The 62,710-nt window shown below is 35.5% G+C and overlaps 1 pseudogene; it reads left to right on the plus strand.

Annotated features, from left to right (window-relative positions):
- Nucleotides 1-30,915: 30,915 nt before the first annotated feature.
- LOC146720912 (uncharacterized) lies at nucleotides 30,916-32,931 on the plus strand (annotated as a pseudogene).
- Nucleotides 32,932-62,710: the final 29,779 nt, after the last annotated feature.

The following is a 62,710-nucleotide window of genomic DNA, read 5'->3' on the forward strand; positions in this document are numbered from 1 at the left end:
TATTGTGTTGCCACATAATAAAATTTTGATAAATTAAAATTATGTCGATACATAATAAGAATAGAGAATTACTTTTATACCCAAACATAATTTTAGTTTATCGAACTTTTATTATGTTTCGATGTAATTTTATTTTACCGAAATATCTTTATGTCGCGATATAACTTTAATTCATCGAATTATTATTATGTCACCGCATAATGAAAATTCTTTAAGTTAGAATTATATCGCCACATAATAATAATCCAAAATTTTTATTATGTTTCGAAATAATTTTAATTCATCGAATTATTTTTATGTCTCGACATAATTTTAATTCACCGAAATATCTGTATATCGCGATATAATTTTAATTCATCGAATTATTATTATATCGCCACATAATAAAAATTCGATAAGTTGAAATTATATTGCCACATAATAATAATTTCGAATTTTTATTTTGTCTCGACATAATTTTAATTCACCGAATTATTTTTATGTATTAACATAAATTTATTTCATTTATATTTTATAAGACAATTAATCATTTAATCTTTTTATATTAAATGGAATATTGTTTATGCTATGAAAAAGTAAAACTGCGTACCATACGTGAGCGCGGTTGCCGCCGCGCCGCAGCTAACTTCGCGCGCCCGCCCCTGACTTACTCTTGTAACTCCGCGCTGATTGACTAATTACAATAATTAATTGCGGTGAAATTATTCATCAGATCGAAAAATAGTATTAGACATTTTCTCTTAGATTTTCATTCTCTATCGAATGGTGCTGAGCAAATGCGACACTTTTTTAACACCCTGTATATGATAAATTTTGTCAAATATATTAAATGCGTATGTATATTAGATGTACAATAGATATTCAATATTCGTATATCCGTTTTTGTATATCCTATGTATAAACGTTTTTGGAGTTCCTAAGAATATCCATTGCGTATGTATATTAGATGTACAATAGATATTCAATATTTGTATATCCGTTTTTGTATATCCTATGTATAAACGTTTTTGGAGTTCCTAAGAATATCCATTGTGTATGTACATAAGATGTACTATAAATATTTAATATTTGTATATCCGTTTTTGTATATCTTATATGTACATGTTTTTGGAGTTCCTAAAAATATCCATTACGTATGTACATAAGATGTGCTATAGATATTCAATATTCGTATAAACGTTTTTATATATCTTATGTGTACACGTTTTTAGAGTTTCTAAGAATATCCATTGCGTATGTATATAAGATGTACTATAGATATTCAATATTCGTATATCCGTTTTTGTATATCTTATGTGTACACGTTTTTGGAGTTTCTAAGAATATCCATTTCGTATGTATATAAGATGTACTATAGATATTCAATATTCGTATATCCGTTTTTGTATATCTTATGTGTAAATGTTTTTGGAGTGCCTAAGAACATCCATTGCGTATATACATAAGATGTACTTTAGATATTTAATATTCGTATATCCATTTTCGTATATCCTATGTATATGCGTTTTTGGATCTTCTACGTATATCCATATGTATGAACATAAGATATATTACGAATGTTCACTATTTGTATATCCGATTTCATATATTCTATGTATATACGTTTCTGGAAGTTTTGCACCTGTAAAATGCGTATGTATATTGCATGTATTATGGATATCCAATATGGGTATATCCTTTTTTTGTACATTCTACATATATAAGTTTTTGAAGCTTCTACGTATATCCATATTTGTATGTACATAAGATGTGCTACAGACATCTCATTCACGAATATACACTTTTGGATATCCTATGTATATATACGAGATTCGAAAGATGTACTTTGAATCCTTACGGATGTCCTATGTACATTCACGGCGACTTATGTGCTGACTGGGATGATGCTTTTATTTAAAAAAAAATTATGACATTCATTTTTTCATGAAAACATTTTTTTACAAATTTTTCTGTTACGTAATAGCCTTGAAACAAATTAATTTGTACAATATAAATTTTTTAATTATCAGAAACGTCTCAAATATCATGCGCACTATTATAATATATATATATATATATATATATATATTACTATTATAATATATATATATATATATATATATATATATATATATATTATAATAGTGCGCATGATATTTGAGACGTTTCTGATAATTAAAAAATTTATATTGTACAAATTAATTTGTTTCAAGGCTATTACGTAACAGAAAAATTTGTAAAAAAATGTTTTCATAAAAAAATGAATGTCATAATTTTTTTTTAAATAAAAGCATCATCCCAGTCAGCACATAAGTCGCCTTGAATGTACATAGGACATCCGTAAGATTCAAAGTACATCTTTCGAATCTCGTATATATACAGCATACATAATACTGTTACATACAGCACAAATACACAAAATATTACATACCTATTTATTATGCACATAAATGTATATAACGATTAGATAGACAAAAAAAAAGAAATAGAAGAAAAAAGAAATAAATAGAAAGAGAGCGAACGAGTGAGCCTTTTTATAAACGTCGACAAGCAATATATTATTATGTATGTATACATGTATGTGTGTATGTATATATACATATATATATTGCTTTATGATATATATTTATAATGTAAAGAGGCTAGAGAACTCATACTCACTATCTTTCTCTTTTTTTTTTCTTCAGCTTTCTGTATCTGTTAATTTATTCATTATATCCATGTATGTGTATAACAAATAGATGTATATAATTAATGTTTATTTGTACTGTTTATAATGTTATATATATATATATATATATATATATTTCTCTTTCTTTTTGTCTATCTAATCGTTATATACATTTATGTGCATAATAAATAGGTATGTAATATTTTGTGTATTTGTGCTGTATGTAACAGCCCAGATAGCACGAATGTCAGAAAGACCTCAATTAGAAATCTTATCAAAGATTGCTTTCCGAGCTCTCAATATGATTTCTAATAGATTTAAATTTGTAGAAGTCTATTATAAGATTTCTTTAAGATATTTTGTTTGAGAAATTAATTTTACGAGATCAGTAAGAAATCTTTTTCCAGCTAATTTTATGGATTTCTTATTGAAGACAACAGAACGTTATCTTGTATATGATGTATTTTAGATTTGTTCGCGCGCTTGCGCATTATATTAATATGTATAGTGTGTTCCAGTGTATAGTGTATACTCAGTGCTTTCACGTGTTCTTTACATGCAGCTACAATTAACGTATCGTTGTCGTGTTGTCGATTGATTTATGATTCAGGTAAGTTTATGATGTAAATATTAATTAAACTATAAATGCTACAAAAAATACAAGATGTAAAATATTAAAGTAATGAATATAAAACCAATTTTTTGATAATATAACCGATTCCAAAATTAACATAACCAAAAATGTTTAACATATGATCAAATTGCATTTATTATAAATTAATTTTATAATATCAACAAAGAATATGAGATACAAAATATTCATAATAATATATATAATGTATTTATACACATATAAATTATAGGACTGGATATTTTATCAAGAAGAAAAGAGACTAGTCCATAAACTGTCTCAATAAAACTGATTCATTACTGTACGTGGAAACAGAAACTTTTATTGAAAAGATAAAACTTATCGAGACGTTATCGTGTCTGCAGATAAACATATATACATATACAGGTGAGAATAATTTAATAATTATATTTATTTATTTTTTATAGATTTATATGAATTTTTCTGTAGTAAATTTTTAAGTAAAAATTATTGAAATGCAGCAGTAATAAAACACAAACTAATATAATAACAATAAGTGTTATATAATATCCATGTTATAATTTGCCACTCAATTAGTAATATAAAACTGTTTCAGAGATTATGATCAATTCCGGGCGTAATTGTACAATCTTTGACGTACAAGAAACAATTCAAAAATGGCTACAACATGCAAGTAATCGAGTTCGTTATATAGAAAAAAAACACGCTCAAATATAATTTTAAAATTTTGGCATAAAAATTATATTATTTTTTCTATTTCATAATATTTTATTTTAATATTATTATTTTTTTCATAATAGTTTATTTTTCTTCTTCACATTTTTATTTCTATTAAAGTTTTATTATATTTACGATCTTAATTTAATATATATTAATCTATAAATATATATTAAAAATGTTTATTTTATTTACAGAGGGGTGACTTTGATGCCAACGTTATATAAGGTGTATGTGGGGATTCTAACAGAAAGGTTAAAGGAGGAAATAGAGAGGGGGAATATGTTGCCGGAGAGTCAAACAGGCTTTAGGAAGGGAATGGGGGTGATTGACAGTATATATGTGCTAAACTACCTGATCAATAAAAAAGTGAAGAAGAAGGGAGTAGCGGCCTTCATAGATCTGAAGGCGGCGTTTGACTCAGTGGATAGGGAGGTGTTAATGGAGGCGATAAGGAAGAGGGGGGTAAGAGAAGGGTTAAGTAGTAGGATAGAAGAGGTATACAAGGAAACGAGGAGTAAAGTAAGAGCGGGGAAGGAGGAAGGAGAAAACTTCTGGACGGCAAGGGGTGTGAGGCAAGGTTGTCCAATGAGCCCACACTTGTTCAATTTGTTGATAGCGGATATAGAGGAAGTGCTGAAAAAAGGAGGCTGGGGAGGAGTAAAGTTGGGAGGGGAAAAAGTGCACTGCTTGGCATATGCTGATGACATGGTGTTGTTGGCGGAGGAGGAGGAGGGGATGATACATATGTTGGGGAAAATGGAAAATTACATGGATAAAAAAAGGCTAGAGGTAAATGTGGATAAGACAAAAATAATGAGGTTTAGAAAGGGAGGAGGAAGAATGAGGAAAATGGAGTGGAGATGGAAAGGGAAAAAATTAGAGGAAGTGAAAGAGTTCAAGTATCTAGGATATAAGTTACAAAGGAATGGAGGACAGGAGGCGCAGGTGAGGGACAGAGTTAGGAAAGCAGGAGCGGTGATGAGACAAGTATGGGGTATGGGAAAGAGAAGATTTGCAGGAGACTGGATGAAAAGAGTATGGTTAATGGAAAGGTTGGTGGGAACGGTGATGGAGTATGGGGCGGAGATATGGGGGTGGAAGGAGAGGAGAGAAGTAGAGGCAATGCAGGAAAGATAGATTAGGTGGACGCTAGGAGTAGATTGGTGTACGCCGGGGTATATGGTAAGAGAAGAGATAGGAAAGGATAAATTCAGGATAAGAGCAGGAAGAAGAGCGATAGGGTATGAGAAGAAATTAGAGGAAGGAATGGGAGGAAGTTTAGCGAGGAAATGCTATGAGGAGATGAAGGAGAGGGTAAAGGAAGGAAAGGAGAAAACGGTGTGGGAGGAGGAGAGGGCAAAATTTTTTGAAGGAAGGGGGATAGAAGAGAGGGAGATGGAGGAAAAAAGAGAAAGGGGGGAGGAAGTATATAAGGGATGGGAGCAGAAGGACAGAGAAAGGCAAAAGGAGGAAAGATGGGAGAAGATAAGAGAGTCGAGATACAATAGATGGTATGGAGAATGGAAGGAGGAGGGTTTACCGGAATACTTGAGAAAGGGATGGGGGGGAAAGCAGATGGAGAAGGATAGTGAGGTATAGAATGAACAATGAAATGAGGGGGGCGAGATACTGGGAAGAGGAGGGGAAAAGAAGATGCAGACTATGTGGGATGGAAGACGAAACTTGGGAACATGTAATAGGAGAATGTGGGGGAGAGGGGAATAAGGGAAACTGGTGGGAAAAAATGAGGGAAATACTGCAAGGAGGAGGAGAGGGAGAAGGATGGATGAGGGAATTAGAGAAAAAGAGGATGGAGGGGAGGGTGGAAGGGGAAGAAGAGGAAGGAGGTATAAGGAGAATGTGTGAAAGTATGAATGAGGTGTTGGGGAATGTATGGGGAACTGGAAGCCGAGGCGAAGCGAGAAATAGGTTAGGGACAGCTCTTTCTCTCTCTTAATTAGTAAATAGGTAGATTAAGTTAGAGATAAGATAATTGTAAGATAGATGTAAGAGTAGAATGTAAGAGTAGTCTATAAGTTACGATTGTAAGAAATTTGTAAGGTTTGGGTACGCTCCTCAAAAGCGCCTTTAATCCCTGAGGGGGCAAATAAAGTATTGAATAAGAAAAATAAGAATGTTTATTTTATTATAGATTAATATTTTTTTTATTTAATCAAATAATTTAAAGTTCAATAATCATTTTTTAATTATTATAGTTAATTAAAAATCATAAAAAGCATATTAGCATTTTATATTATAAAAATATATTATATTATATTTTATATATTAATATAAATATAATGTTTAAAAAGTTTATATTTGTATTTAAGTATTCAAAATACACACACACACACACATATATGTATGTATGTTTATGTATATATAGTAACCCCTAAATGGGCATAATATTATCGTATATTTTTGTTTGTGAAGATTTCTCATATAAATAAGAATTTTCCTTTAAGCTTCAATATTTACTCTCAACATATTTAAAATCCCTGGTAAAATATTTAGCAAATAAACTCTCGGAAGAGAAATATATGTGAATGAAGGATGAATATAATATGAAGGAAAATTAATTGTCTGTTGTCTTTCATCAAAAAACTCCCTTTGGGGATCTTGCTAAATATTTTACCAAAGGCATATTTTTTGTGTCTCGAATGTTTTAGAATAAGTTTTATTGGCATCAACATAAACTTCTAAAAAAGATCTAATTTAATATATCTTTTTGATTTCTATTACGAGATATCTCAAAAAAGTAATCTTTTTGATTTCTATTACAAGATATCTCAAAAAAGTAATCTTTTTGATTTCTATTACAAGATATCTCAAAAAAGTAATCTTTTTGATTTCTTTTATAAGATATCTCAAAAAAGTAATCTTTTCGGTGACTGTCAGAAGAAATCTTTTTTTTCTCTAAATACGACGCATAAGAGCTCTTTCTGATCTCATTATGTTGGCTTTCGAAACCAATTTTTGGATGTCCAAATCTTGAAGAAGAAAACTTTAAGAATTCTTTCTGATATCAATTGGCTATCTGGGAGTAATTCTGATATTGAATCAATTATGATATGACATAATACTAACCTTTTAAAACATGCTCCCTTTCTACTCAATCTGCGACCAGATAGGGGCAAACGTTTATTTTTGTTTGCACCCATTATACACTATATATTTAATAAATATAAAAATATCACTTTTAATATCACAGTATGTCTATCTATCACAATATTCGACACGTTATCACACGTTATAACGGTCGAGTCGCGCACTGCGTGTAAGCACGTATAGTACGTACCGCGTGACAAGTGAACCATCCCGCGCAAATATATGTCATTGCGCGCACACGATTTTGTTTACAAATATGTATATATAGGGTGTCTACATGCTACATTTTTAGCATGTACCCAATTTTGTTATATTTCGCAAAATTATAATTACATAATTATTTAATATAATTATATATAAAAAATTTTTTCCCGGGTTGTATGTGTCGTAAGAAAATATATGTATAATTGATCGTTTGCATTGAATGTCACTATTTTCTGAAAAGTAAAAAAAGAGAGCTCTCTCTCTCTCTCTCTCTCTTTTTCTTGATCCTTTATGCTTATTGTTATTCTATCAATTAGTAATCAATGCAATCAATCATATCGTTTTATGGCAACAGCCAGTTACTCGTTCACTCACTTATTCATTCTTTTAAAATATGTCCATTTTTATACATAATTATGTAAATTTATATATAAAAAATAAGGGTGCATATATAATCATGTCAAATTTGTATATAAAACATATATATTTCATATATATTTATATATATAAAGAAATACTTATTTATTACACTTGTATATATATATATATATATATATATATATATATATATAAATTTATATAATTATATATAACAAGCACTTTTACTTAATTATGTATAGACATATTTCATAATATAATTCTGCGATTATACGTATACTTTTATATATTTCTATATAATGTTATATTATTACATACAAAAATTTTTGTCCCGGGGTATTTTAAACTTTTATTTTCTTTTTCTTTCCCCATTCTTGTCTGTCTTTACATGCATGTTATTATGTTGTATGTGTATCATGTATAATTTGCATTTGTATGTATGTTGAGAAGATTGGAATAGATAAAATTTTATTACTTCATGTTTCTATATTATAAATGCAGCTTTTTGTAATATCCGAAATAAATAAATAATTTTTCTACAAATATTTTAAATTTATCAAAATATTTTTTACTGCACAATTAGACTAATATATTTTGCATTATTCTATCTTTATTAATTTTTTTCATAATAAAATGGATTTTATTGAACAAATAATAAATAGTAAGAGAATATATAAAACATCTAAAAGAATATATTCGTATAAACTAAAATATTTGTGAAATCTAAATTTTGTTTAAATTGATTTTCATAAAAATTGTATTTTAAAAATTTAATTTAAAAAAGCTGCATTTATAAAATGATTTATTCTAATCTTCTCAACAAACATACAAATGCAAATTATATATTATGCACATACAACACAATAACATGCATGTAAAGACAGACAAGAATGAGGAAAGAAAAGGAAAATATGAGTAAAAGTAAAATCTCCCGGAGAAAATTTTTTTATATATAACAATATAAAATTATATAGAAATATATAAAAGTATACATAGAATCGCAAAATTATATATGAAATATGTCCATACATAATTAGATAAAAGTGCTTTTTATATATAATTGTATAAATTTATATATATATATATATATATATATATATATATATAATAAATATTTCTTCATATATATTATATACATCATATACATCATAATTCACTTCATATACATCATAATTATATATAAAACAAATATTTATATAAATATTTGTTTTATATATTGACATGATTATATATAAATCCCTATAATTTCTATATAATAATTTGTAACGGTGCGGTTTACGTATCGCCTCGGACGGCTCGCCGGGATCAGGATTCGACGGGGTCGGAAGGCCAAACTTGCGTACACGTGATTAAGCTTAACAATCGGTTTATTCAATTACTATTTACACTATGTATACATATGCTTAACCTAGCGGACGATCACACTGTTATTTACACGGACTTATTACTAACGCGCGGACGGACGATATATCTCGCGGTCGCGGAGCCGCGGGCCGAATGCCGGGCACTCCCAGGCAGCGAAGGGGTTAAACCCACCTCCGTCGGTCGTGGAGAAAGGAACCGAACGCCGGGTACTCCCAGGCAGCGAAGGGGTTAAACCCACCTCCGTCGGTCGTAGAGAAAGGAACCGAACGCCGGGTACTCCCAGGCAGCGAAGGGGTTAAACCCACCTCCGTCGGTTGGAGAGAAGGAAGTCGAACGCCGGGAACTCCCAGGCTACGAAGAGGGTATACCCGTCTTCGTCGACTGTCAGGAATCTTGGTCTTGGAAGCCTCGAGTACACCCAGAGGCTTGGTGTCAGGATCAGGATTCAGGACAGGACTGGTGCCGGCTCTTCGGACGAGCCGGCTTATATACTGGTGCGGGTCCCCCCACGCGCTTACTTTCACGTGTTGGGCATCCCGCCGGAGGGGATGGATCACGCGCCCGGCGGATGGTCGGCCAGGAGCGTCGGGCAGGTGTTCGGCCCGGCGCACTTAGTGACGACCATTAATAGGTCGTTACAAATTTATATAATTATCAAAATTAAACAAATCAAATATAGTAGGCCAACGAAACGAGCAAATAAATAAGGTGTAAAAATTTATTAATAGTTAAATAATTAAAATAACATTCCGTTACAGAATCGATATAAATTGTAAACGTTTCGACTGCACTACAGTCTTTATCAATACATAAAAGTTAAATATTAAAATACAAAGTTAAATGTTAAAAATACAAAGTTAGTTAAATATTAAAATATAAAATTAAAACGATTCTTCGCTGTTGACCAATAGATATGCAAGGCGATTGGTCTGAGATGCCAAGTTATGCGATATTTAAACATGCTGCGGATATAATACGCAAGTTAAATCAATGTTAGAGAAAATTAAAAAATCTTTCAACTTACATTATCGTTTTAACAAGTCCTTTTTCCCGATATTTCAAGTGTGTGTTGCGAAGTCTGAATACCAAATGTCAAAATAGAGAGCGTGATGTATTTACAGGTATTTATTACCAATGTTTTTTCTAAATTATGATTCAGCAAATTTTTTAAGTATGTCAAAATAACTACTGTCTAACAATTCGGTGTCTTTATTTAAATTAATTCCATTTTTCTGTTCTTTAATGTGGATCATTTCAGATATTAGTCTTTTATGGTAATTCTTTTCATGATCCATAATTTTAATATTGTCCCAGTCAAATGTATGTTGTTCGTTTAGAATGTGTTCAGTGACAACCGAATGTCTAGCAGAGTCTAATTTAATATTATTTTTATGTTCTTTAAGTCTCGTTCCTAACTGTCTTTTTGTCTGTCCGACATATGTGGCATCACAATCGTTGCAATTCAATTTATAAATAACGTTAGAATTCGTGGGGCAATTATTTTTGTCCTTTTGAACTTTTATGAAGTCATTCAATTTTTTAATGCAACGATATCCTACCACTACGTCAGGTCTTCTTATTGCTGAAGCAACTTTCTCAGATATTGATTCTATATATGGTATGCCAAAATATTTAATGTTAGTATTAGTATTATTAGTATCTGTTATATAGTTATTATTAGGCTTGTTAATTTTCTTAGTTGAGAGATTTTTTAATCTGCGTTTTATTTCTGTGAAAATTAGATCAAGAGGATAACCGTTGGATAGCAAAATGTTAATAGCTTTCTCTATATTTTTTTTGTGAAATTGCGGATGTGATAGTAATAAAGCTCTATCTACCAAGTTATAAATTGTTCCTATTTTATGACAAGTCGGATGATTTGAAAAAAATGAAAGTAATCTACCTGAGAATGTCTTTTTGTGATACCAATCTAAATAAATTTTATTATCTATTACTTTGATCATTATGTCTAAAAAGCTTATACACCGATTATCCTCTTTTTCCAATGTAAATTGTAGTCTATCGTTATAATTGTTGAATTCATTCAAAACATATGTAATATTGTCAGCGGAAGTGCATAAAATAATGTCGTCTACATAACGGAAATAAAAAGTCATTTCGCAATTTAAATTACTAATTACCAATGTTTCCAAGTCCTGCATGACTATATCGGCAATGATCGGAGAAAGTGGGGAACCCATAGGAGTCCCATAAATTTGTTTGTAAGTTATGTTATTAAAAGTGAAAAATGTAGAAATTAATATAAATTTTATCATACTTATGAATTCATTTTTGGGAATCTTTGTGTGTGACTCTATAAAATGCCATCTATTATTGATACCGTTTAATGCAAGATCTACGGAAACATTAGTAAATAATTGTTGTGTGCCTCGGGAGAGACACTTAAGGGTCGCGCCAAATTGGGATGGGAATCCGGGGCGTCAGGACTTGTCGGGTGTTTGTAGAGAAATGCACTACACTTTTTGTATTAAAATTCTTTATTCAACTTCAACCACTTGGTCTTTATTTTATTTCACTATCAATACACTGAAGCTTTACGAGTGTGCGGCACTGACTTTATATTACTCCGCGTATCGCGCACAACTGCGAGTCGATGCTAAGTGCGCGCGCGGTTAGCGAGATCGTGGTTAGAGCGATTATTTGTGTCTGCGACTGAGCGAGCTGTCGCGTCTCTACTCTCTTTTTATATCGTTGTTTTTTGGAGTTTTCCCGATCGGAAGGGGTGCCTGGCAACAGGTTTCCCCGGTCGAGAATCTAGGTGCAAGCGAAGCAGATTCAAAGTCCTTCTGCTTTGCTTGCACGTTGACCAATTTCTGTTCCGCGTATATCTCGCATTGTATGCGTTTTTAACGCGGTCATTATCTGTTGTAATTCTGATTTCGCGTATACCTCGCATCGTATGCGCTTTTTAACGCGGTCATTATCTGTCGTAATTCTGATTCCGCGTATACCTCGCATCGTATGCGTTTTTTAACGCGGTCAGTGTCTGTCGTAATTGCGGATGCAATACGAGTACCCATTTCTTAATATTAGTTAACTTTTAATAGTTATATCTATTGTATATCTTTGGGGGATATAACATCCCTCCCCCGTTAAAGAAGAAAAACGAAGGCATGAAGTTTTTCGCTTACAACTAAAGCTTACAAATGTTTATCCCGTTCACAATATAATTATAATCGTTTCCTATTTCCTAAAAACGCGTACTATTACTCCTTTTTAATATAGATCTAGGTACATCCCAGTCATCGTCGAGTATCGTCACTCTTGGTCTTCTTTTAATGTCTTTTCTATTTTTTACTTTCCAAATTATAATGACAATGATAAATATTATAATTATGATTATTACTAACCCGCTCGAGGTCATGGGATAAATAAATTGTTTTCTTGTATAAAACTTTTGTTCATTATCCTGTAAATCATTGTCTATGTTGTTTATTTTCGTTCGTAATTCTATTAGTTCTGCGTTGTTTTGTGTTAGATTATTTAATGTGTCGAGTATTCTCATGTCCTCGTCTTGTGACGGTGCAATATTAAAATTCGGTAAATATGTATCTATGTTCGTTACGTAAGTCGTCTCTTTTGTCTCCAATGTCATATCCTCCGTTTTAATTTGACAGTTTCCTCGTGAGGTTAGTCGGCCGGTATTTTTTATTACTAAATTTTTTTCTGTGTATCCGTCACATTTTATATTTATTTTTTCTTCCTTAGCTGTTGAGTACAACCATGTGTGTGTTTGATGTAACGGGATCCATACTATCGTTTTCGTTACCCGATAGCGTACCTTGCATTCATGCTTATCTTGCATTTGGACGATTTGTTGTGTCCTTACTGTCGCCCCCGCGCCCCTGTTGTGGGGCCCGAAATAACGGGGGACGAGTATACCCGGGCGTACGATGTGGTGCTCCGGTGGGCGAATGTGTCCCGGAGGGCGGGTGAGCCGCATTCTTTGCACGTCACCCTTGATACGCGCACCGATACGCGAGTAGTGCGTGAAGTGGTGGTTTTGGTGGGGACGACCAGCCTTGACCGATTCGCGATACCGGAATAGGTAAGTCTCAATTTTCGATAAATAATTTTAGTCTGTTTGTGTGTATGAGTATTGCTCTTCTTCCTTTCTTTATTGTGTAGTTGACGTCGGAGTTCTTTTCGATTATTGTATACGGTCCTGCCCATAAGGCGTCAAGTTTCTTTGATCGTCCGCGTCGTAGCGTATCGTCATATATAAGTACTTTATCACCGACTTTAAATTTTATTTCTTTCGCGTCTTTATCATAATATTTTTTCGATTTGATTTTCTCTTCGTTTACGCGATCCTTCGCAATTTGTTGTGTGGCCCTTAATCTTTCCCTAAGCTCTTGAGCGTAATCGTCGTAGCTGTATGTGGCCCTCGGTGGTTTTGTTAATGCCGTCGGTAGGTTGGCCTGATGTCCGTAAATTAATTCAAACGGCGTGTACCCCGTTGCACTGTGCGGGGTCGTATTATAAGTAAACATTGCATAAGGTGTCCATTCGTCCCAGTCTGTTTGATCAGCGTCAACATAATGGCGAAGATACTCTGCTAATGTCCTATGTGATCGTTCGAGTGCCCCATTTGTTTCCGGGTGATACGCGGTTGTTTGTAATTTTTTGATTTTTAACAGTTTACATGTGTCCTTAAATATTTCACTTAAAAAGTTTGTCCCTTGATCCGTCAAAATTTTCTCCGGTATCCCGTGTTCTAGGATTATTTTTGTTACGAACTCCTTTGCGATTGTGCCAGCTTCCTGGTTCGGTTTTGGAATCGCCTTACTAAATTTTGTTAGGGTGTCTTGGAATGTTAATAAATATTTACTCCCATTCGTAGTTATTGTCAGCGGCCCTACAATGTCCAACGCACATTTTTCAAATGGCTTATCAGGCGTATCTGTAATTATTAATGGTGCTTTATTTTTCCGCGACAATTTATTTTTTTGACATGACTCGCATTTGGCGATGTATTTCTCGACGTCTTTTGTTAAACCCGGCCAATCATGATCTAACCGAATTCTCTTAATTGTTCTTTCTATTCCCTGATGTCCTCCAATGGGCGCATCGTGATATTCATATAGTATCTGTTGTTTTTCCTCTTCGGTGTACATCCTTTCATTCTTAGCATCGTTTACCTCTTCTTTTTCTATCTTGCATATACCTTCCGTCCTTTCGCTTGAGTCAGCGTTTCGGATTACGTTCCGACTTAATGCATCAGCGTTTGCGTTCGCTCGTCCGGCCTTATGTATGATTTCGTAATCGTATTCTTCTAATTTTAATCTCCAGCGAATCAACCTTGAGCCGGGGTCATTCACGTTAAATAGCCATACCAATGGTTTATGATCCGTAATGATTTTGAATTTGGTCCCGTACACGTATGGTCTAAAATGTTTTACGGCCCATACAATTGCTAATAATTCTTTTTCCGTTGTGCTGTAATTCTGCTCCGCGCGAGATAGCACTCTGCTTGCGTAAGCAACAGGGCGGTCATTGCCTATGGGCCCCTGTGAGAGCACGGCTCCGATTGCATAATCGGACGCGTCTGTAGTTACATTAAATTCCTTATTAAAATCTGGATATTGTAATATCGGTGCCGTTATTAACTTATCTTTTAAAATATCGAACGCAATTTGTTGCTCGCTGTTCCATCCGAAGGTTTCGCCCTTTTTTGTCAATCTAGTCAGGGGTTTTGCGATCTTTGAGAAATCCTGAATGAACTTCCTATAATAACCGGCGAGTCCTATAAATGCCTGTACATCTTTAACTTTTGCGGCGTCGGAAAATTTTTTACCGCCTCTAATTTTGATGGGTCCGGTAATATACCGTTTTCCGAGATTATGTGTCCTAAGTATATAACTTCTTTTCGTAAAAATTCACATTTATCTGGCTGCAATTTCATGTTGTGCGTCCGTAATCTCTGTAGCACTTCCCTGAGCCTTTTATTATGATCCTCTAAACTTGACCCATATATGACAATGTCGTCGAGATATACGAGACATTTGAGCCCTTGAATTCCAGTCAGTACTGAATTCATTAGTCGTTGGAAGGTCGCGGGTGCATTCTTTAGTCCAAATGGCATTCTGTTGAACTCATAATGTCCAAAAGGAGTTGAGAAAGCCGTTTTCTTTTTATTGTATTCAGCCATCGGTATTTGGTGGTAACCTGATGCTAAATCGAGCGTTGTAAAGTATTTAGCGTTTCCCAGCTGGTCCAAAATGTCTGTGATGTTTGGTAGCGGAAACGAGTCGCCTACTGTAAGGTCATTCACCTTTCTAAAATCTACAACTACCCTTAGTCTTGGGTTTCCGGATGCGTCAGCTTTTTTCGGCACTACTAACAGTGGAGCGTTTCATTGGCTAACGCTTGACCTGATAATGCCAGCATCTAGCATCTCTTTAACTTGTTTATTTACCTCCGTCTTATGCTTCTCCGGCAAGCGGTACGGTTGTACGTTGACCGGTGCTGAATCAGCGCGCGTGGTTATTTCATGTTCCACGGTCGCGGTGCAGCTCAGTGGTTCTCCATTCAAGAGAAATAAATCGCAATAGTCTTCGCATATCCTGTGTATAGCCTGTCGTTCTTCTACGTTGAGATGGTCCGTCCGTAATGATTGTCATACTTCCCGATTTTTTTTGCTCGAATACTTCGGAATTTCTTTTCGTATGAGGGTTATTTCATGCTTCATTTCCCCCTCTATTTCGTCTATAGTTATTAGCGGCGTTCTTAACTCGACAACTTTGTCGGTTGTATTTATGACACTGACTGGACACACGTAGTCCTCTGGCTGCACGAGGCATCGTCCTATATACACACCGGGTGCAGTTTGTTCGGCCCTTACGACTCCTGCGCTATTTTTATTTGTGGCGGCTCGGATAATTGTTTCGCTGCGCGGCTGTAATCGGATCCTTTCGTATGGTTGCAAATTTAACACAGCATCTCCTATGGTGAGTTCCCGTTTTTTGAAATTACAGTTAACTCCTTGTTTCCGCAAAAAATCTATCCCGAGAATTCCTTCGTATTCCATGGGAAAATCGTCTTTGACGACGTATGTTGTGTGTTTTATTTTCCGGCCTCCTATGTCAATTGTCGCCGGCGTCTTTCCTATTGTTCGCGCTTTGTGTCCCGTAATGCCAATGAGCGTTATTTTTCCTTTATAAATTAATGCGTCATCTTTTAGATGTTTCAGTTTTATTAACGAAATAGTTGCCCCTGAATCGAATAGCATTTTAACTGCGCCATTCTTAGCTTCACGCATCGGTAGTGTAATTAAATCTAAACCCGCGCTCTCTTGTAGTGTGGGTCGTAGGTGTGATACGCGATACTCGACGGCGCGTGCCGGGGTCTCTCCCTCCGAGTCTCCCTCGTTGCTGTCGCGTTCGTAACTGCTACTGCTTTGCTCGGAATCCGTATCACCCTTTTTCGTTTTCGGCTTCTTTCGGCTCTTGGTTAGATTAACATTACGCTTTTTTTTTTCCTCATTCGTTCTGTTGCGATTTGATGTCGTTTGTGGCCGTCCGTTTATCGTCCAGCATTCTTCACGGCTGTGTCCACGTTTTTTGCAGTGGTTGCAAAACTTTTCTGCTGTGATTACGCGATCTGACTTCTCGGGTTTCGGAAGCGCGTATTTACTGTTACGGCATTCTCGCTCGTAGTGCCCCGATTTTCCGCATTTATAACATTGTACGGCATTTTTTGTTGATCGCGACGGCGCTCCCTCGTAACGGTTTCGATTGTGTAATTACTAGATCGCGTTGTAGTTGTGCCCTTTACTTTTTCTTCGGCGGTTGCGGCCGTTATTGCCTCCTGCAGTGTTTGGTAATTTCGAGAACGAATAAGAAGTTGTATCTCGTCGCGTAGTCCTATTTGGAAATTTTGCAAGGCTTGTTTTTGTATAGTACTTAGTATGATCCGCTTTGCAATGGGGGAGTGATCTTCTCCCTCCGTCATGGATTCATATAACTCCATAGCTAAGGTATCGACGCGCGTTCCGAAAGCTTGCGCGCCTTCATTTGCCTTTTGTTTTAAGGAATTGAACTCTATCTGCAAATACGTAGTACTTCGCCTACTCTGGTATGTACATTCCAATTGTCACTTGAGCTCGTCGTATGTCTGTATGTCTCGCGTTTGAAAATCTAACATTGCTTTGCCTTTGAGTTTCGTGCATAGGATAGCTCCCACCAATCCTCTTTCGTTAGCAGGGTGTATGTTTGTCATGGCGTACGTGCATGTGCTTAGGAATTCCTGTAATTTATGTTGGGCCGTCCCGTCAAATTCCGGAATCATTTGCCGTGCTTCTTTTAACGATAAAAAAGGCTCCTGCGGGCCTTGTCGATGTCTAGCGTCACTCTCTGTTCGTCCGTACACAACGTCATATTTTTTGTCGTCATTGTCGGGGTCTCGCGTTTCCCTCTCGCGGGTGTGTGTGTCCCGGCGGATTCGACCTCGTTCGTCCGCGTATGTGCTGATATCACGAATTTTGTTCGCGTAATATGTCTATTTCCCTACGTAGTTCTCGCATGCCTCTCATTATCTCACGTAGCATAGGGTTATCTATTCCGGCCTCCCTATAATTAGGAGTTTCGCGCACCTCGATTTCGTCAATGCGTCTATCTATGTATCGTCTGGTATCGCGGGGGTTAGTTGTTCCTATTTCGCTATTAGGAGGTGGTGCATGTACGTCAGCTTCCACCAGTCGAGTGTTGTCGCGAGCTATTGTACCGTGTAGACGGTCAATCTCGCGGTCAATGGCACCCTCGGACACATCCATGCCACCGTTAGGCGGTGTTCGCAGCATGTCCTGATACTCGCTCGGATCGAAAATACTACTATCGTATGATGTAAGCAAGGATTCCCCGTGTTGTGACCCGTTGCTAGGAGTTCGTCTCACGCGTTCGTTACTCTCTTTTCTTAATTTTTTACCGGTGTTGGTTTCCCCTTCTTCAAATAAACTTTCGTCAAAAATGTTAAACGGAAATTCGCGTTCGGCTTTCCCGTGAGTATATGATTCGGAGTCGCTCTCTCCTGAATAATATGCTTCTAATTTTATTCGCACTTTTCCGAGATTTTCTAAGGTTATCGGTAGTGCTTTGATTGATCGTTCGGCTGAGTCGCTATGTAACCACGATTTATTTGCTATCGCTTGTCGGGGTGTTTCGCTTTCCTCCGACATTCATGCAGTATGTATAAAAGTTTGATTCGGACTTACATTAATATTACTATCGCTCGCTTGCTGACGCTGCAGATCATCGCTCGGCAGTGTTGATACGGCTGGCGGTCCGGTGCTGTAAGGTGATCCTGCGGGTCGTTGTACGATGCGATGCGTTGTCCGTGTTGTCGTAGGTCGCGTCCTTAGGTGATGGCCTACTTCCCGACGGCTGATGCGTTGTCCGTGTGTGTGTGTGTCTTCTTGTACGTACGGCACGCTGCTGCTTATACGTCGGCTTCTGTTTGTTCGCTTCCCGTCGATTATTATGTTCGACGTGCCTGATTATTAATACTGCTGTATTTTTCAGGTCTTCCTCCGAGTAGTTCCTGACGGTCCTTCGGCGCAATCCCACCGCTGCCACCAAATTGTTGTGTGCCTCGGGAGAGACACTTAAGGGTCGTGCCAAATTGGGATGGGAATCCGGGGCGTCAGGACTTGTCGGGTGTTTGTAGAGAAATGCACTACACTTTTTGTATTAAAATTCTTTATTCAACTTCAACCACTTGGTCTTTATTTTATTTCACTATCAATACACTGAAGCTTTACGAGTGTGCGGCACTGACTTTATATTACTCCGCGTATCGCGCACAACTGCGAGTCGATGCTAAGTGCGCGCGCGGTTAGCGAGATCGTGGTTAGAGCGATTATTTGTGTCTGCGACTGAGCGAGCTGTCGCGTCTCTACTCTCTTTTTATATCGTTGTTTTTTGGAGTTTTCCCGATCGGAAGGGGTGCCTGGCAACAGGTTTCCCCGGTCGAGAATCTAGGTGCAAGCGAAGCAGATTCAAAGTCCTTCTGCTTTGCTTGCACGTTGACCAATTTCTGTTCCGCGTATATCTCGCATTGTATGCGTTTTTAACGCGGTCATTATCTGTCGTAATTCTAATTTCGCGTATACCTCGCATCGTATGCGCTTTTTAACGCGGTCATTATCTGTCGTAATTCTGATTCCGCGTATACCTCGCATCGTATGCGTTTTTTAACGCGGTCAGTGTCTGTCGTAATTGCGGATGCAATACGAGTACCCATTTCTTAATATTAGTTAACTTTTAATAGTTATATCTATTGTATATCTTTGGGGGATATAACATAATGAAACAAAGTCCAATGAAACTATTATGTCGGAATCTTGTATTGTTTTCCCTGATAGAATGTTGCATATATCAAAACTGTTATTTACAAAACTGTCCGCTCTAGGAAGGCTATCTTTTAAAATTTTATGAAAGAAGGAAGCAATATTATATAGAAAAGTATTTATTGAGGAAACTATTAATCTAAAAGGAATATTTTCCTTGTGGATCTTGGGGAGTCCATAGGCTTTAGGAAGAAGAGAGTCGCTTGAAAATAAATAATAATATTCTTTTTGTTGATGAAATCTTTTTTCAACCATTTTTTTAAACAAATATTGAGGTCTTTTTCTATTTTTGTTGATGGATTGTTTTTAACTATGGTATACGTAGAATCGTCTTCTAGGAGACTCTCAACTTTTTTTATATAAAATTCTTTTTCTAGTGCGACTGTAATGCTGCTTTTATCTGCTCTAGTAAATAAAATATTAGGATTTTGATTGCAGAATTTAATTGTGTCTTTATGCATGTGAAATAATTTTTCTTGTATGTCTGTTTTTTGTCATTATTGTTTAAAAATAATGAAAATTGTGGAATGGCAGCATTACGAATCGAAGTACGATTTCTGATCCCGTTAGAATTGCTTTCTATATCTTTGATGAATTCGTGTATAACTACTTTTTTATTTAAGTTAACTGGGAGACTAAATTCACCTCCCAATTGTAATAGATTGGTTACATTGGGGGGAATTTTTTTATCAGTTTAATTAATAAATCATTTCTGGTTAGTTTGTTGTAAAGGATTATGTGTAGCACAACGAAAACTGTTGGCAGAAACAGTGTTATCAACAATATTTGTCGATGATGTTGTTTTCAATTTGATAGGATCAATATTTTTAATGTACTCTGTTTCTTGCGATTTACGTAGCCATAGGAATTTTTTCTTATGTATGAGATATAATTTTTGGTTGAACAAAGAAAAGGAGTTGCAATGGTAATTTAAAATCTCCTGCCAGATATAAGATGGTAAAAGATTTTGGAGAATTTGGAATTACCTTGACCGTTTTTTATTAAGTGAGTTTAATGTTCTATATAAATCAAATATCTCTATGTTAAGAATTTCAGTTCTGATATTATGCAACAAACCACGCATCCTATTTTTTGATTTATAGTGGTAGAAAACAAATTTATTATTACAGAAATTACGCAAATGGTTGGGAAACATACAAAATCTCTTACATTCCCTTAAAAATTTCAACTTCGACATTGCTTTAATTATCGCATAATTAAAATTTAGCCAAGATTTAAAATGTTTTAACGTTTCTAGACCAAAATAGTTATAAATAAAACTAGAATTAAAACGATGGTATTTAAACGGGTAATTAGTCCCACGCATTATAAGGCCAGCGTTTATTAAAATTAATTAATGAAAGGCTCGTATAAATTAACAAAATTAAACAAATCAAATATAGTAGGCCAACTAAACGAGCAAATAAATAAGGTGTAAAAATTTATTAATAGTTAAATAATTAAAATAACATTCCGTTACAGAATCGATATAAATTGTAAACGTTTCGACTGCACTACAGTCTTTATCAATACATAAAAGTTAAATATTAAAATACAAAGTTAAATGTTAAAAATACAAAGTTAGTTAAATATTAAAATATAAAATTAAAACGATTCTTCGCTGTTGACCAATAGATATGCAAGGCGATTGGTCTGAGATGCCAAGTTATGCGATATTTAAACATGCTGCGGATATAATACGCAAATTAAATCAATGTTAGAGAAAATTAAAAAATCTTTCAACTTACATTATCGTTTTAACAAGTCCTTTTTCCCGATATTTCAAGTGTGTGTTGCGAAGTCTGAATACCAAATGTCAAAATAGAGAGCGTGATGTATTTATTTATTACCAATGTTTTTTCTAAATTATGATTCAGCAAATTTTTTAAGTATGTCAAAATAACTACTGTCTAACAATTCGGTGTCTTTATTTAAATTAATTCCATTTTTCTGTTCTTTAATGTGGATCATTTCAGATATTAGTCTTTTATGGTAATTCTTTTCATGATCCATAATTTTAATATTGTCCCAGTCAAATGTATGTATTAGACTCTGCTAGACATTCGGTTGTCACTGAACACATTCTAAACGAACAACATACATTTGACTGGGACAATATTAAAATTATGGATCATGAAAAGAATTACCATAAAAGACTAATATCTGAAATGATCCACATTAAAGAACAGAAAAATGGAATTAATTTAAATAAAGACACCGAATTGTTAGACAGTAGTTATTTTGACATACTTAAAAAATTTGCTGAATCATAATTTAGAAAAAACATTGGTAATAAATAAATACATCACGCTCTCTATTTTGACATTTGGTATTCAGACTTCGTAACACACACTTGAAATATCGGGAAAAAGGACTTGTTAAAACGATAATGTAAGTTGAAAGATTTTTTAATTTTCTCTAACATTGATTTAATTTGCGTATTATATCCGCAGCATGTTTAAATATCGCATAACTTGGCATCTCAAACCAATCGCCTTGCATATCTATTGGTCAACAGCGAAGAATCGTTTTAATTTTATATTTTAATATTTAACTAACTTTGTATTTTTAACATTTAACTTTGTATTTTAATATTTAACTTTTATGTATTGATAAAGACTGTAGTGCAGTCGAAACGTTTACAATTTATATCGATTCTGTAACGGAATGTTATTTTAATTATTTAACTATTAATAAATTTTTACACCTTATTTATTTGCTCGTTTAGTTGGCCTACTATATTTGATTTGTTTAATTTTGTTAATTTATACGAGCCTTTCATTAATTAATTTTAATAAACGCTGGCCTTATAATGCGTGGGACTAATTACCCGTTTAAATACCATCGTTTTAATTCTAGTTTTATTTATAACTATTTTGGTCTAGAAACGTTAAAACATTTTAAATCTTGGCTAAATTTTAATTATGCGATAATTAAAGCAATGTCGAAGTTGAAATTTTTAAGGGAATGTAAGAGATTTTGTATGTTTCCCAACCATTTGCGTAATTTCTGTAATAATAAATTTGTTTTCTACCACTATAAATCAAAAAATAGGATGCGTGGTTTGTTGCATAATATCAGAACTGAAATTCTTAACATAGAGATATTTGATTTATATAGAACATTAAACTCACTTAATAAAAAACGGTCAAGGTAATTCCAAATTCTCCAAAATCTTTTACCATCTTATATCTGGCAGGAGATTTTAAATTACCATTGCAACTCCTTTTCTTTGTTCAACCAAAAATTATATCTCATACATAAGAAAAAATTTCTATGGCTACGTAAATCGCAAGAAACAGAGTACATTAAAAATATTGATCCTATCGAATTGAAAACAACATCATCGACAAATATTGTTGATAACACTGTTTCTGCACCAACAGTTTTCGTTGTGCTACACATAATCCTTTACAACAAACTAACCAGAAATGATTTATTAATTTAACTGATAAAAAAATTCCCCCCAATGTAACCAATCTATTACAATTGGGAGGTGAATTTAGTCTCCCAGTTAACTTAAATAAAAAAGTAGCTATACACGAATTCATCAAAGATATAGAAAGCAATTCTAACGGGATCAGAAATCGTACTTCGATTCGTAATGCTGCCATTCCACAATTTTCATTATTTTTAAACAATAATGACAAAAAAACAGACATACAAGAGAAATTATTTCACATGCATAAAGACACAATTAAATTCTGCAATCAAAATCCTAATATTTTATTTACTAGAGCAGATAAAGGCAGCATTACAGTCGCACTAGAAAAAGAATTTTATATAAAAAAAGTTGAGAGTCTCCTAGAAAACGATTCTACGTATACCATAGTTAAAAACAATCCATCAACAAAAATAGAAAAAGACCTCAATATTTGTTTAAAAAAATGGTTGAAAAAAGATTTCATCAACAAAAAAGAATATTATTATTTATTTTCAAGCGACTCTCTTCTTCCTAAAGCCTATGGACTCCCCAAGATCCACAAGGAAAATATTCCTTTTAGATTAATAGTTTCCTCAATAAATACTTCTCTATACAGGGTGATTCAAAACAACCGTTTGTCCTTAAAATGTCATATTCCTGACTCAATTCTAAGACTATTTTTCCTTTGCCAAAATTTTATCCGAAGCTTAGTTTTCGAAATATAGAAAGAAATAGTTAGCAAATTACAGCACGAGTACGGGCGGTAATCAGGAGCGGCGCAACACATTATCCGACGCGGGCGATTACGTGGACGTTCGAAGCGATCAGCTGTTTGTTACACGCGGTGTTTTGTGTGTGAGTGTGTGTGTGTGTGCGTGTGTGTGTACGCGTATACACACACACACACACTTTCTCTCTCTCTCTCACTGATTCTTACCTTGTAGAGATGTTTGATGTCCTTTGACGAATAATAATTGTTGCCTGACTGGATACAATCCGATATTGACACACTGTGACACACTGCATAATGTAATCATTTTTTTGTAATAAATTCTATTGACACTTTGACTCACGCACTTCATTAAAAATTATTGTAATAAATAACTAATACACACACACACATTTTTTTGTAATAAATTCTATTGACACTTTGACTCACGCACTTCATTACAAATTACAACACATAATCACAATCTGAGAGAATTTTCTCTTAGAATTTGCCCTGAAAATTGTGGTAATCGTAGGACAACAATATTGTATGGAAAAAATTTTAGAATTTCTCTAATTAATATTTATCACTCACAATAAAATATGAAACATGTTTGATTAATTTTACTAAACCATAAAATAAAATTAATGAAATATATTTTATATTTTATTGTGATAAATATTATTATTTGAATGTGATAATTATTAATCAGAGAAATTCTAATAAAATTCTTTTCATACCATATTCTCTTACAATTACCATAACTTTTACAGTAAATTCTAAGAGAAAATTCTCTCAGTGTTTTGATTAATTATTAAAAATTACTTGTAAAAACGCGCGCCGCGCACAGCACACGTTACTCGATGCGGACGGCAATAGTTTACACGGCAAGGACACGACAATCATAATCACAATCTAGAGAATTTTCTCTTAGAATTTACCTAGAAAAATTATGGTAATCGTAGGACATTATGATGTGGAAAGAATTTATTAGAATTTCTCTACTATTTATTATATTAAAAATAATAATATGTATCACAATAAAATATAAAATATGTTTGATTAATTTTACTATACAGTTTAGTAAAATAAATTAATCACACATATTTCATATTTTATTGTGATAGATATTATTTTTAATGTAATAAATATTAATCAGAGAAATTTTAATAAAATTTTTTTCATACCGTATTGTCTCACGATTACCATAACTTTTAGGGTAAATTCTAAGAGAAAATTCTCTCAGTGTACCGATTAATTATTAAAAATTACTTGTAAAAAGGCACACGTTACTCGATGCGGACGACAATAGTTTACACGGCAAGGACACGATAACAGACTGCGGCGACGGACGACGCGACGCGTCGCGACGCTTCGCGACACGTCTAGACGATAACAATCACGCGGCGTTGCCGAACGTGTGATTGACGCGAGACATGTATTAAAACGTATAATAATTATGTTATTAAAAAAAGGCATATTATAACGTATTATAATTTTTTTTTACGTTATAATACATTTTTTTTAATGACTTAACATTATCCGCCCGTTTTGGCCCTTTCTTTTAAGCGAGACGTGAGAAAAATGATTAAGATGTTCCATGTATAAATGTATTGGTCGCTCTGAGAAGAGCGGATTGACTTTGGTCGCTCTGAAAAGAGCGGATTGACTTTGGTCGCTTTGAAAAGAGCGGATTAATTTATAATAGGTGCTCAAAATGACCACCATCCGTCCTTATGCAAGCTCTCATGCGTTAAATAAATTTAATTGGACGTTCTCCATTACTTCCTCTTCGATATTCCAAATTACATATCGCAATCTGGTTCCAAGTCGTCAACGTCCTCGAGAAGCGTTTTGTATATTGATTCTTTACAGTATCCCCATAAAAAGAAATCAAGAGGATTAAGGTCCGGGGATCTTGCGAGCCAACGTATCGGGCCATACCGACCCATCCAATGTCCAGGAAACTGCTCGTTCAAGTAGTTTGTTACAATCCTGGCGTTGTGTGGTCCAGCACCGTCTTGTTGAAAGAACATTTTATTTCTTTCAAATAGTGGCACTTCTTCTAAAAAATCGGGCAGATTTTCTTAAAGTTCCACGTACGTCAGGCCAGTTAAAATATCTGGTAGAATAACGGGCCCAAGTATTTGGGTACCCATTATTCTAGCCCAGATATTTATTTTCCAACGTACTTGAAAATTTTTGAGCCGCGTTACTCTGGGATTTTCTTCGCTCCAATAATGCATATTGTGCGAGTTAAAAATCCCTTCTTGTGTAAATAGTGATTCATCACTGAATATCACACGGGAAGAAAATCTGGGATCTCGATCCACTTGTCTCAAAAAATTTTCGCAAAATGTTCTTCTTGCCTGACAATTTTCAGCTCGTAAATGTTGCACGCGTGTTTAATGAAACACGTGCAACTTTTCTTCTTTGAGCGTTCTTTGTACCGTCGAGTAAGAAAAGTTGTGTCATCGAGCAACCACTCGAATACTCGTTTCAGCATTATCTTCGAAAGCACGTACAATTCGCTCCGTATTTCGCAAATTTCTTGCATTGCGATTTCTTCCAGTATCGTGTTTATCCGGAAGGACACTGCCAGTCTCGTGTAATCTCTGAGCTGCTCGAAGTATAACAGGAGCCGATGGATGTCTTGCTCGATTTGGATATAATTCGGCGTATCTTCTTGCAGCTACGTGATACTGCCCATGACACTCGCCGAGTGCCATTAGCATATCGTAATATTCTTCGTTTGTGTACGCTGCCATATCGTCCTCTTAACGCTTGTAATAATCGAAAGATTATTGTTTGCATTATCAATCTTCATTTCATTTATACAATCCGTGGGGTGTCGCGATTTCCCCCTCCACGCCTTCCGCGTCGAATAGCGGCACGCGACACCCGCGACAGCGGCCACCCGCGAATCGTATAAATATAAGATGCAGATCGACAATGCAATCAATCATCAATCGGCTCCCGTCATACGAAGAACTCAGAGACAAAACGAGACTGGCAGCGTCATTTCGAGCAAACAAGAAAAAAAATTGCACGCATTTTATTACACACGCAACATTTACGACCAGACAAACGTTTTGCGAAAATTTTCTGAGAAAAGTAAAATCGTTTCCCGAAGACGCTTCCCGAGGACGTCGACGACTTGGAAACCAGATTGCGATATGTAATTTGGAATATCAAAGAGGAAGTAATGAAGAACGTCCAATTAAATTTATTTAAAACGCATGAGAGCTTGCATAAGGATGGATGGTGGGTCATTTTGAGCACTTATTATAAATTAAATCCGCTCTTTTCAGAGCGACCAAAGTCAATCCGCTCTTTTCAGAGGGACCAATACATTTATACATGGAACATCTTGTTCGCAAAACATAATCATTTTCTCACGTCTCGCTTAAAAAGAAAGGGCAAAACGGGCGGATAATGTTAAGTCATTAAAAAAAATGTATTATAACGTAAAAAATTATAATACGTTATAATATGCCTTTTTTAATAACATAATTATTATACGTTTTAATACATGTCTCGCGTCAATCACACGTTCGGGCAACGCCGCGTGATTGTTATTGGACGTGTCGCGAAGCGTCGTCCGTCGCCGCAGTCTGTTGTCGTGTCCTTGCCGTGTAAACTATTGCCGTCCGCATCGAGTAACGTGTGCTGTGGCGCGCCGCGCGTTTTTACAAGTAATTTTTAATAATTAGTCAAAACACTGAGAGAATTTTCTCTTAGAATTTACCCTAAAAGTTATGTAATTGTAAGAGAATATGGTATAAAAAGAATTTTATTAGAATTTCTCTGATTAATAATTATCACATTCAAAATAATAATATTTATCACAATAAAATAAAAATATTTCTTTAATTTTACTTACGGTTTAGTAAAATTAATCAAACCATGTTTCCATATTTTAACAACGCAGATAGAAGAAAAATGGCTGGAATTTCTTGGAAGAAGAGGATGAGCATACGAACTGGGAACACAAAAGGAGATGAAGAGGGGGAATAACATTTCACGAGAAGAGGAAAACACGTAATAGCTACGTCCAGGAATGAAGATAGCGGAGAGAAAGTTGAGAAGGTTAAGGGTAAGGTATTAAGTGGGATTCGGATCATCATCCAGTGGAGGTGAGAAGAGGAAATTAGAAAAAGGAAAAAAAGAAAATCGAGGAGAGTAAGAAGAGGAGCATGGCAATGAGGAAGATGTAGGAGGTTTGAGGAAAAAAGTGGGAGAATTAGAAGGAGGAGAGGAAGAGATGCTGGAACATGGAGAGAATAGAAGAGACGTGAGAAGCAATGAGAATAAGCAGAGGAGGAAGGGAGGAAAGGAAGGAGAAGGTGGGGGTGGGACGTAGGACTGTCGAAATAGAAAGGGAATGTAAGGTAAAGGATGAGAAGGTGGCGGAAGGAAAATGGGAAAAGGGGAAGACGTATACGAGGAGAAAAGGAGATTACAAGAGATTATGTGCGAGGAGGAAAAAGGGAGAAAACGAGAAGTGGGAAAGGAAGGCAGCGAGATGACAAAAGAATCAGAAATGTGGGAAATGAGTAAAACAGTAGAGAGGAGATGGAAAGGAATAAATAAGAAATTGAGATGAAGAGTGGAGAGAATACTGTATGAAACTGCTAGGAGAAGTGGGAGTAGAGGAAGTGGAGGAGAATAAGAAAGGAGAAAAGAAACAGGAGAGATAAAGAGAGAGGGAGGAAGAGAAATTAAGGAGGGAAAAATTGATAGAGGCGATAACAGAATCGAACGAAGGAAGCTACAGGATAGCTGAATCCCGAATGAGGTTGATATGGCAGGAGGGAACCTGGAAAAAAGAATTTTGGGAATTCGTAAAGGTTTTGGGAAAGGGGGGAAAGGCGTCGGGAGAGGAAGGAGGGGGATTGTCGAAAAGGGAAGGGGAAGGAGAAGGAAAAAGAGTGGAGGATTACGAAGAGAAATTGATCCCAACATTGTATAAAGTATATACAATGATTCTAACGGAAAGATTAAGGAAGGAAGTGGAAAAGGGAAAAAGGGGATAGTGAAAGAAAACTAGATAAGATTTAGGAGAGGAATGGGTACGATGGACAACATTATGTGATGAATTACCTGATTAACGGGACAATTAGAAAGAAAAGGTGGAAGGATGACGGCAATGTTCGTGGACTTAAAGGGCCCAGCGTTTGATTCAAGGGACAGGGAGAAAGTAATGGAGGCAGGGAAAAGAGAGAGGAATAAGGAAGGGACTGAGAAAAGGATAGAGGAGGTGATGAGGGAGAGCATTTGTAGGATAAGGATAGGGGAAAATTTTGGATAGAGAAAGGAGTAAGGCAGGAGTGCCCTTTGAGTCCATTGCTGTTTAATATCCTGATAGGGGACTTGGAGGAAAAAAAATGGGAAAGTGAAAAGACAAGGAGTGAGGTTAGGTGAGAAAAATATATACACATTAGCGTACGCGGATGATATGGTGTTGTTGGTAGAAGAAAAGGGAAGAATCGGAAAATTAGAGGAGACGTATAAAAATTTTAACGATACACAAATTGAGATAGCTACTATCGATGACGCGATCGAAAAGGCCCGAATTACTTTTAGAATCAGAAGATGTCGAAAAAAAATATATAAAAAAAGAGTATCAGCGGAAAATTAATAAAGAGTAGATTAGATATTAGTTTAAACGTTTAAAGGAAGCGGAGGCGTACTATAATAGAAGTTCGCAAAATTTAAATAAACAACGAAAGATTACAAATGCCCGTGCGAAATAGTCCAAATAAAATTGTCGAGAATTGAGCTACCCACATTCAATGGCAAATACGAAGAGTGGCACGCTTTCTTTGATACGTTCAATTTGGGTGATACTTCTAACCGAGAATTTAAACGATACACAAAAATTCCATTATTTAAGGTCATTGAGAGGCGATGCCGCCGAGATCGTGTCATCGTTAGAAATCTTCTGGAAATAAATTTTGCAGAGCGTGGACGAGATTAAAAGAGCGCTATGACAAGAAGATTAATCGTACAAAATCACATTAGAGCGATATTTGATTTACCCGTAATAAAAAGGGAAAACAGTACAGCTATCAGACAAATTTTAGTGGTGTCTAAAACACACCAGAGCAGTGCTCGGAATTTGTTGCTCTTTTCGAGCCGATTTCGCGGGTCCCTCCCCTATGGTCGAGGCTCGACGGCCGAGTCGTCGTCACTCCAGGCAACGCTATATCTCAGGAGCGTCGCTAAACAGGCTAAAATTGTACCTTCCGCCAAATCGTCATTATTATACATAATTTTTATTTTTTTTTAAATAATAACTGAATATTAACTTAATATAAAGATTGTACTTTCCGCCAAATCGTCATTATTATTACATAATTTATATTTTTGTTAAATAATAAAAATATAACATTAATACATTACAGTTCATTATTTAACAAAATATAAATTATGTAATAATAATGACGATTTGGCGGAAGGTACAATCTTAACATGTTTAGCGACGCTCCTGAGATATAGTGTTACCCGGAGTGACGACGACTCGGCCATCGAGCCTCGACGGTAGTGGGGAGACCCGCGACGTCGCTCGCGAAATCGGCTCAAAAAGAGCAACTAATTCCGAGCACTGCACTAAAGCGTTAAAAACATTGAATAGGCCGACTGATCATTGGGGTGATTTGTTGGTGCATGTCGTAGCCAGCAAATTGGATATTAAAACCATAAAAATTGGAAAATACTATTGATTTAACACAAGTTCCTACTTTACAGATTTTATAGAATTTCTGAAAAGGAGATGCCAAACTATTGAGGTGATTCGTTGCGGATCGGATGAGAGGCGCGATCGCCCAATCAGAGACGGGCGAACGCTCGGCGAATAAGAGTCCGAGATTAGCGTAAAGAGCTCGAAAGCGCGCGTGTCCGGTTTCCGGTATCACTTCGTGTTCGGCAGTTCGCGAGAGAGCACGCTATTATCGTAGAGTCGGAATCTGTCTTTATATAATTTTATATTTTTTTGTACAAGCACGAGTCCGAGAAATAAAGTTTATTTTCACTACCATTTGTGTAAGAGAGAAAAACGCGAGTAAACTATTTTTTCTCCTCAACCTGCTCGATAATTCTCCTCAGAGACTCTTCCCTCACATCTTCAAATCGTTTCATCAACAGGTTATGGGCCCAGTCACGCTGACTGCGAGGCGTTTGTGAAAACGAGTGTGAGTCGTTGAGTTGTCGAGCGCGCGAGTGGATCGCGCGAAAAGAAAGAAAATCACGAGTGAGTGAAAAACGTTGGTGCGTGAAAAAGCGCTGGTAGAGACACGTGAAACTGCACGGGGCGGCCATATTGGCATCGTGTTCGCGAGTGAATTCGACGCGGTGTGCGAGAAAAAAGTAATCCGCGATGGCTGAGGCAATCTCAGTAAAGAACATCACGAAATCGATGGTACGGAGTACCAGAGTTGGAAATTCGAGATGCGGACGTTATTTATGGCCCATCGGTTTGGGATATCGTAAATGGCTCGAAGCCGATACCGGAAGCGGCGGCCGCGCGTGAAACGTGGTCCGTACAGAACGCGAACGCGATGTATTGTTAAGCTCGACGCTTGAGCCGGAACAAAAGAGGCCAATGTTAACGTGTGAGACCGCGTGTGAAATGTGGGAAAAATTAGCGCGAATACATGAACAGAAATCGGCATCAAATAAGCTGTTGCTGTCGACGCGTTTATCGACGAGTATCGCATGAATGCGAGCGATTTAATAACACAGCACATTACGAAAGTGCAAAATATGGCAGCGCAGTTGCTCGACGTGGGCGAAACGGTGACCGATACGGTGATCATGGCGAAGATCCTGGGGAGTCTGACGCCGAAGTTCGCGACATTTCAGACAGCGTGGGACAACATGCCGCCGGATATGCAGACGTTGCGGAACCTGGAAGAGCGGTTGCTCCGAGAAGAAGCAAGAATGACAGAGAATGACGAAAGTGAAAGTGCGTTCGTGGTTTCAAAGAAATCGAAAGAAAAAATCGAAATCGAGTGCAAGTTCGCGAGAAGCGAAAAATAAAAAGGACAGTAAAGACATTAAAGACAGAAAAGATAAAAAGAAAGTGCGGTGTTTTCGGTGTCAGGGGCTCGGACATTTTGCGCGCGAGTGCAAAAAGGACAAAAAGGAGGGGAATCGTGGTACGGTGAATCGAGCGATTGTGCCTTTGTTGTCGAGAGCGGGAGAAAAGCAGTGCCGGTAAAAGCGGGTTCGGCGAGAGATACCGACAGATTGGCGCGCGCGATACTGAAAGCGATAAGAAAGACTGCTGGATTTCCGACAGCGGAGCGTCACAGCACATGACGTTCCGACGCGAGTGGTTGCGAGACTTTCGCGAGTTGCCGAAGGGAGGAGCACGAAGTCGCCCTCGGAGACGATAAAGTATGTTACGCATTGGGAATCGGTACGGTCGATATCGAGAAGTTCGTGAACGGGAAGTGGATAGCATCACATATCAAGACAGTTCTTTACGTACCGGAACTGAAGAAAATCTATTTTCAGTCGGCGCGTGCGCGAAAAAGAAAATCGGGGTGTATTTTTCGATGAATACGTAAAGTTCGACAACCGAGGTTTCACCGTCGGTTACGGTGTGATTCAAACAAACAATTTATATCGGATGCTATTCAAAACGAAGTGCGCAAAGGACGAAAACGAAGCGAGCGTTGCAAAAAACGAGTTTTCTGACGTGGCACGAGCGACTCGGACACGTGAACGTTCGAGCAATGCGTAAACTGGTGAGCGAGAGCTCATCGACGGCATCGAGTTTTACTGATGGGGGCGGAAGATTTCTGCGGAGCCTGTCAGGAGGGCAAATTCAGCGGAAGGCGTTCAAGAAGACGCGTGTGCGTGCGGACACGGAGCCGGCGAGGTCATACATTCAGATGTATGCGGGCCGATGTTCAGTTGGAATCGATCGGAGGATCTCGATTCATGGTCGTGTTCAAGACGATGCGACAAATTTTCGGTTACGCGTATTTTCTCAAACACAAGAAACGAGGTGGTCTAGAGAAGTTCAAGAACTCGATCGGCTCATAAAGAAAAAAAGCTTGAAGAAACATACGAGTGTTACGATCGGACAACGGTCTCGAGTACAAGAATCAAGCATTCGAGGGAGTACACGGACAAGAGAGGCATCGAGCGAGAGTATACGGCCCGTATACACCCGAAACAGAACGGGAAAGTCGAACGGGACAATCGCACGCTAGTTGAGAGCGCGCGTACGATGCTGTTGGCGAAGGGACTTCCGAAGAACTTGTGGGCAGAGGCTTGCAGCACAGCGGTTGTATTTAGCCAACAGAGCCGGTGCATCGAGCACGAGAGTGGTGCAACCCCGTACGAGTTGTGGATGGGCGTGAAGCCAGATCTGCATCACTGAAGATATTTGGTTCGGAGGCATACGTGAATGTGCCGAAAAACAAAAGAACCAATTAGACGCACGAGCGAGGAAGATGATCTTCGTGGGATACGATAACAATTCGTCAAACTATCGTGTTTTCGAACCCGGTATTGAAGAAAGTGTCAGTGTCACGTGATGTGACGTTCCGGGAGACGACCGGAAGTGTGAAGCTGTCAGAACGAAAGATGCAGAGAGAAGTGATCTTGCCGAAAGTCGACGCGAGAAGTTCTAGTTCCGGCGGAAGGCGACAGCACCGACGAGGAAGCAGAGGACGACGAAGTCTTTGAGAATGCTGTGGACAACGAGCAGTGTGATGAAGGTCGACAACAGGTCAACGAGCTAGTGCGAAAGCTCCGAGACAGGAGTTCAATCAAGAAACCGTCGAGGTACGATGCTGACGCGGTGGAATGCGATATCCCGATCACGTACCGTGAGGCTGTCGAGTCCAAGGATGCAGCAAAATGGCGAGAAGCCATAAACTCCGAGCTAGAGTCGCATGAGAAGAACGGTACGTGGCATATAGTCAAGAGGGATCCGAAGATGAAACCTATCGATTCGAAGTGGGTCTTCAAGAAGCTCAAGAACGAGAAAGGACAGGTTAGTCGGTTCAAGGCACGGCTGTGCGCCAGGGACTTCATGCAGGAGAAGAACATCGACTACACGGAGACGTTCTCACCGGTTGTAAGATACGATTCGTTGCGAGTGCTTTTGCAATCGCGGCGTCAAAGAATCTCGAGATTGCACAGTTCAATGTACAAACAGCGTTCTTGTACGGAACTCTAGACGAGGAAATCTACATGGAGATACCTGAGGGATCAACATAGATGAAGAAACTCGAGAAGAGCAAGTGTGTCGACTTATAAAGTCGCTGTACGGACTCAAGCAGTCACCGAGATGCTGGAACCAAAGTTCAGTTCGTTTCTGCGAAAGTTCGGTTTCAAGAGACATCGCGGATAAGTGTATATTCGTGGGAGAGATAAATGGCGAGGACGGCCTATCTCGCTCTCTTCGTCGATGACGGGCTGGTCATCGGAAAAAGAACGAAAGGAGTCATCGAAGTTGTGCTTCAGTACTTAAAACGAGCATTCAAGATCACGGTCGGAGACGGAAAGTCTATTTGTCGGGGTTATAAATAGAGAGAGATCGAGACAAAAGGTCCATCTTCATACACCAGATTCAATATGCGAAGAAGATTCTCGAGAGATTCGGGATGTCCGAGGCAAAGTCGGTGAGCGTGCCGAGCGATCCGAATACAACGTTGCTGCCGGTTGTCGGAAAACGACGAGGGACGAGAAAGTTCATACGAGAAGCTGTTGGATCGCTGATGTTCCTGTCGATTGTGTCGAGGCCAAATCTGGCGTTTGCTGTAAATTCAGTGAGCAAATTCCTAAATAAACACAATCGAAAACATTGGCAAGCGATAAAACGCATTCTATCGTACGTCGCAGGACGATGGACTACGAAATCGAGTATCGAGAAAGCGAAAACGATGAGATAACTATGGAGGGTATTCGGATTCCGACTACGCAGACGACGTAGAAACCAGGAGGTCAACGACCGGCTATGTGTTCCAAGTGGCAGGTGGGCCTGTCACATGGGCGAGTCAACGTCAAAAGCTCGTGACATTGAGTACCACAGAAGCAGAGTACGTGGCGGCGTCAATTACTGCATGTGAAGCTGTGTGGCTGAGAAAGCTACTCGAAGAAGTCAACTGTCTCAGCAAGCGGACAACGACAATCTATGGTGGACAATCAAAGTTCGATTCGTCTGGTGAGGAACCCAGAGTTTCACAAGAGGACGAAGCATATCGACGTCCGATACCATTTCGTCCGAGAGCGAGTTCAGAGGAAAGAACTCGAGGTCGACTATGTCGAGTCGGCAAAGCAGAAAGCCGATATCTTCACGAAGGCGCTTCCAAGGAATCGTTTTTGTGAGCTGAGAGAAGAAATCGGCATACGAAAGCGACCGCGCACGAAACGGTCGGAAGTATTGAGGTGATTCGTTGCGGGTCGGATGAGAGGCGCGATCGCCCAATCAGAGACGGGCGAACGCTCGGCGAATAAGAGTCCGAGATTAGCGTAAAGGGCTCGAAAGCGCGCGTGTCCGGTTTCCGGTATCACTTTGTGTTCGGCAGTTCGCGAGAGAGCACGCTATTATCGTAGAGTCGGATCTGTCTTTATATAATTTTATATTTTTTTGTACAAGCAACGAGTCCGAGAAATAAAGTTTATTTTACTACCATTTTGTTAAGAGAGAAAAACGCGAGTGAACTATTTTTTCTCTCAACCTGCTCGATAATTCTCTTCAGAGACTCTTCCCTCACATCTTCAAATCGTTTTCATCAACACAAACATTAGAAAAAACGGTGGAAAAAAATCTTTATAGTAATGTAACTGGCCCATCTTTGCGTCAAGGTAGTCAACACAAAGTAAATAGCTGTAATGTTGTTACATTCAACGTCAAGTGCACATATTGTCAAGGTGAGCATAATGTCATTCATGCAAGAGTTTAAGCAGTTAACTGTTAATGAACGATTAAAAACACGCAAAATCTAAAAGATTATGTCTAAATTGTTGAGAGGCAAGCAATTTGCGAGAGATTGTACATCAAGAAATTGCAAAATTGTAGTAAGTAAACGTCATAATGTACTTTTACATGTCGATATCGTTGATAAATCAGAATCAAAATCGAAACAAGGTCATAAAGAAGCAGATGCAACAGATAAAGACACAGATAATGTAGTATGCAATCATTCTAATTTAAACGAAGTATCAGCTTCGAGTCAAGTATTACTATTCACGCCGTAGTGAAGATAGAGCACAAGGACGGTCATTATGTGAAAGCCAAAGCGTTATTAGACAATGGATCGCAGGCTAATTTTATGTCTGATTCACAGGTTAAGAAATTAAAATTAACATTAATAATTCGCATATCGAGATAAGGGTATTAATCAGCAAGTATCTAACGCATTAAAAATACAGATTAGAAATAAGCTCTCATTTCGAATCTTTTACTACCAAATTTACGATGCGTAGTATTACATACCATTACACAAAGAGTTCCTAATATAAGATTAATAAAGATTCTTATAAGATACCAAAAAATATTAGATTAGCAAATCCACAATTTAATATTCCTTCTGAGATAGATTTATTAATAGGAGCTGAAAGTTCTGGGACATGATATGCGTGGACAAATCAAATTAGGAGTCAACAAGCCCATTATGCAAAAAACATACTTGGTTGGATAGTAGCAAGAAGATAACGTCAACCTAAAATAGTATGAAGTTCTTGTAATTTAAGTTGTATACAGGAGTGTTAGACGAGACTCTTAAGAAACTTTTGGCAAGTTCGAAAATGATGAGGAAGTCAAAGCACAACATCTGAAGATATGTATTGTGAGAAGCATTTTAAAGAGACGCATAGTAGAAACTCGCAAGGAAGATTGTAGTTCAATTACCTATAAAGAAAACGGTGCTTAAAGACATAGGAAATTCCAAAGACATAGCAATGAAAAGATTTTATTGTTGGAGAAAAAGTTAGCTAGAAACCCCGATTTAAGACTGAATATGTTAAGTTTTTAAAAGAATATGAAGGTTTAGGGCACATGAGAGCCTTAGATAATTCACAGAATGATAATTTAAGAATATTTTTACCTCATCAAGTTGTTGTCATGGAATCTAGTGAGACACAAAGTGCGAGTAGTATTTGATGCATCTAGTAAGGATGATAAAATAATTTCTTTAAATGACGCGCTGCATAAGGGTCCCACTATACAATCTGATTTATTCTTAATAATATTAAGGTTTCGTTGTTTTAAATATGTTCTAACAGCAGATATAACTAAAATATATAGACAGATATTGATTGACAAAGAGCAAACGCGTTTACAAACAATTTTAAGAGAGAAACTCTTGGGAACCCATCAAATTATACGAATTAATCACATTAACTTATGGAACTAAACCGGCTTCGTTTATAGCAACTAGGTGCATACAACAGCTTGCGGAGGATGAGACTTTCCTACAACAGCTAGGGTCGTAGAAACAGACTTTTATATGAACGATTTGTTAACGGGCGCTAATACTAAGAAAGAAATTATACAATTAAAGCAACAGTTAATTGAATTGTTAAAGAGAGCAGGTTTCGATTTGCATAAATGGCATAGTAATTTATAGAAGGTAAAGAGGACACTTCGAACAGGAGGACTTTATCGAAATAGAAAAAAGTCAGGAATCTAAGTTGCTAGGCATTAGATGGAACTCAAAAGAGGACATATGTAGGATAGGCTACGTTTCGTAGCTCCCGTAAATAATAATAAAGATAAACGGGGTCATCAAGCGTATGATATTGTCTGATACTTCCAGGCTATTCGATCCTTTAGGTTTGGTAGGTCCAGTAATAACATTCGCGAAAATACTAATGCAAAATTTGTGGACCTGGAGGATAGGTTGGGATGATTCTGTAGCAGCTAACATTCAGAATTCCTGGTTAATGTTTAGATCGCAATTGTCCGAATTGGAATCGATAAATATACCTAGGCTAATAGTCGAGAGTAATGAGGTGGATAAGCTTATTTTACATGGATTTAGCGACGCCAGTGAACAGGCATATGGAGCTTTGCATTTACATGGGCTGTAGAATTCGAAGGAGCGATTACTAACCGCCTTAAGTCAAAAGTGGCTCCTTTAAAATTTCTATCATGCCAAGATTGGAGTTATGCGGGCGCGGTATTATTAATTCGTTTGATGAAAAAAGTGTTGACTGGTTTGAGCGTAAAGGTGCATGACCAGGTCTATTGGCCCGATTCTCAAATTGTATTAGCTTGGATAGGTTCTCCTGCTAAAAGATGGAACTTTTTGTAGCTAATAGGCGAAATACACAGTAACTCATCGCCTACCGAATGGCGTTATGTAAAGTCAAAGGATAACCCTGCGGATCTGATCTCAAGAGGTACCACGCCAGAACAATTAAAAAATTCTAATTTATGGTGGGAAGGCCCTAAGTAGTTGAAATCAGGGAATACCTTTTTCTCCGCCGGAAGGAGACAGAATTAGCACGGAATGCGTACCTGAGGAAAGGAAGAAAGCGTTAGTCTGTTTTAAACCAAATACATGAATCTGTGATAGACTTTAAAAGATTTTCATCATTATTTAAATTATTGCGTGTTATGGCTTACTCGCTAAGGTTATATATAATCTAAATGTGATAAAGAAAAGCATAAAATAAAACATTTGTCTGCTGTAAATTTAAGGGAAGCTAGAGATATATTAGTTAAGTAAATTTAAACTGAAACTTGGAAGACTGAAATTGAAAGACTGAAAAACAAGCAAACGTTGCACAAGCAATCAAAATTAATTAGTCTCAAAGCTTATCTGGATGAAAGTGGATTGCTAAGAGTAGGAGAAAGATTGGAGCATTCACACCTACCTGAAGAAATCAAACATCCATTGCTGATTCCTGCCTCTCATTATTTCATGAAATTAGTATATTTGGATCGCCATAGAAGATTACTACACGCTGGAGTAAACACTACTTTGTCTGCAGTTAGAGAGGAGTTCTGGCCCATTTTCGCTAGAAGTCGGGTTTTAGAAATATTTGAAGGAATGTGTAGTATACAGTACAAGCGCGTCCTATTCCAGGATATCAATTGATGGGACAATTACTGCTGATCGGGTTAAAATCTCCAGGCCCTTTTCGAAAGTCGGAATTGATTATTGTGGACTGTTCTTTATACGTGAGTAAGGCAAAACAGTAAGCAATACAAAGTCTATGCGGCAATATTCATATGTATGGCTACGAAAGCTGTACATATTGAATTAGTGGAAGACATGACAACGGAAGCTTTCTTCGACTCCTTTAAGAGATTTATGGCTAGAAAAGGAATACCGTCGGATATATACTCGGATAATGGACGCAATTTGGTTGACGCGGACCGCGAAATACAACAAATATTTGCAAACGTTGAGAAGCTCTTGTAGCTCTCCAGAAAGCTCAAAAAATATTCGATTTAAAAAGTTTTGATGTAATTCATTCGCGAGAAATTGGAAAAGTCTCTCCTTACCAAAAAGGGCTCTCTTTAACAGTAATAAAATCAATTTGGGTATTAAAGCATTTTTTTTAAAATTCGAATAACTTTTTTGTTTCATTTATTTTATTTTTTTTTTTTATTTTTAAAAAAATTATTTATGTTGACATTTCCCAAATACGATTTTAATTTTTTGACGGAAACAACCACCCTGGCGGTTTTCCTTTTAGCAACGATATTTTGTACGTGTTACTAAAACGAGATAAAAAAAAATAAGAAACAAAACAAAAAAATTTTATAAATATTTATAATTAAAATATTTTTTATTACAATTTTTTGTTTAAAAAAATTCTTTTTAAAAAAAAAAGAGTAATTTGGTCAAGAGGGGAAATTTATTTATTAAATTTAAAAAAATTTTTTGTTTTTATTTTTTTTTTTTTAAAATTTTAAATAAATTTTTTTTTTATATGTTTATTTTGTCGCATTTGGATTGCATCACCGATCGCCGGTTTGTCAAATATTCTAAATTCGCTAAAATCATATCTATATTTATAGAAAATTTGGGACAAAAATAATTGTTTTGAAGCGAGCCCTGGGGGGGCCGAAGGATTTTTTCAACGTTCAATTTGGTGTACCCCCATCCTTTCCCCCCCCTCTTGACTGCAAATGGCTTTTAAAATAATACGGCAAAAGAATAAAAAATATAAAAAACTTTAAATTGAAATCGCCAGTGATGATTAAAAAAAAAAAAACTTTTAATTTATTTAAAGAAAAAACGGGCACATTACAAAAATAAAAAATTTCACAACGTTTGGGCCAAACTTTACGGGCCCTTATCAAGTGTATCTAAAAAAAAGATAATTGAAAACCCTAAAAAATTTTTTATTTATCTTTTTTAAAAATTAAATTATTTGTTATTGAAGAAATTTTACATAGGTAGTCCCCCAAAAGTTTCTTTCCCTCGCAAGACGTCTCCGACACACCTCATCCCCCCCTTCGGCTCGCGAAATAAATCCACTTTTTAGAAAAATGATCCCTTTAACAATGTGAAATAAAATGCAATTACACGCAAAAAAGAAAGAAAAAAATTGCTCTCTGGTAAGTCCACGTGTACGAGAGACAGTTGACCAAAACTGATGGGCCTTTGAAAAAAAACCGGGGCGGTTGTCAAAAAAAAAACCCCCTTCCCATAAGTCCAAAAGAACAAGGGATATATTCAGGGGATGAAAGATCGGGGACGAACACGGGGGCCCCGTTCTCAAGATTGTCGTTTCCCGAAATCAAAAAAAAAAAGAGGGATCCAACGCTGTAAAAAAACTTGCTTCCATGGACCTCAGGACTCGGGGACGATTTCTTGTTCAAAAGGGCCCCTCCCAAAGGTTCCCAAACACCGCCTTTTGGACCCCGTCCCCCATCCGGGGGATAAATCGCCAACCCAACCACATTACAAACTGATCAATTGTCGATTCCAGGGCCCGACGAGTCTTCCTCCCCTACCCGGGGTGTGCCGCGTTTAACCGAGCGACTCCGTAAATTTGGTCCAATTTGACTTAAAAATTTTTTTGAAGATAAGTCCCAGTCTCCCTTCTCCTCCGTTCAGACAAGGGGGGGGGGTATTTCCCGTGGACCCATCCCCCCCTCATGGACTCCCCAAGTCCCTTCCCCTTTTGCCCAAAGTCCCGCGGGAAAACCAGGGGATCAAAACGCGGGCAAAACAGTTTTCTTATAAATAAGAGGGAAAAGAAGCTTTTTCCCTCAAAGACTAAGGGGAGTAAATTTTTCCCCCATTCGGAAACTTTTTCGGTCAAAACAAATTTCTTTCCAAAATTGAAAACTTTTGTAACGAAAAAAAAATGCGCAGAAAACTTTTCTTTTTTTTTTTAAAATTTAAAACACCCCCCCGTTTTTTTAAATAAAAATCGCTTTTTCGGGCTCCAATCTCTTAAATTATTTTTTTCTAAACTTCTCTCGAGAAAGGAACTAATCTATCTGAATGTACAATTTTCCTCTTATGTTAACGATCTTTCTATCAAAACACCACGTCACCAAGTTTTTTTTTTAAATACCCGGGGAATGGACCCCCCAACTTCCTGTAATTTCGGACTTTCCCTTTAAAACCCAAAAGGTTATAAAACCAAACCTTTTCCTACTTGAAAAACCTTTGGCCCAAAAGATCATAACAATCTCATCGGAAAGATTTCAATTCTTCGCTTCTAACCAAAGAATGAATTTTTTTTATTTCTCTTTTAATTTCTGAAAAATTTTTTTTTTGGGAAAGTTTTCCTTCAGAGATTCGGGTTTTTCCTCGAAAAGACCCATGGTAACCTTATTTTCCCCCAAAATATAGCTTCCCGGAGTCACCCCAGTGGTTTCTGTTCGAAGATTGAAGCTAAGAAACTGGAATCCATCGATCCCAGTCTTTTTGATTTCCATACGTTTTTTCGCTAAAATTTTTAAAATAGTCTGATTTGGCGTTCTACTTGCCCCTTAGTTTGAGTGCAAGGCGGAGTTCTGGTTTTTCTTATCCGAAATTTCATTAATCTAAAAAAAAGTTGTGATTAAAAATTTTTCCCTTGCAGGTGAATCACTTGGAATTCCATCCTTGAGATAAATTGTTTAACAAAGACTTCAGCGCCTTTTTAGCTCTAAATTTTTTTTAATAGGAAAAGCCTCCCCATTTATGAAGCAATCTAAAAAAGAAAATTTTTGTTTCCGGATTTTGTCCAAAGGGAACCAAGTATTCCCGTATTTCTCTAAGGGAGCTCCAACGTTAAAAATTTGTGAGGAGTTTTCCCTTTTTTTTTTCCCCCCTGAAGGACCTTTTTTTGAAAAACAGTTTTACGGGTTTTGCACCATTTAACATTTTGTTTGCAGGTTCCCAGAAAATCTTTTCGAATTTTCCCTAGAGTCTTTTGGCTCCAAAATTTCCTCCTGGGGGAAAATATGCGCCCCTCCTCTAATATTTCCTTTATTCGTACTCGAGGAACCACGATTTGGAAAAAAATTTGATTTTAAATTTGGAGTTTCCCCATTTTTATAGAGGATCCCTTTTTTTCCCCAAAAAAAGAACCCATACGACCAATATTGATTTAAATGCCCCTTCCGATATTTCTGAGGGGGGGGGGACAAATTTTTGTTTCCGGGCACAAAAAAAAGAAATGTCAGGATCTTGTCTTTGCTTTTTCACCCCAATTTTCCAAATTTTCCCCTTTCGAACAAAATACAGAAATTTTTTTTCCTTCCTCGAATTTTTTTTTTTCCACTTTTAAAATATTGAAAATTTTTTGTTTCAAAAAATCTTTTAGAAAAACCCGCAGCATTATTGTGAGAACCCCCTTTACGAAGATAACCAAACTCGATTGTGTAATCTTTCCATCCATCGGCTAATTGACCTTCCAAATCTCGAAAAATAAAAGCCATCGTAACGAAAAATATCCTACGGATTAAAACTTTTGTCCCAAAAAAAAAAATGACGAAAAAATTTTATAGTTTTCTATCGCTAAAAGTTCCCGGCGATTAAAGCAATGTTTTCCCTTCGGCTTTATTAACACACGACTAAAAAAAGCATTTTTTTCTCTTTTCCATTTGTTTTGAGCAACACTGCACCGATTCTATATTTGCGGTCGGTATCTAATAAAAATTTTCCCTTTTTTCCCTTGGGAAAAAAAAAAATTGGAGAAGAACATAATAAAAACTTTAATTTTCAAAGCTTTTTGACATCACTCCCCCATATGATTTTAATTTACCTTTTGTCAACATGTAAAGGGGTTTTGTAGGGAAAAGAATCCTTTAACAAATTTACGATAAAAAGAACAAAAACCCAAAACTTCGTAAAATTTTTTTTTTTTGTGTGAGGATTTGGCCCCAATCTTTAAAACGGAATCTTATCGAGATCTGTAACAACGCCCTCCGCGGAAACCACATGACCCAAAAATTTACAGTTTTTTAAATAACCCTTTTTTTTCGGGTTTTTTTTTAAAAATTGCTTCCTTAATCGAAAAAAACTGTTTAAGATGTTTATCATTTAGTAAAACTTTTTTCCCCCAAAATTATCAATCATAAAAATAAAAAAAGGGAAATTTTTGATAAAAATTTGTAGACCCTTTTTCCCTAAGGCGTTCAAGTTGAGGGGCGTTACACCCCCAAAGGAAATTGTAAAATTTCCAAAGCCTTTTTTCCCATTGAAAAAACCTTTTTTTTGTCTTCGGACGGTCTTAATTTGCCAATACCCATTTTAGATCAAGAGTGGAAAACCAAGAATTACCTGTAGCTATCAAGAATGTCGTCAAATTTGGGGGAGGGGATAAAATCCTTAATATCACCTCTTAATTTTCTATAATCAAAACAAAACCTTTTGAACCGTCCTTCTTTTTAACCATGACAGCAGGGAAACCCTGGCTATTTACCCCCAATTCTCCCCGTGAACTCAATCTTTCCCAAAAACTTTCGACTTCTTCCCCCATTTTTCGGAAACCTACGAGGAACCTGTTTTAGGGGGAAACTCGCACATTTTCATTTGTTTACAACATACAATTCCCCCAATAAAGTTCTCAGAAAATAAATCATCAAATTCATTAAGAAAAACGACAAAATTTCCTTTTCTATTTCAGTTTAATGTTGGGAAAATTTATTTCAAGAGTTTTTTCAAGGGGGTTGGAATTTTTTAAAAAAAATCTTTAAATTTTAGCTATTTCCTTTTTTTAAACGTCGGAATTCCAAAAGCCGAATCAAAGATTTTTCCAAATTTACCTTTTTAGAAAAACATTCCCAAAGAATTCATCATTTAGTCGCAATAAAAATTGGAATTTTTTAAAGAATATTTCCTAATTCACTTTAAATTTGCCCAAAATTCTACAAAATTTTTCTCCGGGGGGATATCTTAAATTAAAAAAATTCTTAAATCTTCCTTTTTTCTTTTTTTACAAAATTTTCTATTTATTTTGGAAAAACGGGCCCGTGTCAACCTTAAAAAAACTTTATCATCTATTTTTTCCCTTTTAAAAATGAAATAATCATTTCTTTAATTCTATTTACATTTTTTAAAAACTTCCGAGGAATTTTTTTACGGAACCAACCTCCCCGGAAACTCGCTAACAAGTTTTTCCCTTTTCAATAGGACTTTCCGGAAAAGTCCGTTTTTTCCCCAAAGTCCAAATTCTCTTTGGGGCGCTAAATTGCTTACTGGCCCAATTTTCCTTTTTCCCTTCTTTTTTTTTCTTTCTTTTCAATCCCGTTGCCTTCAATTTTTTACCCGCGGTTTTTTTTTTCAAAAACTGAAAAATTTTTTTTAAATTAAAATTTTTCCCCCCTTTTTCTTTCGAACCCCCCCCTTTAATTATTTTTTTGGCTTTTTTCCCTTTTAAATTTCCAAATCAAAGGGTTATTTTTTTAATTTTAAAGTTCGTTTGACAAAAATTTTCATTAACGCTGAAATGAATTGCGCGCAGGCGATTTTTTTCGGATTTTGGTGGGCACTCGGGATACGCCAAAAGGGGAACCAAACTTTCAAGTTCCGAACCAATTTTGCCAAAACTTCCCCAAATTTTGTTTCCCATTTGTAAAAATTTAACGAATAAATTTTTTTTTTAAAGAGTCCTTTTCCAAAAGCATTTAAGTTTTATTTTAATTCGTTGAATTTAAATTGACACTCCCCCTAAACCCCTCTTAATACTGACGCGCTTTTCCCCTCAACCGAAGCGGTGCAACGTCTTTGTTATCATCCCAAATTTCTTTAGCAATTAAGTTAAGCTGCGAAAAAATTCACGAATGATCTGTCCCCCCCATAATATCAGGGTTTTAATTTTTACCCTAAATCGCGTGAAAAACGTTCTCCCCTCATTTAAAAAATCTTTCCCGAATTTTCCACACGTTTATTTTTAGAAGGCTTTGCTGTAATTTTTTTGGCCGGAATGAAATTTTTCAAGGTAGAAATTTCCCGTCGTGAGACGCAGCATGCCGCCAATTTCGTCCCTCCGACGAGTCTGTTCCTGTCGCATCTCTCGCATTTCAAGAAAGGGAAAACCCAAGAGCTGAATTCTGTTACCCCGGTTTTTCCTGCGACTTCCGTAACAAAAAGGGCCCTTTGCCTCCTGATTTCCCCCTGCCAGCGTTTCGAGACGGGGCGGGGAACGGGGAAAAATTTGGGGGAAATTTTCATCTCGACGTTTCCGTTCCGCTCGGTAGATATTCCCTTTGATCCGATCCCGGGCGAGCCCCCAAAATGCGTTTCCCCCCAGACGTTTTTTTCTCGCAAAAAACGTCTCTCGACACCTCCTCACTCGCGGCTCCAATAAATACACTCCCCCTTTTTGAAGAAATGTCCTTTATAATATGAAAAACAAAGATAATGACACCCCAAAGAAAGAAGATTGCTCTCTGGTCAAATCACGCCGTACGAGATGACGCAGACCAAAAAAGTCTGGAGCCTGAAAATAAACCCCCGGGCGGTTTTTCAATAAAAAACCCCCCCCTTTCGATAAGCTCCACAAAAGGGTATTTAGGGGATGAAAATCAGGGGCTAACAATTTCTATAAATTTTATCCGCAATTACACCATCTTTGGGAAAAAACTACTAACATAATCTCTGGGTGAATTTATTTTATGTTATATAAAGTCGATTATTATACGTTGTAATAATAATAATAATCCCCTCAAAAAACACATATTATGTATAAACCATGTCAAAAAATAAAAATAACATAATAATAAAAAGAAAAATAATAAAGAAGAGACAACAAACTGGAGGACAGCAAAAATTAATAAGTGGATGACAAAAAAATGTAAATATACTCTCTGTATTAAACAATTGTATAACGAGTTTAGATTTTCTGTATCTTTTTGTAAATTTATGTTATCATTTTTTATGAAAAACATCTCAGCTTTTGGGCCTCAACATGGCGGCCGCAAATTTTAAAAATGTTTAAACTTGTAAAAGTGTCAATTTAAAAAGATGTTAAAATTTCCCTTGAAAAATTGATATGATTAAAATTACAAAAAAAAGTAATAAAATAAAAGGAAATTAAATGTTTTGAAAAAAAATTTAAAACGTAAAAATTGTAAAATAAAAATACAAATCAAGGGCTCGTGTAAAATTTAAAGTTAAAAAAAAACATGAAAAGTAGGCCAAATATACGAGCCGAAAAAATTTTTATTTGGTAGGAAAAATTAAAAACATTTTTTTATTTAAATTAAATTTAGACGTTTCGACCTTACTAGGTTAAGGAACTTTATTAATAAAAATAAACCCGCAAGTAAAAATTCCCAAAATATAAAAAAAGAAATTTAAACATAATCTCGCAAGTTATGAAAAGGGACAAAAACTTCGATTATCGTTAAAATTTTATTACAAGGGTTTGAAACAATTTTTCTTAGATGTCTTATATTTAAGCCCCTTTCTCTAAATTCAATGCAAGGAGTCCAAATTGGTCGTTGGCCCAGGGGGCGGACAGTCTTTTCCCGGGCATCTTCAGGGAGATGAATCCCATTTTTTCAAGCCCTTTTTTTCCCAAAAAATAGAATATTAAAAAGTTTCCCAATGGGGAAAAACACTCCGAAAAATAAAAATTTGGGGCAAAACTTACATTTTGATGTTATGTGTTTTGGGTTTGTTGCGACCCGGGCAAAAAACGGGAAAAAAATGTGTCATTATTATACGAAAGCCTTTTTATATGTCAATAGTTTTGTAAAAAGGGGTTTAAAGGTTAATTTGTTTTTTTTTTAATTTAAAAAAAAAGGTGTCAGAAAATTCTTCTACACTGTCAAAAAAAACAGCTTTAAAGGGACTCGATATCTTTCTGAAAATTTATACATTTTTATGTTTTTTATTTTAATAACATTTCAAAAAATAAGTTTTTTATGAAAATTAATTTCATGACAATATTTCAGTCCTTCCCAGTCAAAAATTGCTTATTTTTTTAAAATATGTTCAGAAATAAACCCGGAATGTCTTGCAGAGTCTAATTTAAAATTTTTTTTATTTTTCGTAATTGTCTTTTTGTTTGTCCAAGAAAAGTTGGTCACAATCTCTGCAATTGTTTTTATAAAACTTTTGAATTGCGGGAGTCATCATTTTTTGTCTTTATGTGTTTAATCCACGTTTTTAAAGGATTTTTCAAAAACGATGTCCTACTTTTACATCCGATTTTTTAAATTGGGGGGGGGGGTTGATTTTTTTTGGAGATGGATTCCACATATGGAATTGCTTTAAAAAATTTGTTTTTTTTTTCTTTTTTATCATAAAGGAAACCCCTTTTTTATTTTTTTTTAAAATCTTTACTTTTAATTTTTTGCGGGCCGATGAGATTTTTAAATTTCCTGCGGTTTATTTTTTAAAAAAACCAAGGGGGAAGGGGGTTTACCCAATTTAATAACAACACATTTAAACTATATGCAAAAATTTTTTGTTTAAAAAAATAAAAGGGTTTTTAAACATTAAAATTTAGATCTAAAAAAAAACAATATCCCCCATTATTCATTATAATCTTACAAATAAAAAAGCACTGCCACTCACCCCAAACAAATTTATGATTATTTTTTCAGAAGGTTTTAAGTATCAGATCCGGGCACTTTTAACAAAGTTTTTTTTTTTTGAAGACAAAAAAAAGAAAGTTTTAAAAAGTCACAACTCTCAGATCAAAAAAGAGGGCAGGAACTAAAGTGTTTTACTTTTTTTAATATATCAAGGTTTTTTTTTTAAACCTTTATAATTTTGGGAGAGGGCTCAATAAAGTTATTTTATATATCAGGCAAAAATTTAGTATCATTTTTTAGATTCAATCCCTTAGCTTGTTTTTTTTATATTTTAACATTTCCGAATACAGGGTTTGGGCCGGAAAAAATAATGCGTTCGCATTTTTTTTTAAAAAAAAATTTTTTGTCGCAAGGTAAAAAAAAACTTAAAAAATTTTTCGAAGTATGACCCTTCTGCGTCAAAAACATTTTTTCCCCAAAGCGATTTCCCTCGTCATTTAAAATTTCTGGAATCCTTGACTGGGATGCTGTTCAGGGAAGGGGCCCTCGAAAATAGGGGTTGTACGTTGTAACCGGGCTTTGAGGGTGTTTTCCTTTGAGCTCCCTTTCAAGGGGCCCAGGGGGAAAAAAAAAAAAAGTTTCCCCCGGGGCCAAAAATTTTTTGGGGGCATTTCAAAAGTTTTCCCCCCCCGTCTTGTTTCCCGCTTCACGCAAAAAATTTATCGCATAGCGTTTCTCTATTTGTTCTCCCCCATCACAAGTTCGACGCGACCACTAAAACAGAGGTTCACAGAAATAAGCCGTCCCAAAAACCCCCCAAGCGCATGGGAAAAAAATTGAGGGGGCCTAAACCCTTGGAAAGCTAAGGGTACCCCCCTTCCTCCCCAAACCCGGGCCCATCGCTCTGCGATGTATAGTCCGGGGTCACCAAAAAAAAAGCGGGCGCATTAATTTCCGGACAAACCCTAAGTCTTTTATTATAATACGGTATTTTATCTAAAATTTTTACTTCACCCCAGTCAAAATCATGGAAGAACTCTAATCTATGATCAGTAACAACTGATTTATTAGAACACTTTTATTGATGTGTTTTTTATGTTCCGTTATTCTAGTATTCAATTTCCTGCTGGGAAAGTGCATAAAATCAATTGTCCCTATAGAGTTATCGTCTCGTCTATTGATACACTACTTTATAATTTAGCAATTTTTTTACACAAAATATTAATAAAAAGTATTCCTAAAACTGGTAGTTATACAGAAAACAGCTTTAAATAGTGGAAAAAATTTCTACATTACAATTAGAGAATAATTCGAGTTTATCGAGCTGAATATTCGAGATGTTCAGTCAACTACCATTTATTACATGTATAAATTATAAAACTACAGTCATTATATTATATTAAAACTAACGCAAATTAACGCAAATTACAATCATTCTATAAACGTTTCGACCGCACGCGGTCTTCTTCAGTATAATTATTGAAAAATAAATTCTTACAATTCACATGATATCGAAATTTAATTATAGTTATTCAGAATCGAGAGTTTTTGAGCAATTAACGCGTGTTTCAATCCGTCCTGTCCAACAATGTTCGCCTCGATATGATCTCTGATTTTGTTCAGATCTCGGATGATTTCATCGTTAATATGCGAGAAATTAACCCGTACCGTAGGCGCTGCGATTAATAAGAAATTACCGATCAACGTATGTCCAAATTATAATATATATCCCCTACAATTGGTAGTATGCTTACCTATCATCGTTCTTCTTGACAATTTTGCTACTTATTAACAGTTATTAAGGATGACACTTAACAAACAACAATACAGAAAGACAGCTCATTTTAAACTCTACTTGATCGGAGAGCGTGCGTGTTTATATATGATCTAATATCTATGTTTTACTCGTTAATGTCCTACTTGTCCTATTATTATTTATTGTTCGCTAATATATCCAAAATATCAAAATACGACTCGCTAAGTAACTCAGTATCTTTGTTTAAATTTAGTCCATTTTTTGTTCCTTGATATGTAGCATCTCAGAAATGAGTCTTTTATAATAATTATTTTCGTTGTCCATGATCTTAACATTGTCCCAATTAAAAGTATGATGTTCATTTATTATGTGTTCAGAAATTACTGAATGTTTCGTTGAGTCCAACCTAATATTATTTTTATGTTCTTTTATTCGCGTCTGCAATTGCCTCTTTGTTTGGCCTACATAAGATGCATTACAATTATTGCAACTGATCTTATAAACCACATTCGAATTGCATGGATGTTTAGTTTTATCTTTCTGTGCTTTAATAATATTATCCAGTTTGTTGAGACATCTATACCCTACCATACAATTTTTATTTTTCACCGAGGAAACAATCATTTCTGAGACCCTATCTATATACCCTATCTATATATATCTATTTTTTGAAACTTCACAACCGACGAAAATATCACAAAATTCTCTCAGGGCAATCACTAATGATGCCAAGGAGATCAATATACACATTGAAGCCAATAAATTTCTCAATGATACAATTAACCCTTTGGAAAATACTAATAAAAAATGGTTTGTTAATCTATCCAACACAGACATTCCGCCTAACGTATCTAATCTGTTGCAAATGGGTGATAAATTTTGTCTTCCGAATATTAGTAAAAAAACAGCGATACATGAATTTATCAAGGACATAGAGAGTAATAGCAAACGAAATAATATTAATAATCTCACAACGATCAGAAATATCGCGGTTCCAAAATTTGCACAACTTCTTAACACGAAGGATAAAAATGACGTAAGTCAACAAAAATTACTTGGTGCACACAGAGATTTAATAAAATTTTGTAAAGACAATCCGAATGTTCTATTCACACGCGCGGACAAAGGTAATGCTACGGTCGCGATGGATAGATCTTATTATATTAACAAAATGGAAAACGTTTTAAAAGATGTCAACACTTACACTATTGTCAAAAAAAAATCCGTGCAAAAAAATAGAGAACGATTTGAATGGTTTGTTGAAGAGATGGCTTAAGGAAGATTATATTCAAAAACGAATATTATAAATTACGTTGTAGTGATTCTCTCCTTCCAAAAGCGTAATGGATTACCTAAAATCCATAAGGAAACTATCCGGTTAGAATCATAGTTTCATCGGTTGATACCGGCTCTATACTCGCTGGCTTCGTTTTACAAAAACACCTTACGAACTAGCCTACCCAAAGCGAAAAGTCATATTAATAATAGTTTTGATTTGTACAGGCATATTGTCTGGTAAAAGATTGATGAGAATGATAGGATGTTTCCTTGATGTGGTGTCTTTGTTACGAACGTTCCTCTGGATCTTGCGATTGACGGTATAACGATAGATGGGATCACATTGGAATAAATACTAAAATACCGAAAACGAATTTTTGGGGGGTATAAATTCATATTGACTTCTACATATTTTACATTTGATGACATAATTATATAAACAGACGTTTGGGGACCCCTATGGGGTCACCGTTATCACCATTATTGCAGACCTGGTTATGCAAGATCTTGAGGATACAGTTCTCAAAGCGTTGAATTTGGAATGTTTGTTTTATTTTTCGTTATGTGGATGACCTAATAGTGGCCACCTCTATGACTAATATGACTCAGATTGTGAATAAATCTTAACAACTATCATGAAAGACTTAAATTCACGGTCGAACAAGAGGTTAATCATAGCTTGAATTTCTTAGATTTATCACTTAAAATTATTAATAACAAATATATATAGACTGGTATCAAAAAGAAACCTTCTCAGGAAGGACGTTATCATTTATTCAACCACCCATTATGCCACAAAATTGGAATAATATATAACCTTGTAGACAGATGTCTATTGCTATCACATCCACTATTTTTTAATAAAAATTTGGAGTTAATTATTAATATACTCAGAAGCAATGGTTACCCTCTTGATACTGATTTTTAACAAAATTAATCATCGGATAGAACACATCATATCTAAGGGGAGCATTTTAGAGAGACAGGCCAACATAGAAAGAATAAAAAGTATAAGAAATGACTCGGTTAATAAAAAATTCTTTGTCATTCCGTATATAGATAGGGTCCTCAGAAATGATTGTTTCCTCGGTGAAAAATAAAAATTGTATGGTAGGGTATAGATGTCTCAACAAACTGGATAATATTATTAAAGCACAGAAAGATAAAACTAAACATCCATGCAATTCGAATGTGGTTTATAAGATCAGTTGCAATAATTGTAATGCATCTTATGTAGGCCAAACAAAGAGGCAATTGCAGACGCGAATAAAAGAACATAAAAATAATATTAGGTTGGACTCAACGAAACATTCAGTAATTTCTGAACACATAATAAATGAACATCATACTTTTAATTGGGACAATGTTAAGATCATGGACAACGAAAATAATTATTATAAAAGACTCATTTCTGAGATGCTACATATCAAGGAACAAAAAAATGGACTAAATTTAAACAAAGATACTGAGTTACTTAGCGAGTCGTATTTTGATATTTTGGATATATTAGCGAACAATAAATAATAATAGGACAAATAGGACATTAACGAGTAAAACATAGATATTAGATCATATATAAACACGCACGCTCTCCGATCAAGTAGAGTTTAAAATGAGCTGTCTTTCTGTATTGTTGTTTGTTAAGTGTCATCCTTAATAACTGTTAATAAGTAGCAAAATTGTCAAGAAGAACGATGATAGGTAAGCATACTACCAATTGTAGGGGATATATATTATAATTTGGACATACGTTGATCGGTAATTTCTTATTAATCGCAGCGCCTACGGTACGGGTTAATTTCTCGCATATTAACGATGAAATCATCCGAGATCTGAACAAAATCAGAGATCATATCGAGGCGAACATTGTTGGACAGGACGGATTGAAACACGCGTTAATTGCTCAAAAACTCTCGATTCTGAATAACTATAATTAAATTTCGATATCATGTGAATTGTAAGAATTTATTTTTCAATAATTATACTGAAGAAGACCGCGTGCGGTCGAAACGTTTATAGAATGATTGTAATTTGCGTTAATTTGCGTTAGTTTTAATATAATATAATGACTGTAGTTTTATAATTTATACATGTAATAAATGGTAGTTGACTGAACATCTCGAATATTCAGCTCGATAAGTTGGCCTTATATTTATCACTTTGTTTTCAATACACGAGCGACAATTTGTATTAATTCGAGTTTGATCTCATTTGATGTTGTGTCACTCTTTACTAATATACCGGTAGGCTTAGTATTGGAAAGTTTATCGGAGAGATGGCAATTCATCACTGATAATTGCAGTCTTAGAAAATCGGAGTTTTTAAATGGCATTAGTCTAATATTAAACTCTACATTTTTTACTTTTAACGATACTATATACAAACAAACTTATGGAACTCCGATGGGTTCCCCTCTTTCTCCCATAGTCGCCGATGTAGTGTTACAAGATTTGGAATCCAAAGCTCTAAATTTACTTAACTATAAATTGTTTTTTTTCCATAGATATGTAGATGACCTTATTTTGTCAGTACCTAATAAATATATTGAACATACGTTAAATACTTTTAATTCGTTACATCCACGTATACAATTCACAATTGAAAAGGAAAAAAGAGGCGCAATCATCGGTCTGATTGATAGGATAATTTTATTATCACATCCTTTATTTCATCAGAAAAATATAGAAATGATTATTAACATCCTAATAAATAATAATTATCCTGTAAAATTCATATTTGACACAAATTAACGATAGACTAAAAACTCTAATTTATACTAGAAATAATATTAAAAACAACAGTCTAAATCAGTCAAATGACTCTTCTTTGTTTTTTACTGTACCTTATTTACCGAATATTACAGAACAATTGATAGGTATTACAAAAAAAGCTGACACTAGACTCTCTTATGTAAGCATGAATAAATTAGGGAAATTTATAAAAACACATAAAGATAAAATACCTAAAGGAGCTAATACTAATGTAGTATATAAAATTAACTGTAAAAACTGTGATGCTTCATATGTGGGTCAGACTAGCAGAAAATTGAATACTAGAATAACGGAACATAAAAAACACATGAACAGAAAGTGTTCTAATAAATCAGTTGTTACTGATCATAGATTAGAATTCTCCCATGATTTTGACTGGGGTGAAGTAAAAATTTTAGATAAAGTACCGTATTATAATAAAAGACTTATATCGGAAATGTTATATATAAAAAGACAAGCTAATGGATTCAATCTACAAAATGATACTGAATTTTTGCCTAATATATATAATAACATTATAGAGTCTCTGCCAAAATTATCATTTATAAACAAACCTTGATATAAAAAAGGTGAAACACTGAGTTACTATCTTATTTGAGATCTGAGAGTTATGACGGTTAAACGTTCTGTTTTGTCTTCAGGAAAAAAACTTTGTTAAAAAGACGTCGGATTTGATACTTGATACTTTTGTAAAATAATCACCAATTTGTTTGAGTGAGTGTACAGTGCATTTTACTTGTCAGATTATAATGAATAATCGGATATTGTTTATTTAAATCTCAATTTAATGTTTAACAACATTTCATCATGAGGATTAAATCAAGATATCTTCCTTGACCAGTAAATCAGGAATTCTATACTCATAAGTGATTGCATGGTACGGTTGCTCGAACTCAGTATGTATCAGTAATGATGGTTGTCATACACGATGACTTGTTTAGCAACATATGTAACGAGACAAAAAACTGACTTTATATATTTATTATCTTGACTTTGTTAATTACCGTCTATAATATTTAATATTACAATTTAATTTATAATTAAATATTTGTATTGCGCTGAAGAAGGCTTGAAATGTCAGCCGAAACGTTCGCATAAATGTTTATTTCTTATGTATTTATTATTTCGTTTTAAATGAATTTTATTAATATCATCTGACAACTGTATTATGTTTAATAGCTCTTATAGCCCTTCTTTGTTTACAATTATTAAATAAAATTACTATTAAATAAATCATTTTTAATATTTTTTACAGTTGTATACTTTTACAATTGAACAATCGTATAACAAAATTATTTACTCTGATTCAATATACTTCATTGTATAACTTCGAATCTCTTTTTGAATATGTTTATTACATTTGTTTACTCCAAAGTTTCCTTCCGTTATTTGGACAGCATCTAAAGAGACGATAAATATCTTTTTTCTGCACAATTGCAACCAACCTTCGTGGCTTTCGTGGCACAACAGCTTGGCATAATTAAATATTTTTCGATGCGTAAATATTAATTCCACTACCTTTCTTTTACCTACTACACTTACTTTCCTCGTACGACGGCACACTCATACGATACTGTCGTGGCCCCAAATGACGCTATATGCAAAGACCTTCCTCCTCTCTCGTCGTTTATCTACGGACCTTGCTGCATTTTAATACCCCGATCCGGGCACGCCAGAGTTATTTTGTTTGTCACTCTAATTCTTTCAATCTTCTTATGAAATTTAACACTGTAATCACTGGAGGCTTAATAATTCATCGCTAGATATTACTGTATATCATATAGTAATTTAAGTGATTAATGTACTCGAAAATAAGTACAAGGCTGAAAAGAATCTATTGATCACACACTGGCTAAGAAGATACTTCTTTTATTAAAAAAGCGACGTTTTGACTCTGAATTGGGTCATCTTCAAACTACAAAAATTAATTAAAATACAATGCAAGTAACAGACAAAGTTAATAACGCAACCGAAAAACAATTTTGAATTATGGTAATAATTTAATAATTAATAATACTTTTAATTTAATGTGGAAGTAAGAACGCTATGCATGAGTGATGTAAAATTAGAGTATGAGTCGAAGATTTAAAAACTTAACGGAATATCGTCTTTGTCAAATTGATGTGATGATCATTTTGACAAATATAAAGAGAGATTGCTGCAATAAATTAGCTAAAAAGGAGTCAAAACGTTATTATATTAAGAGGGAAATAGAAGTCAACTAGACATGGGCGTACCGTGGGAAGGGCAGGGGGGCAGCTGCCCCCCCCCTAGAGCCCAAAACTAACAAAGGAGGAAAGCCGAAAGACAATGTAAGTTATCAAAAATTGTAATTGTACTATACAATGTTTGTAGGCTACCTATCAAGTCGGTACCTTGTTAATAAGGATCAGCATATGGAGAGAAACCTACATCTCTGCCCCCCCTTGCCAAAAGAACACGGTACGCCCAGGCAACTAGATAAAATGAGAAAAATATTATAAATACAAATAAATTTGATACAAATAAAAAACTCCTGCGACACAAAAAACAAATACATATGAAACGAAAGTGATAATAATGTTAACACTGAATAATTAAAGGTAAAGTAAAAATAATAAAATAAATAGATAAACAAAATTAATACAATTGTCGCTCGTATATTGAAAACAAAGTGATAAATATAAGGCCAACTTATCGAGCTGAATATTCGAGATGTTCAGTCAACTACCATTTATTACATGTATAAATTATAAAACTACAGTCATTATATTAAAACTAACGCAAATTACAATCATTCTATAAACGTTTCGACCGCACGCGGTCTTCTTCAGTATAATTATTGAAATATAAATTCTTACAATTCACATAATATCGAAATTTAATTATAGTTATTCAGAATCAAGAGTTTTTGAGCAATTAACGCGTGTTTCAATCCGTCCTGTCCAACAATGTTCGCCTCGATATGATCCCTGATTTTGTTCAGATCTCGGATAGTTTCATCGTTAATATGCGAGAAATTAACCCGTTCCGTAGGCGCTGCGATTAATAAAAAATTACCGATCAACGTATGTCCAAATTATAATATGTATCCCCTACAACCGGTAGTATGCTTACCTATCATCGTTCTTCTTGACAATTTTGTTACTTATTAACAGTTATTAAGGATGACACATAACAAACCAACAATACAGAAAGACAGCTCATTTTAAACTCTACTTGATCGAAGAGCGTGCGTGTTTATATATGATCTAATATCTATGTTTTACTCGTTAATGTCCTATTTGTCCTATTATTATTTCTTGTTCGCTAATATATCCAAAATATCAAAATACGACTCGCTAAGTAACTCAGTATCTTTGTTTAAATTTAGTCCATTTTTTTGTTCCTTGATATGTAGCATCTCAGAAATGAGTCTTTTATAATAATTATTTTCGTTGTCCATGATCTTAACATTGTCCCAATTAAAAGTATGATGTTCATTTATTATGTGTTCAGAAATTACTGAATGTTTCGTTGAGTCCAACCTAATATTATTTTTATGTTCTTTTATTCGCGTCTGCAATTGCCTCTTTGTTTGGCCTACATAAGATGCATTACAATTATTGCAACTGATCTTATAAACCACATTCGAATTGCATGGATGTTTAGTTTTATTTTTCTGCGCTTTAATAATATTATCCAGTTTGTTGAGACATCTATACCCTACCATACAATTTTTATTTTTTACCGAGGAAACAATCATTTCTGAGATCCCATCTATATACGGAATGACAAAGAATTTTTATTGACCGAGTCATTTCCTATACTTTTTGTTCTTTCTATGTTGGCCTGTCTCTCTATAATGCTCCCCTTAGATATGATGTGTTCTATCCGATGATTAATTTTGTTAAAAATCAGATCAAGAGAGTAACCATTGCTTCTGAGTATATTAATCATTAACTCCAAATTTTTATTAAAAAATAGTGGATGTGATAGCAATAGACATCTGTCTACAAGGTTATAGATAGATAGATAGATAGATATATTTATTGCCGCCCCAATTGGGGATTACAAGGCGCTTTTTTTACAGGAGCGTTCCCAAACCTTTCCTTCCTTTACCCTTTTCCTTAGCCTAAACTTATATCTATAACTTAATCTAATTACATGTTTTTCGCCTCTCCTCTTCGCCGCCTTTCTCACCTTCTCTCGCATTTCTACCCTACCTACACACACACACACGTCCGCCTTTCCCTAACCTTTCTTATTCTAAATTATCTTAACCTACGCAATCTTACATTCTACTTAGCCTATGTTGGACCTCCGCTTCCGGTTACCGTTATTCTTCCACTCCTTTCCTCTCCCTCCCTCTCTCTCTCTCTCACACTCACTCACACACTCACTCCCTCCCTCTCTCTCCCCCTTATCCCTACCCTCTCTCATCCCCTGTCCTCCTTTTACTCCTTCTCCTTCTCCCCTTCCCCCTTTCCTCTTGCTTCCTCTAACCTTTTTAACCATATTTCCCCTTCCCCCTCTCTCCTAATATCTCCTTTACCATTTCCTGCCAGCTCTCTTCCCTTCCCAATCCATACATTCCTCCCACACATGCTCCCACGTCTCTAAACCTCTCCCACATATCCTGCACTTCCTATCCTCCTCCTTTTCCCAATACCTATTTCCCTTCATTTCATTCCCCAGTCTATACCTTGCCATCCTCCTCCATCTACCTTCCGCCCACCCTTTCTTCAAATAGCCCGGAATCCCTCCCCTTTAATCTGTTTGTACCACTTATTATATTCCGATTTTATCATTTTTCCTACCCTCTCCTCCTCTGTTCCTTTCCTTCCCATTCCTCAACTTCTTCCCATCTGAACTCCCCCTTTTCCCTTCTTTCCTCTATCTCCCTTAATCCCATCCCTTTACCCTCAAAAAATTCCCTTCTTTCTCTCTCCACCCTGACAATTCCCTCCTTTTTTTGCCCTTCTTTAATCTCCCCCAGACATATTCTCGCCAACCATCCTCCCTTACCCTCCTCTAACCTTCTCTCATATCCCCATGCTCTTCTTCCATCCTTGTCCTTATCTTTTCCCTTTGCAATTCCTCCCTTACCATATATCCAGGCGTTCTCCAATCCACTCCTAACATCCATCTCAGATACCTTTCTTGTATCCTTTCCAATCCCTCTCTCTCTTCCCACCCCATATCTCCACCCCGTATCCTAAAACCGTCCACACTAACGCATCGAAGAGCCACAACCTCCTCCCCCAGTTATTCCCAAATTCTCTTACCTATTCCCCATACCTGTCCCATAATTGCTGCCCCTCTCTTTATTCTGTCCCTTACCTGTCCCTCTTGCCCCCCATTCCTTTGAATCACATATCCTAAATACTTGTACTCCTTTACCTCCTCTAATTTTTTTCCCTTCCAAAACCAACTAGCCTTTTTTAAAATACTAATAAAAAATGGTTGTGTTAATCTTTCCAACACAGACATTCCGCCTAACGTTTCTAATCTGTTGCAAATGGGTGATAAATTCTGTCTTCCGAATATTAGTAAAAAACAGCGATACATGAATTCATCAAGGACATAGAGAGTAATAGCAAACGAAATAATATTAATAATCTCACAACGATCAGAAATATCGCGGTTCCAAAATTTGCACAACTTCTGAACACGAAGGATAAAAATGACGTAAGTCAACAAAAAGTACTTGGTGCACACAGAGATTTAATAAAATTTTGTAAAGACAATCCGAATGTTCTATTCACACGCGCGGACAAGGGTAATGCTACGGTGGCAATGGAAAGATCTCATTATATTAACAAAATGGAAAACGTTTTAAAAGATGTCAACACTTACACTATTGTTAAAAAAAATCCGTGCAAAAAAATAGAGAACGATTTGAATGATTGTTGAAGAGATGGCTTAAGGAAGATTATATTTCAAAAAACGAATATTATAAATTACGTTGTAGTGATTCTCTCCTTCCAAAAGCGTATGGATTACCTAAAATCCATAAGGAAAACTATCCAGTTAGAATCATAGTTTCATCGGTTGATACAGCTCTATACTCGCTGGCTTCGTTTTTACAAAACACCTTACGAGCTAGCCTACCCAAAGCGAAAGTCATATTAATAATAGTTTTGATTTGTTCAGCATATTGTCTGGTAAAAAGATTGATGAGAATGATAGGATGTTTTCCTTGGATGTGGTGTCTTTGTTTACGAACGTTCCTCTGGATCTTGCGATTGACGGTATTAACGATAGATGGGATCACATTGGAATAAATACTAAAATACCGAAAAACGAATTTTTGGGGGGTATAAAATTCATATTGACTTCTACATATTTTACATTTGATGACATAATTTATAAACAGACGTTTGGGACCCCTATGGGGTCACCGTTATCACCAATTATTGCAAACCTGGTTATGCAAGATCTTGAGGATACAGTTCTCAAAGCGTTGAATTTGGAATGTTTGTTTTATTTTCGTTATGTGGATGACATAATAGTGGCCACCTCTATGACTAATATGACTCAGATTGTGAATAATTTTAACAACTATCATGAAAGACTTAAATTCACGGTCGAACAAGAGGTTAACCATAGCTTGAATTTCTTAGATTTATCACTTAAAATTATTAATAACAAAATATATATAGACTGGTATCAAAAAGAAACCTTCTCAGGAAGGACGTTATCATTTTATTCAAACCACCCATTATGCCACAAAATTGGAATAATATATAACCTTGTAGACAGATGTCTATTGCTATCACATCCACTATTTTTTAATAAAAATTTGGAGTTAATTATTAATATACTCAGAAGCAATGGTTACCCTCTTGATCTGATTTTTAACAAAATTAATCATCGGATAGAACACATCATATCTAAGGGGAGCATTATAGAGAGACAGGCCAACATAGAAAGAACAAAAAGTATAGGAAATGACTCGGTCAATAAAAAATTCTTTGTCATTCCGTATATAGATGGGATCTCAGAAATGATTGTTTCCTCTGTAAAAAATAAAAATTGTATGGTAGGGTATAGATGTCTCAACAAACTGGATAATATTATTAAAGCGCAGAAAGATAAAACTAAACATCCATGCAATTCGAATGTGGTTTATAAGATCAGTTGCAATAATTGTAATGCATCTTATGTAGGCCAAACAAAGAGGCAATTGCAGACGCGAATAAAAGAACATAAAAATAATATTAGGTTGGACTCAACGAAACATTCAGTAATTTCTGAACACATAATAAATGAACATCATACTTTTAATTGGGACAATGTTAAGATCATGGACAACGAAAATAATTATTATAAAAGACTCATTTCTGAGATGCTACATATCAAGGAACAAAAAAATGGACTAAATTTAAACAAAGATACTGAGTTACTTAGCGAGTCGTATTTTGATATTTTGGATATATTAGCGAACAAGAAATAATAATAGAAAAAATAGGACATTAACGAGTAAAACATAGATATTAGATCATATATAAACACGCACGCTCTCCGATCAAGTAGAGTTTAAAATGAGCTGTCTTTCTGTATTGTTGGTTTGTTATGTGTCATCCTTAATAACTGTTAATAAGTAGCAAAATTGTCAAGAAGAACGATGATAGGTAAGCATACTACCGGTTGTAGGGGATACATATTATAATTTGGACATACGTTAATCGGTAATTTTTTGTTAATCGCAGCGCCTACGGAACGGGTTAATTTCTCGCATATTAACGATGAAACTATCCGAGATCTGAACAAAAACAGGGATCATATCGAGGCGAACATTGTTGGACAGGACGGATTGAAACACGCGTTAATTGCTCAAAAACTCTTGATTCTGAATAACTATAATTAAATTTCGATATTATGTGAATTGTAAGAATTTATATTTCAATAATTATACTGAAGAAGACCGCGTGCGGTCGAAACGTTTATAGAATGATTGTAATTTGCGTTAGTTTTAATATAATGACTGTAGTTTTATAATTTATACATGTAATAAATGGTAGTTGACTGAACATCTCGAATATTCAGCTCGATAAGTTGGCCTTATATTTATCACTTAGATAAACAAAAGTCGAATAATACATTAAAATAATAAAATAATATAATGCAATAATAACATAAATTAATATATATAAATATAAATTTAACGTATAAGATGGCAACAAGAGCCAAATCGCGGATGACAATGCGTTATCCTAACGAAACTAAATAATTTTTCGTTAGAATTAAATACCGGTGCACAAGGCACCAAATTTTTACTTGGACACGGCCAAGATTTTAAATATGAAATAATCTCATATTTGAGATTAATTTCAATACCCCTTTAACCCCCCTACGGAAAATAAATAAATGAATGCAAGAGAAATATATATAACAGAGAAAGTATAGAATCGAAAGGATCTGAATAGCTCAGCTGGAAGAGCAGTCGCCCGGCAAGCGAAAGGTCTCGGGTTCGTTTCCCGATTCAGCGATTTTCGGATCTATATTTTCTCTTGCATTCATTTATTTATTTTCGTAGGGGGGTTAAAGGGTATTGAAATTAATCTCAAAATATGAGATTATTTCATATTTAAAATCTTGGCCGTGTCCAAGTTAAAATTGGTGCCTTGTGCACCGGTATTTAATTCTAACGAAAAATTATTTAGTTTCGTTAGGATAACGCATTGTCATCCGCGATTTGGCCTTGTTGCCCGTCTTATACGTTAAATTTATTTTTATTACAGAGCCTTGTTAAAAAATCCTATATTTATATAATATATTAAAAGGATTAAAAAATTAGAATATTATCATAAATAGAATTTTAATTTTCCGTGTTTCTTTACAAATTATCAAATTTTTATGTTTTTGATAAAAATCATTTCACTTATTTCTCTTTTTTTTACATTAGCTTCATTGTGTAAGATGAAAACATGCGACCAATCGAAGTCATGATGAGTGAAGCTCTGTGTTTACTAATGACCGAGTAATTAGATTCATGTTTCTTAATATTATAGAATTATGTTCTTTTATGCGTGTCCGAAAGTAACGTTTGGTTTGCCCGATATAACATGAAGTACAATTCTTACAAGAAATTCTGTAGTGTGAGCCTTCCCAGTGAGAAATAATAGTTGAATCGACGTCGATTTGTTGTCGAATCGATGTCAAATTCGTCGAATCGATGTCGAATCGATGACGATTCGACCAATCATTTCTCACTGAGTTACTTCATCATGACTTTGATTGGTCGCATGTTTCTATCTTACATAATAAAGCTAATGTAAAAAAAGAGAAATAGTGAAATGATTTTATCAAAAAAAAATAAGAATTCGAATAAAAGGGCCAGGCTCGATTTTGGGCCCATTTTCGGCCCCCAACCGATTCAATTGATTTTCATTGGAATATCTTCTAGGGTCAGTAAGATATGAGAAAAACATGATTTCCGATCGAAAAAATAACGTTAAGGGAAAGGGGGGGGGTTAATGTACCCCAAAAAGGT

The sequence above is a fragment of the Nylanderia fulva genome, unplaced genomic scaffold (genome assembly GCF_048542155.1).
Source record: "Nylanderia fulva isolate GAGA-0341 unplaced genomic scaffold, ASM4854215v1 Scaffold589, whole genome shotgun sequence".
NCBI lineage: Eukaryota > Metazoa > Arthropoda > Insecta > Hymenoptera > Formicidae > Nylanderia > Nylanderia fulva.